Source organism: Pelodiscus sinensis, chromosome 24 (genome assembly GCF_052426305.1).
Source record: "Pelodiscus sinensis isolate ZL-2025 chromosome 24, ASM5242630v1, whole genome shotgun sequence".
Lineage (NCBI taxonomy): Eukaryota > Metazoa > Chordata > Testudines > Trionychidae > Pelodiscus > Pelodiscus sinensis.
The window spans coordinates 24,289,717-24,360,359 of record NC_143075.1 but is presented as its reverse complement, the minus strand read 5'-3'; the positions used below and the strand labels follow the sequence as shown (position 1 = coordinate 24,360,359).

General features: G+C 49.2%; 2 protein-coding genes across 2 annotated transcripts; one reads left to right on the top strand and one right to left on the bottom strand.

Annotated features, from left to right (window-relative positions):
* The first annotated feature begins 28,612 nt into the window (after positions 1–28,612).
* Positions 28,613–34,057, top strand: GUCA2A (guanylate cyclase activator 2A). Its single transcript, XM_006123636.5, has 3 exons — positions 28,613–28,769; positions 32,915–33,101; positions 33,786–34,057. Exons 1-3 carry the CDS (start codon positions 28,698–28,700, stop codon positions 33,848–33,850), a joined length of 324 nt encoding a protein of 107 aa, XP_006123698.1. The 5' UTR covers positions 28,613–28,697; the 3' UTR covers positions 33,851–34,057.
* A 10,161-nt stretch (positions 34,058–44,218) lies between these two features.
* Positions 44,219–50,660, bottom strand: LOC102460270 (guanylin-like). The gene is made up of 3 exons (XM_006123637.5): positions 50,443–50,660; positions 48,228–48,417; positions 44,219–45,983 (listed from the first exon to the last, which is right to left on the bottom strand). Exons 1-3 carry the CDS (start codon positions 50,515–50,517, stop codon positions 45,916–45,918), a joined length of 333 nt encoding a protein of 110 aa, XP_006123699.2. The 5' UTR covers positions 50,518–50,660; the 3' UTR covers positions 44,219–45,915.
* Between the last annotated feature and the right edge of the window lie 19,983 nt (positions 50,661–70,643).

The following is a 70,643-nucleotide window of genomic DNA, read 5'->3' as shown; positions in this document are numbered from 1 at the left end:
AACAGCTTGGAAAAGGAATGGCTGACGGGTGGGGGGATATGCTAGGGGTCTAGGAAAGCATGAATAGTGTGGGAAAATAGAATCAGGAAATGTTAGTTGTTCCTCCACTAACATAACACAAGCAGCTGACCCAATTAACTGTATAGAAAGCAGATTTAAAACAATCAAAAATAAATTATTTTTTCACAGTCAACTTGTGGAACTCTTTGCCAGGAAAAGGCCCAACCTATAACAGTGTTCCAATAAGAACAAAATAAGTACCAATGGCTACGAGGCAGACTGGGCCGGGGTGGTGCCCCTAGCTCCTGTTTGCCAGAAGCTGGGGATGGATTATGACAATTGCCTCTTCTGTTTATTCCATCGGACGCACCTGGCATGGGCCACTGTCAGAAGACAGGTCACTGGGCTAGAAGGACCTTTGGTCTGACCCAGTCTGGCCATTCTGATGTTCATATAGAGCTGAAGTGTATCTGCTCCCTGCTGTACCCACTAGCCCGCACTCGCCTCCCAGAGCTGAGAGCGAGCCCAGGAGTCCTGACGGGGTCTGTTTGTCTCCACAGAATTAGTACCAAAGTAAGAATGAACGTGACCTTTTTAAGGTTAACCAGTGTCCCTTAGGTGACTTGCCACACGAAGTCAGACTGTGGGGCTGCATCTAGACTGGCATGATTTTCCGCAAGTGCTTTTAACAGGGCCATTTTCTAAGTTATCTGCAGAAACACCCTTTCTGTGGGGTCCCTAAGTATCCCCTGGAATCATGGTAAAATGTTGACTTCCCCACCCCCAAATGGCACCGCTGACGAGCCACGTAACTAGGGGGCTATGGGAAGGCCGGGGGCTCTGCCGTGTGACAGTGTGAAGCCCGCCTCGAGCCACACATGGCGCACCAGGCGCCACAAGCAACAGCCGCAGCACAGAAGTAAGGGTGGCAATACACCACGTACTAGGCCACCTTTACATCTGCACTGCTGGCCGTGAGGGTGTTGTCTAGTGGAGTGCCCCAAGGTTCAGTTCTAGGACCGGTTTTGTTCAATATCTTTATTAATGACCTGGACGAGGGGATGGATTGCACCCTCAGCAAGTTTGCAGATGACACTAAGCTAGGGGGAGAGGTAGATACGCTTAAGGGCAGAGATAGGGTCCAGAGTGACTTGGACAAATTGGAGGATTGGGCCACTAGAAATCTCATGAGATTCAACAAAGACAAGTGTAGAGTCCTGCACTTGGGACGGAAGAATCCCAAGCATAGTTACAGGCTGGGGACCAACCAGTTAAGTAGTAGTTCTGCAGAAAAGGACCTGGGGGTTACAGTGGATGAGAAGCTAGATATGAGTCAACAGTGTGCCCTTGTAGCCAAGAAGGCTAATGGCATATTAGGATGCATTAAGAGGAGCATTGCCAGCAGATCCAGAGATGTCATTATTCCCCTTTATTCGGCTTTGGTGAGGCCACATCTGGAGTACTGTGTCCAGTTCTGGGCCCCCCACTACAAAAAGGATGCGGACGCATTGGAGAGGGTCCAGCGGAGGGCAACCAAAATGATTAGGGGTCTGGAGCATATGACCTACGAGGAGAGGCTGAGGGACTTGGGTCTGTTTAGTCTGCAGAAGCGAAGAGTGAGGGGGGACTTGATAGCAGCCTTCAACTTCCTGAAGGGAGGTTCCAAAGAGGATGGAGAGAGGCTGTTCTCAGTAGTGACAGATGGCAGAACAAGGAGCAATGGTCTCAAGTTGTGGTGGGAGAGGTCCAGATTGGATATTAGGAAAAACTATTTTACTAGGAGGGTAGTGAAGCATTGGAATGGGTTACCTAGGGAAGTAGTGGAGTCTCCATCCCTAGAGGTGTTTAAGTCTCGGCTTGACAAAGCCCTGGCCGGGTTGATTTAGATGGGATTGGTCCTGCCTAGAGCGGAGGGCTGGACTTGACGACCTTCTGAGGTCTCTTCCAGTTCTGATTCTATGATAAGGGGATGGTTGGATGAAATAACATGATCTTGGTAACTAATTGACCATTCATTTCCAGTTGGAAATAGGTCAATGGAGGGATGATAGGAGTTGCTATAGGGAACTTTCTGGGTGTCTGGCTGGTGAGTCTTGCCCACATGCTCAGGGTTTAGCTGATCGCCATATTTGGGGTCAGGAAGGAATTTTCCTCCAGGGTAGATTGGCAGAGGCCCTGGAGGTTTTTCGCCTTCCTCTGTAGCATTGGGCACAGATCACAGCTGAAGGACTCTCTGCATGTTGGGGCCTTCAAAGTATTGGAAGGCTTCAATATCTGAGACATAGGTGAGAGGATTATTCTAAGAGGGGTGGGCGAGATTCTGTGGCCTGCACGGTGCAGGGGGTCAGACTAGATGATCATAATGGTCCCTTCTGACCTTAAAGTCTATGAGTCTATGAGTACACAAGGCACTGGTAGACCTCATCTGGAATACTGAGTGCAGATCGGGTCTCCCTTGTTTAAGGAAGATGAATTCAAATGGGAAGAGGTGCAGAGTAGGACTTAGCAGGAAACCTACTTGGCTGAGGGGAGATGTGATTTCTCTCTAGAAATACATCAGAGAGGAGATACCAGGGAGTGAAGTCAAGAGGCCATGTGCAAACAAGAACAAATGGCTATAAACTGTCCATCAACTAATTGAACTTGAAATGAGATGAAGGGTTCTAACCAGCAGAGGAGTGAAGCTCTGAAACAGCCTCTGAGGGCAAAAAAACCCAAACTGGCTTCAAGACTGAGCTTCACACATTTATGAAGAGGATGGGAAGATGAGCTTGCCTACTATGGATTGTAGATGAGATGCAACTGCTAGTAGCAAATATCTCCAATGACCAGTGATGGGTTACCACTTGGGGAGGCCAGGGGCCATTTCAGATTTTGGTAGAGGAGAGTGACCCAAGCATGCCGTGAAGTGGAGAGAGAGCGAATGAGCGCATGGGAGACAGACTGAAGACAGCGGTGTCAGCAGTGTTACTGAGCATGCTCACCAAAAGCCAAGCACCAAGGCTATGTCTAGACTGTCGTCAGAGGGATGCAAATCAAGCACATCGAAATTGCTAATGAAGCATGGATTTAAATATCCCATGCCTTATTAGCATAAACATGGCTGCCACTTTTTTTTTAAACAGAGTTTTTCGAAAAAAACCTGGCAGTCTAGACAAGGATCGGTCAAAAATAAAGCCTTTTTCAACAGATCTTGTATTCCTCAAAAAATGAGGTTTACAGGATCTGTCAAAAAAGGCTTTATTTTCGACAGAGACGTGTCCAGTCTGCCATTTTTTTCGAAAAAACTCCGTTTCAAGAAAAAGTGGTGGCCATGTTTATGCTAATGAGGCACCGGATATTTAAATCCCTGCTTCATTAGCAATTTCGATGTGCCTAATCTACATCTCTCTGTCGACAGAGGGGTGTAGTCTAGATATACCCCAAATGAGAGGGGGAAGCAATTCCTACTGTCCCCCTTTCTCCCCCTCCCCCCTGCAGCCCTACATCATCTCTATGCCAGGACTACTAAGACACTGGAAAGCTCTGCTTTTCTTTGGCAGATAACTTAGCAATTAGCAGGAGCACTGTATCTAATTCCCATATAAAAGAAAGAAAATTAAATAAGTATTAGACTCACTCCACTGTAACACTAGTCTATTCTGACATCTTGTAACAAGTCACCTAAGGGACACTGGGTAGCCTTAAAATATGAATGTCTATTCTAACTCTATTACTATCTCCAGAGAGAGAGACCCTCCTGTCTGGACTCCTGGGCTCTCGCTTAGCTCTGGGAGGCGAGTGGGGTCTAGTGGGTACAGCAGGGAGCAGATACACTTCAGCTCTATATAAGAACATCAGAATGGCCAGACTGGGTCAGACCAAAGGTCCTTCTAGCCCAGTGACCTGTCTTCTGACAGTGGCCCATGCCAGGTGCTCCAGATGGAATAAACAGAAGTGGCATTTGTCATGATCCATCCCCTGTCGTCTGCTTTGTTTGTTTTAAATCTACTGCCTATACATGTAATTTGGCCATCTTCTTGTGTTACATTGGTGAAGGAATGAATAACATTTCCTGATTCTATTCTCCCACACTGTTCATGATTTTCTAGACCTCTAGCATATCCCCCCACCCTTCAGTCATTTCTTTTCCAAGCTGAAAAGTCCCAGTCTTGTTAATCTCTCCTCCCATGGAAGCTGTTCCTTGCCCCCTCATCATTTCTGTTGCCCTTTCTGTACCTTTTCCAGACCCAAAAGATCTTTTGTAGATGAGGGTGACCAGATCTGCACACAGTATTCAAGATGTGGGCATATTTTATAAACTTAAAAAACCAAAAACTGGTCTGGTAGCATTTTCAAGACTAACAAAACATGTAGATGGGATCATGAGCTTTTGTGGGCACAGCCCAGTGCTTCAGATGACCGGAGTTTTGAGTTTAGGATGTGCAGACCTAAAATAAATAGGGGAGAAGGAAATAGAGGCAGTTATGAAAATATCAAAGGGAAAAACAGGAAGGCAGAACAGGCCATCAGTAAGCACCTGAAGACTGGATAGTTAAAACGAAGCTGATAAGGATCAAAGTCAATAGATAGGGAGGGTACTAACACAAGAATCTACACAAAGAGCTGTTTGCACTTTCATTGAATGATAAGTTGGTGATGTCCCAGCCATCCCTCATCCTGACTGAGGCCTTTAGCATGAGAATTGAACTTGCAGATGAATTGTAATTCCAACACTTCTCTGTAGTTGACTGCTAGAGTTTGTTTGTGACAAGACAGCCACCTGGAGATCTTTTAAAGAGTGATTAGGTAGATTGAAGTGCTCTCCAACCGGTTTCTGTATGTTCCCTTTACGGATATCTGATTTGTGTCCATTGATTCTTTCTCGTAGGGACTGTCCAATTTGTCCAATATCTATAGCAGTGGGGCATTGCTGGCATTTGATGGCATAGATCAAATTACTGGATGTGCAGTTGAATGAGCTCTTGATTTGGTAGCTTATGTTGTTGGCTCCAGTGATGACTTCACTTGTATAGATATGTGGGCAGAGTTGGCACCTCAGCTGATTGCAGGACTGGGGTCCTGGACACTTATGATGTGGTTGTATGGCCTGGTTACCGGAAAGAATTCGTTTCAGGTTGGGGGGGTTGTCTGTAAGTGTGAATAGGCTTTCCCCCCAAGGCCTCTGAGAGTGAGGGGTCATTTTCCAAGATAGATTGTAGATTGTGGATAATGCGTTGGAGGGGTTTAAGTTGTGGACTGTCGGTAATAACAAGTAGAATTCTGTTATTCTCCCTTTTGGGTCTGTCTTGAAGTAGTTCACGTCTGGGTATTCTTTTGGCTCTGTCAATCTGTTGTTTCACTTCTCCAGGTGGGTATTTTAGTTTTAGGAATGCTCTGTAAAGATCCTGTAAGTGTTTGTCTCTGTCTGTGGGATTGGAGCAAATCCGGTTGTATCTTAGGGTGTGGCTGTATACTAGAGATTGAGAAATGTGTCTGGGATGGAAGCTAGAGGCATGAAGGTAAGTGGGTAGCGGTCGGTGGGTTTCCGGTATAGGGTGGTGGAGATTTGTCTATTATTTAAATGTACTATTGTGTCCAGGAAGTGGATTTCTCATGTGGACTGGTCCAGACTGAGGTTGATGGTGGGGTGGAAGTTGTTGAAATCTGTGTGAAATTCTTCAAGAGTCTCTTTTCCGTGGGTCCATATGATGAAGATGTCATTGATGTAGCGTAAGTAAAGTAGGAGTGTTAGGGAGCAAGAGCTGAGGAAACGTTGTTCAAGGTCATCCATAAAGATGTTGACAAATTGTGGTGCCATGTGGGTACCCATGGCTGTCTGTGTGTAGCGAGGCAATCTGGTATTTTGTCTTCTTATCTATTCCTTTCGTAATGATTCCCAGTATCCTGTTACCTTTTTAGTTTTTAGACTGTCATTGCACACCGAGCAGATGTTTTCAGGGAACTATCCATAAAGATTCCAAGATCTTTCTTGAGTGGTAACAGCTATTCTAGACCCCATCATCTTTGTATCTATAGTTGGGATTATATTTTCCCATGCGCATCACTTTGCACTTATCAACACTGAAATCCATCTGCTCCGTGTTGCCCAATTACCCAGTTTTGTGAGATCCCTTTGTAACTCTTTGCAGTCAGCTTTGGATTAGTTCCTGTTCACTCCGGGTACGTCTACACTTGCTCCCTATCTTGAGATAGGGATGCAAATGTAGTGTACTGAAATTGCTAATGAAGCACGGGATTTAAATATCCCGCACTTAATTAGCATAATCACATCTGGCTGCCATTTTGAAATCGCATTATTGCGAAATAAAATGCCCTGTGTAGCAGTGTTATTTCGAGAGAAAACTCCTCATACAATGAAGTTTAACAGTTATTTCGAGAGAAGGGTTTTTCTTTCAAAATAACGCTGTTACACTGGGCATTTTATTTCACAATAATGCGATTTCAAAATGGCATCCGCATGCGATTATGCTAAGTCATTAGCAATTTCGGTACACGACATCTGCATCCCTATCTCGAGATAGGGAGCAGGCGTAGACATACCCTCCTTTTTCAAGAACATTTATGAGAAGTTTAAAACAGCAGTGATCCAAATGCCGATCGCTGCAGCACAACAGTGGTTAGTATCCTTCCCCCCTACATTTTAAGTGGAGTACCCGGCAATGTTTTCCTGGTGCTCTAAGGATCCTTCAATTACCTGAATGCCCAGCCTTTTGTTCTTCTTAATCACCTTCCTCCCTCTTTTGAGAGCAAACTCCCTGCCCCAAAGCTGCAAGCCTCCCAAACTGTTGCATTTAAGAGCTGCCTCTGGAGTCTGGACATGGACTTTAAGCAGACTTGAAGCATGAAATGAAGGGTTCAAACTTGTGATGGGAGCAACCTTCCCCTACATGGGGCCCCTGGCAGAGGCTGGAGTTGCCCTACAGGTGTCTGGCTAGTGCGTCTTGCCCACATTCTTAGAGTCTAACTAATGGCCATATTTGGGGTCAGGAAGGAATTTTCCCCCAGGCCAGATTGTCAGAGACCCTGGGATATTTCACCTTCCTCTGCAGCATGGGGCATGGACTACACGCAGCTTTCAATGAGTGTAAATGGGAGCTTCTCCATAATCTGAAGACTTTAACCCTTGATGTGATGACTTTGCTAATTCTGTCACAGGTTCTTGATCAGGTGAGAGTCTAAGGCCTGCGCTGTGCAGGAGGTCAGACTAGATGATGGTGATTAGGGCCATGTCATAGGCTTTGAAATAAGCCCTTCCCTGTGAAATCTCCTTGTTCCTGGGAGTGCCCCCTGAAGGGGGCTTCCTGCTTCCAACTGGGGAGGTAAGCACAGGACCTATTCCTTCCCTGTAAACTGCTCTGACAGTGGGAGGGGGACCCAGACAGATTCTCCCTCTGGGTGCCTCCTCCTGCTGCAGGATGCTGTCTAAGGCTGGGCAGCAGCCTGAGGTTCCTGCAGCTGGAGACACTTGTGGAGTTGGATAATAGAATTATAAAATCCCAGGGCTGGAAGAGACCTCCAGAGTCATCGAGTCCAGTCCCCTTCACAAGGCAGGACCAGCCAAACTCGATCATCCCAGCCAGGGATTTGTCAAGCTGAGACATAAAACCCTCTAGGGATGGGGATTCCACCCCCTCCCTAGGGAACCCAGCCCAGCGCTTCCCCCCGGCCTAGGGAAATAGCTTTTCCTAATATCCAACCTAGAGCTCCCCCACTGCAACTTGAGCCCATTGCTCCTTGTTCTGCCACCTGTCGCCACTGAGAACAGCCTCTCTCCATCCTCTTTGGAACCTCCCTTCAGGAAGTTGAAGGCTGCTCTCAAATTCCCCCTCACTCTTCGCTTCTGCAGACTAAATAAGCCCAAATCCCTCAGGGTATGTCTACACTACCACTCTAGTTCGAACTAGGGTGGTTAATGTAGGCAACCGAAGTTGCAAATGAAGCCTGGGATTTAAATATCCTGGGCTTCATTTGCATCTTGCCAGGCGCCGCCATTTTTAAAGCCCCGGTAGTTCGGACTCCGTGCCCGTGGCTACACGTGGCATGGAGTAGGTAGTTCGGATTAGGCTCCCTAATCCGAACTACCGTTACTCCTCGTGGAATGAGGTGTACCGGGGCGTGGAACGAGGTATACTCCTCGTGGAACGAGGTGTACCAGTAGTTCGGATTAGAGAGCCTAATTCGAACTACCTACTCCGTGCCGCGTGTAGCCGTGGGCACGGAGTCCGAACTACCGGGGCTTTAAAAATGGCGGCGCCCGGCAAGATGCAAATGAAGCCCGGGATATTTAAATCCCGGGCTTCATTTGCAACTTCGGTTGCCTACATTAACCACCCTAGTTCGTACTAGGGTGCTAATGTAGACATACCCTGAGTCTCTTCTCATAGGTCATGTGATCCAGCCTCCTAATCATTTTGGTTGCCCTCTGCTGGACCCTCTCCAATATGTCCACATCCTTTCTGTAATGGGGGGCCCAGAACTGGATGCAATACTCCAGGGCTACGTCTACATTGGCAAGATTTAGTGCAAAAGCTGTTGCTTTTGTGCAAAATCTTGCTGCCTGTCTACACTGGCCTCGAGTATTTGCACAAGAACACTGACGTTCTACTGTATGAAATCAGTGCTTCTTGCACAAATACTCTGATGCGCCCGCTCAGGGATAAGTCCTCTTGCACAACTGTTCTTGCGCAAGATGCCAGTGTAGACAGGTAACATCAATTTCTTGCGCAAGAAAGCCCGATGGCTAAAATGGCCATCAGAGCTTTCTTGTGCAAGAGAGCATCTACATTGGCACGGATGCTTTTGTGCAAAAGCAAATCTTTTGCACAAAGGCACAGTCCAGTATAGACGCTCTCTTGCGCAAATACTCTAACGCAAAAACCCTTGCGTTTAGAGTATTTGCGCTAAATCTTGCTAATCTAGACATAGCCCAGATGTGCAAAATAAAGGGGAACAATCACTTCTTTGGATCTGCTGGCAATATGTCATTAGCCTTCTTGGCTACAAGGGCACACTGTTGACTCATATCCAGCTTCTCATCCACTGTCATCCCCGGGTCCTTTGCTGCAGAACTGCTACTTAGCCAGTTGGTCCCCAGAGCTTGATTCTTTATATATGCATGTCCAATGCGATAGGGCTCTGCTTCTGACTGGGGCACCTATAATGTTAATATTCAAGATGAAAGAACGTAGTTCTTGCCACTGCCACTGTCTGAATCTTCAAGAATGCTTGATGTAGATCTTGGTGTTTGTCTCTGTCTACACAAGAGAGCCACTTCCTGGACACTACAGTGCAAATAAGTGATGGTCATCTAAACACCACCCTATACGGAAAACCTATGGACCGCTATGCCTACCCACATGCCTCCAGCCTCCATCCTGGACACACCACACGGCCATCGTTTACAGCCAAGCACTAAGGTACAACCACATTTGCTCCAACCCTTCAGACAGAGACAAAAACCTACAAGATCTACACAAAGCATTCTTGAAACTACAATACCCACCTGAGGAAGTGAGGAAACAGATCAACAGAGCCAGACGTGTACCCGGAAGCCTCCTGCTACAAGACAGGCCCAACAAAGAAAATAATAGAACACCACTGGACATCACCTACAGTCCCCAGCTAAAACCTCTCCAACTCATCATCAATGATCTACAACCCATGCTGGACAATGATCCCCCACTCTCACAGACCTTGGGAGGCAGGCCAGGCCTCGCCCGCAGACAGCCTGCCAACCTGAAGCAAATTCTCACCAGCAACTACACACCGCACCACAGTAACTCCCATTCTGGAACCAATCCCTGCAATAGACCTCGGTGCCAACTCTGCCCACATATCTACACCAGCGACACCATCACAGGACCTAACCAGATCAGCCACACCATCACGGGCTCATTCGCCTGCACATCTAACAATGTAATATACGCCATCCTGTGCCAGCAATGCCCCTCTGCCATCTACATTGGCCAAACTGGACAGTCCCTACGTAAAAGAATAAATGGACACAAATCAGATATCAGGAATGGGAACAAACAAAACACTTCAATCTCCCTGGACTCACAGTAGCAGGTTTAAAAGTGGCCATCCTGCAACAAAAAAACTTCAAGAACAGTCTTCAAAGAGAAACTACAGAGCTACAGTTCATCTGCTAATTTGATACTATCATTTTAGGATTAAACAGAGACTGTGATTGGCTAGCCAACTACAAAAGCAGTTTCTCCTCTCTTGGTGTTCACACCTCCACATCAGCTGCTAGAAGTGGGCCTCATCCTCCCTGACTGAACTGACCTCGGTATCTCTAGCCTTGCTCTCATTTGGAACTCTTTTCTTATGCCTGTATATTTATACCTGCCTCTGGAATTTCCACTACATGCATCTGCATGAAGTGGGTCTTTGCCCACGAAAGCTTATGCTCCAGTAAATCTGTTAGTCTATAAGGTGTCACAGGACTTTTCGCTGTTCTTGCAGATTCAGACTAACATGGCTCCCCCTCTGATACTTGTCTGAATCTTGAAGCACCATGTTAAGTCAGTTGGGCCCAGCACTGTGCACTGTGTTAGCAGCGATGGTGATGTCCATTAGCATCACCAGAACTTTCTCTGTGCTGGATCAGGGCCTGATCTCAGCCACGGCTAGGGCAGGGCTTTAGGAAGCAGCCATGCATGTAAAGTGCTTGGAGATCACTGGGTGGGCAGTGCAAGGGGTGTGCAAAGTATTATCATCAGCACTGGAAGCGGGATGCCCGTCTGACCCAGTCAAGAGTCCTACGTGGTATGGCCAGTTGAATTCTTTGGCACCCATTCACAAACCTGGTCTATGTACAGCTAGGGCCCTACCAGAATCACAACCATGAAAAACATGTCATGGGCCATGAAATCTGGCCTTCCCTTTTGAAAACTGGCATTTTCTGTGCCTTTCCCTTATATACAGTTTTAGGGGGAAGACCAGCAATTCTCAAATTGGGAGTTCTGACCCAAAATGGAGTTGCAAGGGGCACAAGCTTATTTGGGGGGCAATCATGATATTGACACCCTTACTTCTGCACTGAATTTTGAGCTGGGCAGCTGGAGAGCAGAAGCAGTTGTCCGGGCACCCAGCTCTGAAGACAGCCCCGACAGCACAGAAGTGAAGGTAGCAATAGCGCAATGTGTCATCCTTTTGCACGGCTACCTCCAGAGCTGGGTGCCTGGACAGTGGCAGCTGCTGACTGAGGGCCCAGTGCTGCAAGCAGCAGCGCAGAAGTAAGGGTGGTAAGACTATTCCATGGCACTCTTACTTTTGTGCTGCTGCTGATGGTGGCGCTCTTCTGCAAGCGGGGCTCCCGGCCGTCAGGGGCCACTCTCCAGCTGCTCAGCTCTGAAGGCAGTGCCTCCACCAACAGCAGCAGAGAAGAGTAGCAGCACTGAAAGCCCCCAAACTCTTCAGAGCGGGAACCAGGTTAGTCTGTTCCTGGAAAAACTTAGAACACAACCAACAGTCTGGCAGCACCTTACAGACTAACAAAGCATGTCGATGGGATCGTGAGCTTTCGTGGGCACCGCCCACTTCTTCGGATGACTGGAGTATTAAAAGTCCAGTTCCAAAATAAATAGGGAATGGGGGGAGAAGGAAAAAGAAGGGAAATGGGGCTGGAGGGAGTAATTAGACTCACCCAGGACTCCTTTTTGTTCAGTTACAATTACAACACCATGACATTTCGGATTTCAATAGCTGAAACCATGAACTGTATTATTTTTTAGAATCTTATGACTATGAAATTGACCAAAATAGAATGTGAATTTGGTGGGGCCCTATGGATAACCCTGCTTCTCTTTTGCCAGGCTGTGGAAAAGTGAATATATTTTGTATTATACTGTTTTATGATCCCTATATTGTTACATCTGGCTTAGGGCAATTTAACAAAAAATACTTTTTCCCCTGCCCTTTTGTGTTCCATGCATCTGAGTATCCCACCACGGAATGCTCCGGAGAGATGCCACTGAAAAGCCGTTGTGTACTCCACTGGCTCCCTGATTCCATAGATTAGAGCCAGTTACAATCCTCTAATCATTAACTGGCAGCCACTTCCCTTCCAGGGGCAATTCTCTTCAAGGAGCAGGGAGAGACCATGAGACCACTGCTGTGAAAAGCTCAGTTCTGCCCACCCGATCCCTGTTCTCTAGCATGGCATCAGGCCACTTCCCACGGGTCATTTACTGCACAGTTGTGTGCCCACGTGCAGTAATTCAAATGCCATGCCTCTACCTTTGTCGTTTACCCTGCACATAAATGCTGAGAGATAAGGTGCTGCCAAACCCACGGGCGGCACATGTGTGCTGTGATCATTTTCCTGTAGATTTTGTAGTCTGCTCTTTTCTGTGCTGATGTGTCATGACGTTTTTTATGGCCGTTTGATTAGTGTTTGTGGGAATCCCCTCTGCACTTAACAGTGGCTCAGCCACTATCCTCCTCTCTTCCTGGGAGGGGGGAGGATGCCTGCAATACAAAGACCATAATCAGTTGAGTACCGGGACCTGCCACATAAGAACGTAAGAATGACCATAGTGGATCAAAGCAAAGGGCCAGCTAGCCCAGTACCCCAGAGGGATCCTGCCCATGTCGTCTATTCCCATCCCTTCCCACCCTGGCTAATAACCATTGAAGGACCTATCCTCCACCAATGTATCTAAATATTTTTTGAACCTTGTTAGAGTCCTGGTCTTCACAAAATCTGCTGGCAAGGAGTTCCACAGGTTGACTATGCATTGCATAAAGAAATACTTCCTTTTGTTTGTTTTAAACCTGCTACCTATTCATATCATTTGGTGACCCCTAGTCCTTATGGTACGAGAAGGAGTAAATAACTTTTCCTTATTCACTTTTTACACACCAGTCATGATTTTATAGATCTCTGTCATACCCCCTCACCACAGACATCCCCTTTCCAAGCTGTAGAGTCCCAGTCTTTTTAATCCCTCCTTATATATCAGCTGTTCCATATCCCTAATCATTTTTGTTGCCCTTTTCTGAATTTTATCCAATGCCAATAGATCTTTTTTGAGATGAGGCCACCACATCTGCATGCAGTATTCCAGATATGAGCAGATCATGGATTTATACGTTAGAACATAAGAATGACCATACTGGGTCAGCTCCAAGGTCTGGCCCAGTCTTCTGTCTTCTGAGAGTGGCCAGTGCCAGATACCCTCGGAGGAGTGAACAGAACAGGGAATCATCAAGTGATCCCTCCCTCCCCTGTTGCCCATTCCAATCCTCTGACAACAGACACCATTCCTACACATCCTGCTTAGTGAGCATTGACGGACCTATCCTCCATGAATTCATTTCATTGGGTGACCCCTAGTTCTTATGTTATGGGAACAAGTAAATAACTTTTCCTTATTCACTTTCTCCACACTAGTCATGAGGTTATAGACCTCGATCATACCCCCCTTAATCTCCTCTTTTCCAAGATGAAAATTCCCAGTTTTTTAAATCTCTTTTCAGATGGCAGCCATTCTAAACTCCTAATGATTCTTCTTGCCTTTTTCCTGAACTTTTTCCAGTGCGAATGTCACTGCCACCAAAAGAATTTGAACCTGGAACCTCAAGCTATAGAGCTCCCTTTTTCTTAGCTCTTGCTGCAAGTAGTCAAAGCACCACTGCTTGGGACAGTGAAGCCCACTAGAGGTTTTTTTCACAAAAACAGACGTTTTTCAAAAAAACCTTCACTTACATCCACACTGCAACTGCGTTTTTCGAAAGAACAGAGGGATTTTCCTGACATTGGTAAACCTCTTTCTATGAGAAAGAAGCCTTTTTCCAAAGAGCTCTTATGGAAAAAGGCATGTGTGGCCGGGGAAGAGGAGTTCTTTCGGAAGACGAGGAAAGAGGAAAAAGCACAGATGCCCTGGTGGCCCATAGCAATCGCAGCTGAAAAGCAGGAGAGCCTCCATCCAGGGTATGTCTAGACTACAGGCTTTTGTCGACAGAAGTTCTGTCAACAGATACTGTTGACAAAGCTTCTGTCAACAAAGAGCATCTAGACTACAGCCGGTTCTGTCGACAAAGCAAGACGCTTTGTCGACATGACAATGTAGACGCAAAGGATAGTGTAGATTCAATAATGCCTTCTGTCAACAGAACTCTATCGACAAAAGGCGTTATTCCTTGTAGATTGAGGTTTACAGCCGTTGACAAAGCTGCTGAGTTTTGTCGATTTATGTTGACAGAACTCAGCGGCAGTGTAGACACAGGTATAGTTTTGTCGACAAAAGTGGACTTTTGTCGACAAAACCCTGTCGGCCAGACGCACCCCCAGTGTGGACACTATCTGTCGAAAAAGCAGATGGCTGCTTCGATGCACTTTGGCAGTGTGGACGCTCTCTCCGGAAGAGACGCCTGCCGTCTAGACGCAGCCTGGGTGTGCGGGTTGCAGACTCCCCCTAGCTGAGGAAGTGTATCCCAAGCTTCAGAGACCCAATTGAGCACCAGGAGGAGCCCCCACTTGTAACAGCCACCAGGCGGATTTGAAGCCGGGACCTCAGGATAGGAGCCTCTATGGCTTGAGCTAAAGGGCTCGCACCTTGGGCTGTAGAGCACACGCCTTCTGCTTTCTGGCTGTGAGTGGTCTAAGTGCCACTCCATGGGACAGTCACCCACACCTGCGGGCTACGTCTACACGGGCATGATTTTCCAGAAATGCTTTTAATGGAAAAGTTTTCCGTTAAAAACATTTTCGGAAAAGCGCATCTAGATTGGCAGGACGCTTTTCCGGAAAAGCACTTTTTCCGGAAAAGCATCTGTGGCCAATGTAGACGCGCTTTTCCGCAAAAAGGCCCCGATCGTCATTTTCGCAATCGGGGCTTTTTTGCGGAAAAGAGTACTGTGCTGTCTACACTGGCCCTTTTCTGGAACAGTTTTCTGGAAAAAGACTTTTGCCCGAACGGGAGCAGCATAGTTTTTCTGGAAAAGCACTGATGATTTTACATTAGATCTTCAGTGCTTTTCCGGAAATTCAAGCGGCCAGTGTAGACAGCTGGCGAGTTTTTCCGAAAAAGCGGCTGATTTTCCGGAATAACTTGCCAGTGTAGACACAGCTGCTAGGTTTATAGGTTACACTAAGACAACCCTTCTGAGATGAGGTGACCACATCTGCTTGTAGTATTCAAAATGCGAGTGTCCCATGGATTTATACAGAGGCAATATGATATAGACTGTCTCCTTAAGTATCCCTTTCTTAATGATTCCTCACATTCTCTTTACGGCCGTGTCCAGACTCAGGGGTTTTTTCGGGAAAAGTAGCCTTTTCCCGAAAAAACTTCCCCTGCGTCCAGACTCAAGCCGCGTTCTTTCGAAATTATTTCGAAAGAACGCGGCTTTTCTTTCGATGGCGGTAAACCTCATTTCACGAGGAAGAACGCCTTCTTTCGAAAGCTCCTCTTTCGAAAGAAGGCGTTCTTCAATGTAAAGAGGCCGTCTTCGAAAGAGAGCATCCAGACTCGCTGGGTGCTCTTTTTCGAAAAAGCAGATTTCTCTTTCGAAAGATCCGCCTGCAGTCTAGACGCGATCTTTCAAAAGAGCCTCTTTCGAAAGAAGCCTGCAGTCTAGACATAGCCTAAGTGTTTAACTGACACAGGATCCCCCTTGTCCCCATGCTTGTGGACCCCCTCAGAAAATTCTAGTAAATTCGTGAGGCAGGATTTCCCCTTACAGAAGCCAGGCTGACTCCTCCCCAACAAATTATGTTCATGTACGTTGGGGTAGGGAATCTTTTTTTTTGGGGGGGGGGGGGGGTGGCCAGGGCCACTGACCTGCTGAAAAATCAGTTGGGGCCATACACAAAGAAAAAGAGCCCTCCCTGACATGGCCCCCAAATGCGAAGCAGGGGAAAAAAGAGAGAAACTCAGCTCACTCCTGAAACTTGGGACAGCAGGGTTCCCCTTGTGTTCCAGCCCCGCAGGGGTTTCACCCCCACCCTGGATTAAGTCTTTTGGAGGCCCAGGGTTAGATTTTGTGAGGCCCCCTAGGCTCTGGCCAAAAATGAGGGGTTCAGTATGCAGGAGGGTGCTGGCAGAAAGCGCTCTGGGACTGGGTGTGTACGGTTTGCACAGGAGGTAGGGTGCAGGAGTGGGCAGGGGTGGGGGTTCTGGGCAGAAGGGAGGTTGCGGGAGGGAGCAGGATATTGGGGAGTTGCTTGGTGCAGCTCCAGGAGAGTCACAGTTGGCTTAAAGCCACTGGCTGCATCTAGATTGGCATGATTTTCCGGAAATGCTTTTAACGGAAAAGCTTTTCCATTAAAAGCATTTGCGGAAAAGAGCATCTAGATTGGCACAGATGCTTTTGTGCAAAAAAGCCCCGATTGCCATTTTTGCTAATGGGGCTTTTTAGCGGAAAACAAATCTGAGCTGTCTACACTGGCCCTTTTGCGCAAAAGGGACTTTTGCCTGAACGGGAGCAGCATAGTATTTCCTCAAGAAGCACTGATTTGTTACAGTAGGAAGTCGGTGCTTTTGCGGAAATTCAATCGGCCAGTGTAGACAGCAGGCAAGTTTTTCCGGAAAAGCGGCGAATTTTCTGGAAAAACTGTCCAGTCTAGACACAGCTCCTGTGTTTGAAGGCACTGCCTCCTGCTGCTCCCCCGGCTGTGAGTCCCATCCGCTGGGAGCGGCAGGCTGGAAAGCATGCAGACTGCTGAGCTAACTCGCTGCACTGCTGTTCTCCCAGATGGGGCACACGCTTTCCTCTGCTGCTTCTGGGGCTCCCATATGACGTACGGTGCCTTTGCTGCCATCCAAGAGGTCTTTGGCAAGGCCTCTCCGAACTGCCAGCCTTCTACCTGCACCTTCTCTGGACTTGGGAGCTGCTTTTGGCATCAGGTATTTAGTGCTGGTAGCCAGATGCTGAACGTGTGCCTCGGTGAGGGCGCATCTACACTGCTGGGCTTCACTCGAAATAAGCTCCATCAATTGCGTCTCTTATTTCGAAATAGGGAGCATCCACACAGCACTTATTTCGAGGTAGAGCCCTCTCCACCGACTTCCCTTCCTCCTGCTACGATGGGGGTGACAGGAGTTGGAGGAAGAAGTCCTCCAGCTTGATAGGACTTTGATACTATTTCGAAAGAACTGCCGGCGGCGTAGACACGAACTAAGTTATTCTGGAACAGTGCTGGTTATTTCAAAATAATCTTGCAGTGTAGCCGTACCCTTAGGGTGCAATGTCACTGATCCAGATTATGACTAGTGCTAATAGGGAATATGTTTACCCAACTTGTAGTTCTATGCAACTACATTTGAAGGGGAGGGATAAGGGGATTACCTAACTCGTGGTCAGATCGTGATTCCAACAGAGGATACGTTTGTTTGCTAACCGGATTAGCAGGCGGGGTCACCAGTGTTGTCAGTCAGGCGGGGGCATCCTGACGGGTTCTTGGCAGGTCCTGTACTCTGCCATTGATGATAAACTTTTGGCTTTGTGCATGTGCCCCCCTGTTTACTGCATTAACCCGACAGACTCCGAGAGCCCCAAAGACCACAAATCGATCAGGATCGAAAACACCCGAGTAGATTTATTTCCAAGCGAGGTGCAATAATAGTTGTCAGTGAACAGACTCGCTCGCTGCTGCACCACTCGACATATGTCTGCCATGACAATGAACGAACATTCAACTAAACGCTCTGGACTCTAGTGTCCCCCCGGTCAGTCGATGCCCGCCCTTTGGAGTGCACTTTTATACACAGGTACAAACAAGAGACCGCTCTCTCCTGGTGTACCAGGTTGCCACCCTCTATTAGCTAGATACCACCCCTTACCTCACATTAGGAGCTTCCATTGCTATCCATCTTCCTGTCAATTTAGACCTGGTTTGGTATACATGTTATTTGTGCATTGCATGTTGGTACCAAGATGTTTCTTAATGAGGTGTCCTGTTACCACCTGTGTTCTCTCTAAGATTTCCCATCCATGAGTGGAGAGACACCGTCTCGTATAGGTGGAAGGGACCTTGAGAGGGTCCTTACGGCAGGACCAAGTACCATTCCTGACAGGTTTGCCCCAGATCCCTAAATGTCCTCCCTCAAGGACTGAGCCTACAACCCTGGGTTTAGCAGGCCAATGCTCAAGCCACTGAGCTATCCCTCCCCTCAGAAGGAGCTTTGTCTTGTGCACCAATGTTGACCCAGCAGTTACTTACTAACTAACTATATAGGCATGGGAGGCTCAGGCCAGATCTATATCTATACTGAGATAGATAGATAGATTTAGGCATGGGGGGCTCAGACCAGGGGGAGCTCAGGATAGGGGTCTGAGAAGTCAGAGAGGTGGGAGGCTAGAGCTGGGTTGCCCATTCCTCTGGGGTTCCTTGTAGGGGGTGGGCCCGGGACAGGGCCGCCAGACCCCTGGTCAACTCCCGTTCCTGGAGGCTGCCCCCTGGCCGGTACTGCAACCAAGAACCAGGGGGCTAGGCTTGGGAGCCATGTGGTGGCCCCAGCTCTGGAACTTGGGTACGACTGTGCCCCCCCCCCCCCCCACCATAAAGGGGAAGAGTCGATAGAGACAACACCAGTAACGAGCACCAGGAGGATACAGGATGGGTTGAAGAGGATTACAAGGGAAGATAGGAATGGAAAGGACTTGCAGCCAGAGGAACCAAGAGATAGACCAGAGAATCGCACTGTCACCAGGAAAAGGCAGGTCTATGTGATTGGGGACTCCTTATGGAGAAGAAGAGACAGGCCTGTAACCAGAGCTGATCCAGAGACCAGAAGGGTGTGCTGTCTGCCAGGTGCTAAGATACGGGATGTGGAACTAAGGTTGAAGAGGATCCTAAAGGGAGCGGGAAAGAATCCATTGATCATCCTTCATGTAGGAACAAATGATACGGCTAGATTCTCGCTGGAACGAATCAAGGGAGAGTATGCCAGGTTGGGGAGGACGCTTAAGGAAATCGAGGCTCAGGTGATTTTCAGTGGGATTCTGCCTGTTCCTAGAGAAGGGCAAGAAAGGTGTGATAGGATTATGATGATCAATAGGTGGCTCAGGCAGTGGTGCTATAAGGAGGGCTTTGGGATGTATGGCCACTGGGAGGCATTCACGGACAGAGGACTGTTCTCTCGGGATGGACTTCACCTAAGTAGGGAAGGAAACACACTTCTAGGATGGAGGCTGGATCAACTGATTAAGAGAGCTTTAAACTAGGAATTTGGGGGAGACAGTTGGGAGATGTCCAGGTAATCTCTACGCCGGATTTTAGCATTGAGAGGGAGGAAAACGAAGTAAGAAAGGATATAGCCGGGGGTAGGAGATTGTACATAAGGAGGGAGGGCAGAGTGGATACTAGTCTAATAGGTCATATTGGAGGTACAATGTCCGGGCCAAATGGGGTAAAGAATGTGAGTGAGGTGAAACAGCAAAAATTAAGATGTTTGTACACCAATGCGAGGAGCCTAGGTAACAAATGGAAGGACTAGAGCTATTGGTCCAGGAAGTGAAACCAGATATTATAGGAATAACAGAAACATGGTGGAATACTAGGCATGACTGGAGTACAGGTATTGAAGGGTATGTGCTGTTTAGGAAAGACAGAAATCAAGGTAAAGGTGGTGGAGTCGCATTGTATATCAATGATGACGTAGATTGCAAAGGATTAAAAAGTGAAGGGATGGAGAAGACAGAGTCTGTCTGGGCAAAAATCACATTGGGGAAGAAAGCTATTAGATCCTCCCCTGGGATAGTGCTTGGGGTGTGCTATAGACCACCAGGATCTAATTTGGATATGGATAGAGACCTCTTTAATGTTTTTAAAGAAGTAAATATTAATGGAAACTGCGTAATCATGGGAGACTTCAACTTTCCAGATATAGACTGGAGAACAAGTGCTGGTAATAATAATAGGGCTCAGATTTTCCTAGATGCGATAGCTGATGAATTCCTTTATCAAGTAGTTGCTGAACCAACAAGGGGGGAAGCCATTTTAGATTTGGTTTTGGTGAGTAGCGAGGACCTCATAGAAGAAATGGTTGTTGGGGACGACCTTGGCTCGAGCGATCATGAGCTAATTCAGTTCAAACTAAATGGAAGGATAAACAAAAATAAATCTGAGACTAGGGTTTTTTATTTCAAAAGGGCTAATTTTAATAAATTAAGGAAATTAGTTAGGGAAGTGGATTGGACTAAAGAATTTATGGATCTAAAAGTGGAGGAGGCCTGGGATTATTTTAAGTTAAAGTTGCAGAAGCTGTCAGAAGTCTGTATCCCAAGAAAGAGGAAAAAATGTATAGGTAGGTGTTTTAGACCAAGCTGGATGAGCAAGAATCTCAGGGAGGTGATTAAGAAAAAGCAGAAAGCATATAAGGAGTGGAAGATGGGAGGGATCAGCAAAGAAAGCTCCCTGACTGAGGTTCAAGCATGTAGGGACAAAGTGAGAAAGGCTAAAAGTCATGCTGAGTTGGACCTTGCAAAGGGAATTAAAACCAATAGTAAAAGGTTTTATAGCCATATAAATAGAAAGAAAACAAAAAAAGAGGAAGTGGGACCACTAATCACTGAGGATGGAGTGGAGGTTAAGGATAATCTAGGCATGGCCCAAAATCTAAACAAATACTTTGTTTCAGTATTTAATGAGGCTAATGAAGAGCTCAGGGATAATGGCAACATAACAAATGGGAATAAGGATATGGAGGTAGATATTACCAAAACTGAGGTAGAAGCCAAACTCGAACATCTTAATGGGAGTAAATCGGGGGGCTCAGATAATCTTCATCCAAGAATAGTAAAGGAACTGGCACAGGAACTTGCAAGTCCATTAGCAAAAATGTTTAATGAATCTCTAAACTCAGGGGTTGTACCATTTGACTGGAGAATTGCTAATATAGTTCCGATTTTTAAGAAAGGGAAAAAAAGCGACCTGAGTAACTACAGGCCTGTTAGTTTGACATCTATAGTATGCAAGGTCTTGGAAAAAATGTTGAAGGAGAAAGTAGTTAGGGACATTGAGGTTAATGGCAATTGGGACAAATTACAACATGGTTTTACAAAAGGTAGATCGTGCCAAACCAACCTGATCTCCTTCACTGAGAAAGTAACAGATTTTTTAGATAAAGGAAATGCAGTGGATCTAATCTACCTCGATTTCAGTGAGGCATCCGATACAGTACCACATGGGGAATTATTGGTTAAATTGAAAAAGATGGGGATCAATATGAAAATGGAGAGGTGGATAAGGAACCGGTTAAAGGGGAGACTACAGCGAGTCATGCTGAAAGGTGAACTGTCAGGCTGGAGAGAGGTTACTAGCGGAGTTCCAGGGATCAGTTCTGGGACCATTATTATTTAATCTTTTTATTACTGACCTCGGCACTAAAAGTGGGATTGTGCTAATAATGTTTTCGGATGACACGAAGTTGGGAGGTATTGCCAATTCCCCTCCCGGAGAAAACTTCTTCACCCACCCTCACAGTCTTCTCATCTTGAGCTCTGCCCCACACTGACTGCTGCTGAGCTTTGCAGCTCCTTCGGTGGCCTTCCCGGCATTATGGGCCCTTGGGGAATCCATGTGGACTATTCCTGATCACTTTCCCCTCTTCCAAGTGCCTCAAAATGGATTCCTTGAGGATCCCCTCCATGATTTTTCCGGGGTCTGAGGGTTTGTAGTTCCCTGGATCGTCCTTCTTCCGTTTTTTAAAGATGGGCACTACGTTTGCCTTTTTCCAGTCAACCGGGATCTCCCTCCATCTCTATGAGTTTTCAAAGATAATGGCCAAAGGCTCCGCAATGACATTTGCCAGCTCCCTCAGTGCCCTCGGATGCATTAAATCCGGGCCTAGGGATTTGTGTATGTTTAGCTTTTCTAAATAGTTCCTAACTTGGGGTATGTCTACACTACAGCGCTAATTCAAACTAACTTAATTCGAATTAGTTAATTTGAACTAAGCTAATCGAACTAGTGCATCTAGACCTAAAAACTAGTTTGAATTGGCATTTTGCTAATTCGAACTAGCATGTCCACATTGAGTGGACCCTGAACCGAGGTTAAGGCTGGCCGGAAGCAGTGCCGGCAGGGCATCAGGTTAGGACTTAGAGCGTGGAGCTGCTGTCTCAGGCTAGCCGAGGGCTGTGCTTAAAGGGACCCGACCCCCACCCCGGACAGACAGTTCTCAGGGTTCCCCACTTGCAAAGCAGTCCTGGCTTAGAGTGCCCTGAGTGCCCACACTAGGCACATCACAGCACTCGGCCATCAGCCCGGCTGCACTTGCTGCAGGCTGTCATCCGGGGGGGGGTCAATCGGGGGGCTGCAGGAGAGCTTCCACCCCGAGGAGCCCGCAGAGCCACCCCAGTCCTCCCCATTGGGGGCTCGTACCCCATTCCTCCCTCACATCCTTCCACTTACCCCTCCCTAGACCCCCCCCTTCCTGATAAAGGACACGTATTCAAAATAAAGAACATGTATTCAAAAATAGAAACTCTCTTTATTGAACAAAACTCGGGGAGACTAGGAAAAGGAGGTGGGAGAGGGGAAGAGAGAGGGTGGGAGAGGGGAGGGCAACTAAAATGATCAGGGGTTTGGAACAGGTCCCATATGAAGAGAGGCTAAAGAGACTGGGACTTCTCAGCTTAGAGAAGAGGAGACTGAGGGGGGATATGATAGAGGTCTCTCAAAGCACGAGTGGTGTGGAGAGGGTGCATAAAGAAAAGTTCTTCATTAGTTCCCATAATAGAAGGACTAAAGGACACCAAATGAAATGAATGGGAGCAGGCTTCAAACTAATAACAGAAAGTTCTTCTTCACAAAGCAAATAGTCAACCTGTGGAACTCCTTGCTGCAGGAGGCTGTGAAGGCTAGAACTAGAACAGAGTTTAAAGAGAAGTTAGATCAAGTCATGGAAGTTGGGTCCATGGAGTGGTATTAGCCAGGGGGTAGAAATGGAGTCCCTGGCCTCTGTTTGTGGAAGGCTGGAGAGGAATGGCACGAGACAAATGGCTTGGTCACTGTCTTCGGTCCATCCCCTCCAGGGAGGACCTCCCACTAGTTCGAATTAAGTGGCTACACAGCCCTTAATTTGAACTGCTTAATTCGAACTAGGCGTTAGTCCTCATAGAATTAGGTTTACCTAGTTCGAATTAAGCGCTCCTCTAGTTCAAATTAAGTTCGAACTAGCCATTTGCCTGTGTAGCGCCTATCAAGTTAATTAGAACTAACGTCTGTTAGTTCGAATTAACTTTGTAGTGTAGACATACCCTTGTTCTGTTCACCTTCTCCCCATATTGTGTTGTCTGGTGCAGCAGTCTGGGAGCTGACCTTGTCTGTGAATACAGAGGCAAAGAAAGCATTGAGTACTTCAGCTTTCCCCACATCATCTGTCACTAGGTTATCTCCCTTGTCCAGTAGCAGCCCCGCATCCTCCCTGAGCACTCTCTTATTGCTAACGTGGCTGTAGAAATCTTTGCTGTTACCTTTCACATCCTGTATGGGCTTGACTTCCAATGGCACTTTGGACTTTCTGAGCACACCCCTGCATGCTCACTGTATTTATCCTCCTCCCTAGTCATCTGTCCAAGTTTCCACTTTTTGTCAGCTTCCTTTTCGTTTTCGAGCTCCCCAAAGCTTTTGCAGTTAAGTGACGCTGGTCGCCTGCTGTATTTGCTTTTCTTTCTGCGCATCGGGATGGTTTGTTCCTGCACCTTCAATAAGATTTCTTTAAAATCCAACCAGCTCTCCTGGACTCCTTTCCCCCTCGTGTTAGCCTCCCGGAGGATTCGTGATTTTTTTTAGACTTCTAACATTTTCTCCCGTTCTTTAGTCATTTCTCTTCCAAGTAGAAAAGTGCCAGTCTTGTTAAATTCTCCTCCCATGGAAGCTGTTCTTTACCCCTCATCACTTCTGCTGCCCTTTCTGTACTTTTTCCAAATCCAAAACCTTTTTTAGATGGGGTGACCAGATCTGCACACAGCAGGGGTCAGCAAGATTTAACCTTCTGGGCCATACGGCTCTCCCGGAAGCGGGGGAGGGACTCTCTCCACTGCACACCCTGTGGACCATCTGGGTCAATTCAAGCCTTTCCGCGGACGGCCAGTTGCTGATGAAAACTCACTGTTAATTACATCATTCTGCCCAAGCCATTTTGCTGGTGCTGCCGCTGGGGACAACGGTTTAATTTAAATGATTAAACAGATGAAATGTTTTAACTTTACAATGGAGTTAATCAAACTTCATTTTAAATGAAGTAAAACATTTTGCCCAACACAAACGGTTCCCGTGTTTTCGGTATTTATGGCACAGGTGGGGAACCTTTTTTGGTCGGGATTTACTGACCCACAGAAAAAAAAAACCCTGTCCTCACTGATGTGGTCCCCAACTGAGACACCTCACTCCCCTGGGGCTCCAGCCCCCACAGGGTGAGGGGAAGGGAAGGGAAGGGAAGGGGGGACTGAGGTCCCAGGCTTCCCATAGGCCAGATTTACTTTCCTGGGGTTCCGGAGTTAGTGGATTTTGTGAATCCCCTTAGGCTCTGGGGTGGGAGCAAAAATGAGGGGGTGGAATGTGTGGGGCAGGGCTGCCAGTGAGTGGGACAGGGTGCAGGAGGGGGTAAGGAGGGCAGGGACTGGAAGGGAGTTTAGCAGCAGGAGGGGGTGGGGGTATGAGAGGCAGTTTGGGGATTGGAGGGGGCTGGGACAGTAACACAGAAAAGGTGAGAGGGTGAGAATGCAGCAAATAGCTAGTTGGGGAGTAAAGGCAAGTGCAGCTTCTGCAAAGTAAAATTGTAACCCCCCCCGCTTCTTCTCTCTGCTCCAACCGCGCTCCCCTCAGCCCCATGATCCTCCCCCACCTGATCCCCTGCATCCCCCATCCCCTCACTGCAACCCCTGCCCCTCCCATCCTCCCCCGCCTGATCCCCTGCATCCCCCATCCCCTCACTGCAACCTCTGCCCCTCCCGTCCTGCCCCCGCCTGATCCCCTGCATCCCCCATCCCCTCACTGCAACCCCTGCCCCTCCCATCCTGCCCCCGCCTGATCCCCTGCATCCCCCATCCCCTCACTGCAACCCCTGCCTCCCCATCCTGCCCCCGCCTGATCCCCTGCATCCCCCCATCCCCTCACTGCAACCCCTGCCCCTCCCGTCCTGCCCCCGCCTGATCCCCTGCATCCCCCCATTCCCCTCACTGCAACCTCTGCCCCTCCCGTCCTGCCCCCGCCTGATCCCCTGCATCCCCCATCCCCTCACTGCAACCCCTGCCCCCCCATCCTGCCCCCGCCTGATCCTCTGCATCCCCCCATCCCCTCACTGCAACCCCTGCCCCTCCCGTCCTGCCCCCGCCTGATCCCCTGCAGTGCCCCACCCCCTCAGTGAAACCCCTGCCCCTCCCATCCTGCCCCCGCCTGATCCCCTGCATCGCCCCATCCCATCAGTGAAACCCCTGCCCCTCCCATCCTGCCCCCGCCTGATCCCCTGCATCACCCCATCCCATCAGTGAAACCCCTGCCCCTCCCATCCTGCCCCCGCCTGATCCCCTGCATCCCCCCATCCCCTCACTGCAAATCCTGCCCCTCCCGTCCTGCCCTCGCCTGATCCCCTGCATCGCCCCATCCCGTCAGTGAAACCCCTGCCCCTCCCGTCCTGCCCCCGCCTGATCCCCTGCATTGCCCCACCCCCTCAGTGAAACCCCTGCCGCTCCCGTCCTGCCCCCGCCTGATCCCCTGCATCCCCCCATTCCCCTCACTGCAACCCCTATCCCCTCCCGTCCTGCCCCCCTCCTGATCCCCTGCATCCCCCCATACCCCTCACTGCAACCCCTATCCCCTCCCGTCCTGCCCCCGCCTGATCCCCTGCATCACCCCACCCCCTCAGTGAAACCCCTACCCCTCCCATCCTGCCCCCCGCCTGATCCCCTGCATTGCCCCATTCCCCTCACTGCAACCCCTGCCCCTCCCGTCCTGCCCCTACCTGATCCCCTGCATCGCCCCATCCCCTCAGTGAAACCCTTGCCCCTCCCATCCTGCCCCCCGCCTGATCCCCTGCAATGCCCCATTCCCCTCACTGCAACACCTGCCCCTCCCATGCTGCCCCCACACTCCTGTGCCCCCAGCACACTGCCTGGCAGGGCAGCAGCACTGGGCCGAGGGGGGGCAGAGTCTCTTCCCTGACCACACTGGCCCCTTGTCTGCAGGCTGCCGCTCTAGGGCTGGGGCAGGCAGAGCCCAGGGCTGCCTGGAGTTGGCTCCAGCCTGGCTGGGCTCAGAGGGGTGATGGGAAAGGAGCTCCCTGACCCTGCATACACCCCGTGAGGAGCAGCCTGGCGCATCACGTGTGCAGCCACCCAGCCCCAGCTCTGAAGAGCAGGCCCAGCCCCACCCCCTGTGGTGGGTGGGGGGGGGGAGTTAACCCCTGAGCTCCTGGGAGCTGCACGCCCAAATCTGCAGCTGTGCCGCTTAGGCTCCAGCCCAGCATGGGCTGCATGAGGGGGGGGAGGGAGGGACCCCGGCACACAGTATCCAAGGTGTGGGAATACGATGGCTTCATGGGGGCAATAGGGTATTTTGTCTTATTAAATATTCCTTTCCTACGGATTCCCAATATTCTGTTAGATTTTTAGTTTTTAGACTGGTAGGCTGTGTCTAGACTACATGCCTCTGTCGTCAGAGCCATGTAGATTAGACACATAGGCAAAGGCAAATGAAGCCGTGATTTAAATGATCGCGGCTTCATTTACATTTACATGGCTGCCGCGCTGAGCCGACAAACAGCTGATCAGCTGTTTATCCGCTCAGCGCGCTAGTCTGGACGCTCCCCTGCCGACATCAAAGCCCTTTGTCGGCAGCCCCGTTATTCCTCGTGGGATGAGGTTTACCGGGGCTGCTGACAAAGGGCTTTGATGTCAGCAGGGGAGCGTCCAGACTAGCGTGCTGAGCGGATAAACAGCTGATCAGCTGTTTGTCGGCTCAGCGCGGCAGCCATGTAAATTTAAATCGCGGCTTCATTTGACTTTGCCAAACAAACAAATCTACATGGCTCCGTCGACGTACCCCTACTGCACATTCAACAGATGTCTTCTGGGCACCGTCTGCAGTGAGCCCAAGATCTTTCTTGAATGGTAACAGTTAACTTAGACCCCGTCATTTTTGAATGTATAGTTGGGATTCTATTTTTCCATGTGCATCTCTCTGCATTTATATCAACACTGGATTCCATCTCCCCCTGTGCCAAACACCCAGTTTGGGGAGATCCCTTTGTAACTCTTTGCAGTCAGCTTTGGATTAGTCCCTGTTCATCCCTTTTTTAAGAACATTTAAAAGTCTGGCAGTTTCAGGGGTAGCTCTGAACAGGAAAACTTAAAAACCAGCCAATGGTCTGGTAGCACTTTATAGACTAACAAAGCATGTTGATGGTAAAAGTTTAACAGCAGTGGTGTCTATGCAAATCCCAGCTGCCCGACACTCATTCCTATTCTCTCACCTCTCCCCCGTCTTGTTAGTGGAGTACCCGGCAATGTTTTCATGATCATCTAACAATCCATCAATCACCTGAGTGCCCAGCCTTTTGTTATTTTAATCACCTGCCTCCCTCTGTTTATAACAAACTCCCTGCCCCAACAGCAAAGCTGCAAGCAGCTCAAACTCTGTTGCATTTAAGAGCTGCCTCTGGAGCCAGGGCTTAGACCTTAAGCAGACCTCAAGCATGAAATCCAAGGGCTCTGATTTCAGAAGGGGGTACTGCCCCTGTAAGCCCTGTGAATGGCACCCTTGCCAGTGTGTAAAGTTAAGGATGAGCATAAGCGCTTTGCTGTACTGGCGCATGAGTCTGCTTGTACAAGCTGCAATTATGGCTGGCTCCTATTAGGCAACAGAACAACAGACAGTTTTTGTGTATGGACACAACACATCACTGGTTTGGTTAAGTGGCAGAATTAGTTTGGGACTATTCAAAGCATAACAGAACGATCCCCACTTAGAACAAGCAAAAAAAGTGGCTCTTGGTTTCATTTAAAATTTGAGCTGCCAAACATTCGAATGGGAATGCTGGTGCCTTGATGTAGGCACCTAAATCCACATTCAGACACCCTGAATTTCAAAGGTGCCAAGCACTTGCCTTTCCCACTGCTTTCAACATGCTCTCCCAGGAGTCTGCATTTCCTTAACACAGACTTCTCCCTTCCAATCACCCCATTCTCTCAGCAGCTCAGTGACCCTGGTGCCTGGATATCATCTCTTAGGGAAACTCACTGCAATTTGTTTCATATTCTGGGTGACAGAGGGCCCAAGGAAATGTCCCGTAGACCCTGTAGGGCTAAGTGGAGCTCAGAGATGCCTCGGTCGCGTGCTGGCTCTTTGCAAGGGGGTGACGTGCATCCTCGGCACTTCTGGGCCCTGGCTATTCCAGTCCGCTGAAGGCACTAGTAGCTAGAGCATTTGGCAGCTCCCAGGAAGCACAGAGCAGCTGGCAGTTCTGGGCCCCGTCACAGCGCTTGTCAGTGGTGACTTAAAACATGAATGCAAAGCAACAGATGTAAAACTTCAACCAGGTTGATTACGGCATATTGCATGTTATCTTTTATTTGGTCTTGTTTCCACCCGGGCACTTCAGCTGGCTCTTTGCCAAGGAGATTATAATTGACCCTAGCCAGTGACAGTGGTGTCTTTGTTACACAGTAACTGCGGGGAACTCTTTAAAAGTCTAGGCAAGCAGAGAGCTGAGAGGCACTTCCCAAGACTTCTGGTCACCATGAAGACTCTTCTGACTGCAGCTCTGTGTCTATGCACGCTGGCTGCCTTCTCGGACTGTGTCACGGTCCAGGTAAGAGTTTTTTCATTCTTCCTGCAGCGTCACTGGCATCACATAGAGCTAAGCAGGAGTAGCCTGCGTGTCACCCAAGGATCAGAGTCCCCTGGGCATGGAGGCCAAGTGAACAAATCTGGGAGCTGAGGCCCAGGAAAATTAAGACCCAGACTTTCAAACGTGAACAACTAAATTTAGTTCCTAACTCCATTGGTGGGCGTTCCAAAGTGGCCTGATGCCCATAGGAGTGGAGCACCCAGAGCTGCCACTGACTGGAGTGGGAATTACCCCCTACTTACTACAAAGCTGAGCAGGGCACATTCCTAACTAAAAGGTCCGCCCAACTTCAGCTAGCTTGGGAATAAACCAGCTTGTCCTCAGGGGCCAGGGAAGGCTGAGATTGTTAAAACAAGTCCAAGTAACTCTGGACCATGTGTACTCTGCTGGGAATTTGGGGTGCCTCGAAACAGCCCCATACTACATCAACAAACTAAACTAACAAATAAAAAACCCTCATAGATCTAAGGTGACATTTGCAAACTGCCACCTAGTGCACTTTCCCTGCATTTATATCCCTTCCCCACTCCCTACGCCTCCTTCCTGTGTTCAGCACCGAGTACAATGGAGCGTTGATCAGGATGGACCTTCTTGGTGCTACAATCAAGAATACAAATAATACTTATAAAATAATCATAAGTCTCATCCTCTGCCAGGTGGTGTCCCCATCAGTTCCATACAACGGTGCCCCTGGTATTGCAGTACATACATTAAAACTGCCAGGCTGCGTGGAAAAACTTGCCAGCTGTCTACACTTGCTTGAATTTCCGCAAGAACACTGACGACTTCATGTAAGATTGTCACTGTTCTTGCAGAAATGCTATGCTGCTCCCATTCAGGCAAAAGCCCTCTTGTGCCAAAGCATTTGTGCAAGAGGGCCAGTGTAGACAACGTGGTTTTGTTTTGCGCAAAAAAGCCCCAATGGCGAAAATGGCGATAGGGGCTTTCTTGCGCAAAACCACGTCTAGATTGGCACAGATGCTTTTCCGCAAAAGCACTTTTTTGCGGAAAAGCGTCCATGCCAATCTAGACGCTCTTTTCCGCAAATGCTTTTAAAAGAAAAACTTTTCTGTTAAAAGCATTTGCGGAAAATCCTGCCAGTCTAGACGTAGCCCCACTGTGTTTAATTTTAAACCAGTGCTTGGGTTTTTGGGAAATAACTGAGAACTCGGAAAGGTGCAGAGTGAGAACAAACGCAGCAGCAGCCTGTGTCTCTAACAAGGGGCACAGCTATTTAGGAAAGAGGTGGGAAGGGTAAAGAATTGGAGATTAGGAAAGACCCATATACAACACACTAGTGTAATGACCCATGTCATAAAGCCCAGTCAGAAAATGTCGAATGACACATTAGATTATTTCCTTTCTACATTTGTCCAGCTAGCTTCAGCTTCCACCTGGTGGATTTCTCTGCTAGATGGAAGAAACCTTATTAAGTATTTGTTCCCCATGTGAGAGCAAATCCCGGGGCTGGAATGATTTAGTTGAGGTTGCTTTGAGCAGGGTTGGAGTAGATGACCTCCTGAGGTCTCTTCCAAACCTTATCTTCTATGCTTCCATGTAGGTACTAATAGCCTTTATCAAATGGGTCCTTAACTTCTTCTCTATGTTAAAACTATTGAGCTCCTTGAGTCTATTACAAAAGGCGTATTTTCCATCTCTTTAATAATTCTCATGGCCCCGCTCTGAACCCTTTTATAGAGCTCCATAATGAGGGAGGGACATAATATAAACATAAAAATGGAGAGATGGACAGATTAGATAGCTTTGATATACCACTGTCAAGGTTGAAATCTAGGCGCTCTTATCCCATTGCAAAGTGCTTCGAAATGCTTCCCACTGAGAGATACTAGAGCCTCGTGGAAGTCAGTGGTGTTATCTTCAGAAAAAGTAAAAGTAAAATGCCAGAAAGATCAATCAGTAGAGCAGTGACAACAATAAGTGTCAGAACTGCATCATTTTTAATGCTTTGCAAACAGCAGCCGAAAGGTGAATGGAAACTATTGTAAATACATTGCAGCAGATGGAAGACCTGAGCCTGGTTTCTCCTAACACAGGGGTCATAACCATAATTAGTCTTTAAGGTGCTGCTAGACTTTGTTTTCTAAGTGTAACCTGCAAAGTCCAGGCTCCCATGCTATTTCAGAGGAGAGCACGGATTGAAGAAAGGGGGGCTGAGGGCCAGAAGCTGCTAATGCCAGCTCACTCTAGGAAGGAGGGCAGTCACTGGACCTCTTTGTGCGTCAGCCAGCTGAGCTGAAAGAGCTGAAGGAAGAGCTTCTGAGCAAATAGCAAGCCCTGGAGATGTGGGTGAGGCGGGAGGGGATGCTGGGACAGGGGCCCAGGCAAGTGGAGAATGCTGGGAATGTGAGTGCAGCCTTTGAGGGACTCTGGAAAGGTGACTCGTGCACTCAGTGGGAGAATAGCACCCCCTTTTCTGTCCCATCTCACCCTGCGTTACTAATGGATCCCTTCACCTTTGGTGCCCATGGGGAGGGGATTTCCATAACCAGACAACTCTCCAGCTACTCTAGTAGCCTGAACTGAGCAGAGCCCAATGCCAGATGGTTCAAAGACAGCTGTAAGGTTCAGCTCTCCCATTTGCACCAGTGTTTATCCAACTGTCCACGAACTATCGAGGCTGTCCATAAGAACATAAGAACGGCCGTACTGGGTCAGACCAAAGGTCCATCTAGCCCAGTAGCCTGTCTGCCAACAGTGGCCAGCACCAGGTGCTCCAGAGAGGGTGGTCCAAAGACAATGATCAAGCGATTTGTCTCCTGCCATCCCTCTCCTGCTTCTGACAAACAGAGGCCAGGACACCATTTCTATCCCCTGGCTAATAGCCTTTTAACCTAACCTCCATGAAATTATCTAGCTTCTCTTTAAACTCTGTTAGGGTATGTCTACACTACCCCCCTAGTTCGAACTAGGGGTGTAATGTATGCATACCGAACTTGCTAATGAAGCCCGGGATTTGAATTTCCCGGGCTTCATTAGCATAAAGCCAGCGCCGCCATTTTTAAAAGCGAGCTAGTGCGAACCCCGTGCCGCGCGGCTACACGCGGCACGGGCTAGATAGTTCGAACTAGCTAGCCATTCCGAACTATCTGTACGCTGCGTGGAACGAGGTGTACAGATAGTTCGGAATGGCTAGCTAGTTCGAACTATCTAGCCTGTGCCGCGTGTAGCCGCGCGGCACGGGGTTCGCACTAGCCGGCTTTTAAAAATGGCGGTGCCGGCTTTATGCTAATGAAGCCCGGGAAATTCAAATCCCGGGCTTCATTAGCAAGTTCGGTATGCATACATTACCCCCCCTAGTTCGAACTAGCGGGGTAGTGTAGACATACCCTTATAGTCCTAGCCTTCACAGCCTCCTCTGGCAAGGAGTTCCACAGGTTGACTACACGCTGTGTGAAGAAGAACTTTCTTTTGTTAGTTTTAAACCTGCTACGCATTAACTTCATTTTGTGTCCTCTAGTTCTTCTACTATGGGAACTAATAAATAACTTTTCTTTATTCACCCTCTCCACACCACTCATGATTTTATATACCTCTATCATATCCCCCCTCAGTCTCCTCTTTTCTAAACTGAAAAGTCCCAGCAGTTTTAACCTCTCTTCTTATGGGACCCGTTCCAAACCCCTAATCATTTTAGTTGCCCTTTTCTGAACCCTTTCCAAGGCCAAAATATCTTTTTTGAGGTGAGGAGACCACATCTGTACATAGTATTCAAGATGTGGGCGTAGCATCGTTTTATACAGGGACAGTAAGGGGTGTAAAGCCCAGGGAAAGGACCAAGTCATGAAGTTACTTGTGATTTACATGTGTGATTTAAGCTGTCCCTATGTTTCAATGGGCTGGCGTCGGGAATTAGATTCTGCCGTCATTGCTCCTGCTGAATAGTATGCCCCTGGAAATGGTGCATTTCTTGCTCAGTGGAGGCACAGGGGGCTGTATGGAGATGGATGCTGGGATCTGGACTAATCCATGATCTAACAAGGTAGCTCTTGGAATAAAGACCGTTCACACTGACGGCTTGAGGGCACTCAAACTGCTGTAGGCTAAGGATGGACAGACTGTTTCAATGTGTGTCTCTACAATGGCAGGTGGGGAAGTTCTCGTTCCCCCTGGAATCCGTGAAGAAGCTGAAAGGCCTCCTGGACAGTCCTGTGGCCAAGAACCCTCAGCTGCGCAGTGCCAGCTTCACCCCTCCGTGTGACAACCCGGACCTGCCCACGGAGTTCCAGAGCCTGTGTGCGGCTCCTAACGCAGACATGATCTTCCAGGATCTAAGTAGGTGTTTCCTGCTGGTGCTCCAGAAATCAGCCTTGGTCAGTAGGGAAATACTGCCCTGAGCATCCCACAGCTCTGCCTTTCAAGGGCGGAATTTTGGGAGCCTGGGAGGTGGGGGCAGCTCAGCAGCTGTGTGCTCCAGGACACCGCTGGCTTTTCATCCCGTTCCCTGGACCCTAAGGGATGAGAGGAAGTGCCTGCATTGTGCACATGCCTCTCACGCCTGGCTGGTGAGCTCCCTTCATGCATGGAGTGCAAGCACTTTCCCCTCCATCCCCTAGCATCCGGGGAACGGGAAGAAAAGCCCCCCAAAATGGCACCTTTGGTCAGCCCACTCCACTCTCCCCATGCCCCAAAGCCCTAGTACCTTGTAAGTTTCAGGATGCTTTGGGGTTTGATTTCTCCTCTCTCCCTCCTGTGGGAGCTTTTCTCCTGGGAGAAGTTCAGTGTGGTCCGAGAGCGTGCAGCTCTTGTACATCCTTCCCCACGTGGCTCCTGTCCATCCCCTCAGAGGCAGCCCGCGTGCCAGCCCTCAGAGCACAGGGATCTCCATGCTCGGCTCTGCCGGAAGGTGTGCACGGCCCAGACACTCAGCTGGGACGGGTCTGGGTGCAGGCGGACGGCTCTGGCATTAGAGGAAAAGGAGAAGCTGGTCCTAACCGTATCTGTTGTCTTTGATTTTAGAACCCATTGCTAGGTCTCCTGAGCTCTGTGAGATTTGTGCTTTTGCTGCCTGTGCTGGCTGCTAGAGTCTTCCTCAGCCTCCAGCCCCAGGAAGCGTTACAGCAGCATGCTCCAGCGCTCCCCACAGCCCTTTCACCTCTCCTTTCACTGGCCTGGGAAGACAAGACAGCAACACTGACTCCTGCACCTCTCAGCACTGTTCCCTCCTGCCAGCACTGAACACCAGCAGCCAAACCACCCATTCCGCATACAAATAAAATGAATAAATTGGCTTTTGTATTTGTCTTCTGGTTTCTGAGCCTCCAGGGAACACTTAGGCTGTGTCTACACTGGGCCACTTATTCCGGAAAAGCAGCTGCTTTTCCAGAATAAGCTGCGAGCTGTCTACACTGGCCCCTTGAATTTCCGGAAAAGCACTGACGATTTACTGTAAGAAATCAGCTGCTTTTCTGGAAAAACTATGCTGCTCCCACTCGGGCAAAAGTCCTTTTTCCGGAAAACTGTTCCGGAAAAGGGCCAGTGTAGACAGCACAGTAGTCTTTTCCGGAAAAAAGCCCCGATTGCGAAAATGACAATTGGGGCTTTTTTCCGGAAAAGCACGTCTACATTGGCCACAGACGCTTTTCCGGGAAAAGGGCTTTTCCGGAAAAGCAGCCTGCCAATGTAGACGCTCTTTTTCCAGAAATACTTATAACAGAAAACTGTTCCGTTTTAAGCATTTCCAGAAATTCATGCCAGTGTAGACGTAGCCTTAGGGTGTGTTTCAGAGATTTTCTCCATTACTCTGAGGAACAAAAACTTAGATGTTTTAAAGGAAAGATAATCACATCATCACTTGACTCCAGGAGCTGGAGCTTTAAAAAACACCAAATGTCACAAAATGCACAATGAATTCACAAGAGATGGCAACACTGGCAAACACTCAAGATGCAGCACCAGGCCTGCTCGCCTCTCTCAAACCAGCATTTATCGATTAAAGACAGAAATTGCTATTTTTCCTGAAACGTACACTTCAAACCATCTATTTTGTGATTTTTTTTAGCTTGAAATTAAACCTTCATTGGGCATTCCAAACACTTTAGATGGGGATTTTTTCATTCCAATTTTACGCCATGACCAAGAAGAGAACCATGAGGGCCAAAATTAACTATTGCATAAAAGCTGTTCTCATGATCACTCCAGTTGAGAAATCTCATAAGAGATTTTCAGGGCCCAGGCCTGGGCCTGGGCCTGTTCCTGCAGGATATCTCCTTATACTTGAGCACAATTATCTACTGCGTACAGGTGAACAAATCGCTACATTTTTGGTTCAGAGGTTGACAAATTGGAGACAGTCCAGTGGAGGGTAACAAAAATGATTAAGGGTCTAGGCCTCTAGGGCATGTGTCTTATGAGGAGAGGCTGAGGGATTTGGGCTTCTTTAGCCAACACAAGCGAAGAGTGAGGGGGATGTGAGAGCAGCCTGCAACTCCCTGAATGAGGGGTCTGAAGAGGATGGAGCCAGGCTATTTTCACTGGTGACTCAGGGGTCAGCTCACCGCCACGGCGCCACCAGCCAGCTGTCCTGGGAATGAGCTCCTCTTGCCTCACTGGGTGCCTTTCTGCAGGTGGTGTCGCCCCATGTTTCTCCTTGGGGCAGGGCGTCCTCTTCCAGACGCTGCTCCCCAGCAGTGCCCGCACCTGTGTCCCAGCCCCCTGCCGGGGGAGGTTGTTCCCTCTGCTCACATCCCAAGTGCCTCTCTTTCACAGAGAACCCTGATCTCTTCCTTAGGCGCTGGAGCCTGGGAGCCTGTCTGGCCAGAGCTCCCCTCCCCTCGCCTCCCCTCGCCTCGCCCTGCCCTAGCTCCAGGGAGCCTCCTGCTTCCCCAGCAGCCAGGCCCTCCCTGCTGTCCCCTAGAACCGCTGGCAGTTCCCCTTTATAGCTCCTAGCTGGGCCCTTCTCAGCCAGAGCTGCCTCAGCTGGGGCTTTGCTCCTAGCCCCGGCTCCCGGCTGGGGTCGCGCTCTTAAAGGGCCAGTGCGGGGCAAGCACCCTGTCACAGGGACACACGGCTGATCAAAGAGAAATGGTCTCAGGTTGCAGCGTGGGTGATCTAGGTTGAATATTAGTAAAGACTCTTTCACTGAGAGGCAGTGTCCCTCCAAGATTTCTCATCCGTGAGCAGAGTGAGTTTTGTTTTGTGCACCGCCGTTGACGCCGTGTGTTCCTGCACCACTGTGGAACCCGGCAGTTACTTACTAACTAACTAGCTAACTTAGTTAATTAGTTAGTCATGTGGGGCTCAGACCATGGGGCGCAGGATTCAGGGGGAGCTCGGAATAGGGGTCGGAGAGGGGGCAGCTCCTTGCTGAGGGGAGGCTGGAGCTGGGCTGCCCATTCCTCTGGGGTTCCTTGCAGGGGGTGGGCCCAGGACTGGGCTGCCTGGCTCCCCAGAAAGCTGCTCGTGGATGTGGGAGAGCCGAGCCGGGCTGCCAGACCCCTGGTCAGCTGGCAGCTCTTTATGGGAGGAGGGGCTGGGATGTGCTTCCCAGCTCCCTCAACTAGGGGACGAGCAGCTCCTGGGGTAAGAGGCCCGCCTGGCCGGTAGTGCAGCCGAGAGCCAGGGGGAGGTTTGGGAGCCATGTGGCAGCTCCACCCCCCTGGGGCCACCTGAGCAGCCACCACCACCATCCATTATGTGGCAGCTCCAGCTCCATCCCCAGCCGTGGCAGCCTGAGCAGCCCCCACCTCCCCTCTCCTCCTCTCCCCCAGCGGCCCTGCCAGTGGGCCATGGTGCCGTGCCCGCTGAAGCTGGAATCCAGCAGGGACAGCCTCACTTCACCCTGGCTCCAGCCAGACCAACCGGGGCAGGGCAGACGCCTGCCACCTCCACTCACCTTCCAGGCAGCAGGAAGGCGAGTGCTGCTGCACGGCTCTGCAGGTGAGGTGGGCGAGCCTCACAGCTTTTGTGCGCAGGCACCCAGCGCAGAGAGAACCCTGCTAGGAGGGGGAAGCGCTGGGCTGGTTCCCTGGGGAGAGGGTGGAACCTCCATCCCTAGGGGTGTTTATGTCTCGGCTTGACCAAGCCCTGGCTGGGATGGTTGAGTTGGGGTTGAGAGGGGGCTGGACTTGATGACTCCTGAGGTCTCTGCCAGCCCTGGGATTCCAGGGTTTTATTAACATTGTATGAGAAAATATGGACACTCAATGACCAAACACAAGAAGAAACAGGGTTTCTCCCAGGCAGAAAGGAAGGCAGCTCAAACGAAAGTACGCAAGGTAGGCACAGTATTTCCTCCAATTTTTATGTCCATGTGCAGAAAATGTCATGTCACTGCTCCCCTCCCCCCCCCCCCGCTTTACAGAAATTGGCTTATGAATATGAGAATGCATGATCTGAAGATGCTGTATGCAAAACAGATCATGTGACATGCCGTTTGAAAGGTCGTAACCCACTGAATCCATATCTCCTATTTGTGTGGATGTATCTTTCTTGCATGTGAAGTTAGAAATATGAAGTGTGAATCTGCTTATGATTCTAAATGTGCTAACGAGCACCATTAGGGATACTTTGGGATCTTAATGACTCAGTTCTCATACTCATGACCTGTGAATAGCCTGGTTTGTCCTGCAAGCCCAAACTACTGTTGGTCTCAGAAAGACCAGTGGCCAGGCCACCTGATGCAGAAACTCGTTGTGGGTCCTGTACTTTTCCACTGAAGGTGAGAAAAGTTGGAACTGAGCACAAACAGCTTCCATGGGGGGGTAGGAACCAAACATAGGGGCAGTTGCCACACACCAGGAGAGACCCCCTCACACACACATGCACACTTGCCACCTAAGATGCCTGTTGGAAACACTGCACGCTTGTTTTGGAATAAACTGTTCTGGAAGAGTTACTCTAAAATAGCTTATTTCGAAATAGCACGTCTACACTGCAGGGAGGCCTCAAACTGAGTCCGAGACAGGCCTCCATAATAGACGTGCAGCCTTGATTGAGAGCCCTGGGGAGGACTAACTTACAATGGCCCTGGGGAGGGGCTATTTCGAAATAGCAGCAGTGGAGCGTCCACAGGTCTTGTTCCAAAATAGCTATTTCAGAAGAAGTGTTTTTCCTCGTGGAATGAAGTTTACAGAAATCGGAATAAGCCGCCCGTTATTTTGATATTATTTTGAAATAACGGGATTGCTGTGTAGAGCCTCGCATTGTAATTTCGGAATAACGCTAGTTATTCTGAAATAACAGTGCTGTGTTGACACACCCTAAGACTGAACAGGGGGATCAGTCCCAAGCTAGGAGGTTGCTTAGCTTGTGAAAGATGTTTAGAACCACTGCTTACGGTAGGAATTTTCACGTAACAAGTTTCTTAGTGGATTAGGATGAGCTGGTGTTTTTTGTCTATTTTAATGTAGTAATTTACTTTGATCTAACTGTTTTCATTTGGACGCTCTTAAATCCTATTTTTTATACTTATTATGATCAAGTCCAGACAGGTGCAGGCTACTCTGGGGAGGGTATGTCTAGACTACATGCCTCTGCTGACAGAGGCATGTACAATAGGCTACCCGACAGTCAATAAAGTGGGGATTTAAATATCCCTAGCTTCATTAGAATAAAAATGGCCGCCACGCTGTGCCAGCTCAGCTGATCATCCACACAGTGCGTGAGTCAAGACGTGGAGCAGTCAACAGGGGAAGCCTTTGTCAACTGCTCCCTTATGCCTCGTGGAACAATCTAATTGCTTTGCATTCACCAGGCTTTCACCTTTTTTTCATAGAACCCTAGAATCCCAGGGCTGGAAGAGACCTCAGGAGTCATCGAGTCCAGCCTCCTGCCCAAGGCAGGGCCAATCCAACTCAATCATCCCAGCCAGGGCTCTGTCAAGCCAGGACATAAACACCCCTAGGGATGGAGATTCCACTATTTCCCTAGGGAACCCATCCCAGCGCTTCTCCACCCGCCTAGGGAAATAGTTTTTCCTAATATCCAACTTAGGCCTCCCCCACTGTAACCTGAGCCCATTGCTCCTTGTTCTTTCATCCGTCACTACTGAGAACAGCCTCTCTCCATCCTCTCTGGAACCCCCTTCAGGGAGTTGCAGGCTGCTCTCAAATCCCCCCTCACTCTTCTCTTCTGCAAACTAAACAAACCCAAATCTCTCAGCCTCTCCTCATAGGTCATGTGCTCCAGCCCCCGAATCATTTTGGTTGTCCTCTGCTGGACCCTCTCCAAAGCGTCCACATCCTTTCTGTAATGGGGCCCCAAAATTGGATGCATCACTCCAGATGTGGCTTCACTAGTGCTGACTAAAGGGGAATAATCACTTCTCTAGATCTGCTGGCAATGCTCCTCCTAATGCACCCTAATATTCCTAATATGCCACTTCTGCACTTCAAAGGGGCAGCTCTGCATGGAGCCTGGGGTCAGCTGGGGACTCCAGCTAATCCTGTGCTCCATGGGGTGCTGCCCCATTGAAACATCGCTGCGGCATTTCGAAGGGGAGTTGCATGCGATTAATTAAGTGATTAATCATGATTAAATTTTTAATTGCTTGACAGCCCTATTTTGCATTTATTCAGGAAGCCAGAGGTTTATTCACATCTGGCACTAACACAGGTGCCTTGCTGGCTACTCCACCCACACTCATCACAGTCTAGTTCCTGTTCCCTGCCAGCTCTTATAGCTGCAGACACAGAGGCCAGAGCTTGTGGCAGGAAGCCGGCCCAGGGAGCTTCCAGACACCACACGGCTGCCAGTGACTGACATGTGGTCACCATATCCCATCCACAAGCCCCCCAAGAGCCCACTGCCCATCCCAGGGGCATTCAGAGGGCTCCCAGGAGCCTGCCAGCGTGCGCCATCCTGGTCTGGGGTGAGGGAGCACGGCAAGCCCTGCACCGCACCTGGGGAGTGGCACAGCCCTTTCCCCACCTGGTGCTGGGCTCGGGGCTGGACACACCCATCATCACCTGGCTGGGGGCCCAGCCTGGTAGCATGAGGAGGAGCAGGAGGAAACGGCCAGCACCGTGACCACACTCACATGGGAGCCAGTACCCCAGGGCTCCAGGCATCCTCCGAGGCTGGGGGCGGGGGCGGAATCATCAGGTGAGTGCTCTTGGTTTCTCACATGCACAGGGTGGGGCTGGCGGGAGCTGAGGGGCTCTGGTGCGATCATCGCTCGGCCGTCTCGGCCTGGCCCTTGCTCTGCAGCATGTACATGTGGATGCATGAGCAGCAGCAATCCGCAGCACACAGACCCAGGAAACAGCCCTGGGGCACCCCTGGCTCCTGCTCACAGAATCTGGGGAGGCCACCCACACCCTCCCACCATGAGCCACTGCTGGAAGGAGGCTGGGGACAAGGCCACACACATCCGCACAGCACACGGACACGCCTGCCCACTCATGGCACCACCTGCTTCTGCGGACAGCACTGCTAGGTGCCGGTGTGCGCGCGGCCCCCATGGAAGCCCAGGTAGCTCGAGGCCCCCTCCCCGCCATTGGAGCCCAGTGTGGCCAGACACTTCCCTTGCCTGCTTGTCCGTGGGATGTGGGGAGAGGGAAGCATGGTCCCCTGGGGACCTCTGGGCCTCTCTGAGGCAGGACCTGCTCTCCAGGCCACACATGACCTTGCTTCCGGGACATCACCATCCTGCACCCTGAGCACTGTTGCTCTCAGCTCACTGATGAGGGCAAGGCCTCAGGGACAGTGTCTCCAGGGATGACTGAGCACCTCTCTTTATTCTCCCCAGCCAGACCAGCCTTGACTGTGGGGCGATCACCAGCAGCTGAGCCAGCCGCCTGGCCCCGGGAAAGCCACAGGCACCAGAGGTTCCAGGAAGACCTAATGAGGGAGCACGTGTCCGTCCTGCGGGACATGCTGCAGACACTGGCCCAGAAGGCCTGGGATGACGCACAATGGGGACTGAGCTACTGCAGCGGGGCTGCAACATGAGTGCGACCGTCCGGGAGACGATGACCTTCTCGGCACCAGTCCCAGTCCCTGCTCGTACCCGCTCCCCCTCCCATGCTAGCCCCTGCCGCCCCTTCCATGACTGACCCTGATCGAGCCCCCCTCCTGCATATCCCCCATCCGCCCAGGACCCAAACCCAAAGTCGCCGAGGTCCCTGGACACGAGGTGGAAGAAGCAGCTGAGCCACACACCAGTCTCAGCCCCAGCTCTAAGCCTCTCCTCCCACCTCCAGGTTTCTCAGCCCCCCTCCCCACTTACTTTTATCCCAAATAAAAAATCACAACGTTCTTTTTTCAAAACCAAACATGTTTTTTTATTGTGTGTGCAGGGAAGAGGGGTTGTAGGGGGAAGGGAGGGGTTGTTGGAGCAAAGGCAGAGAGGGGCAAAGCCCAGGTCCCTAGTGGGGAGGTCCTGGGGAGAGTTGCTGGAGACTTTCAGAGAAACCCTCTCTCAGGGCCTCCCGGCTGCGCACCCCGACCTGATGGGCCTGGCGGATGGCAGCTGCTCGAAGGCCCATCTCTCCTGGCCAGCGTCTGCCACCCCATCCTGGAAAGAAGGCCTCCCCCTTCATCTTCACATTGTTGTGGAGCACACAGCACGCGGAGATCCCCCGGGGGGTGTTGTGCTCCCCCACATCGAGGTGGGTCAGGAGGCACCTGAACCACAAGCACCTGAAGGTGCATTCGGCCTGCATGTGAGCCCTTCCCAGGCAGCCATTGAACCAGTCCTTGCTAGGGGCCAGGTGGCTGGCGTAGGGCTTCATCAGCCACGGCATGAGGGAGTAGGCTGCATCCCCCACCATGCACAGTGGCATGTCCACATCCTCACCCTTGATACTGCATTCGGGGAAGAAAATGCCGTCCTCCAGCTTGTGGTAGAGGCTGGAGTTGTGGAAGACACGGACGTTGTCTGTGAACTGGTCGACCAGTGTCTGAAGGTCCATCAAAAAGTATCTCTTCCGATTTGTACACTGTGCTGCCTGGCAGTCAGGGACAAGGATGGGAATGTGAGTTCTATCTATAGCCTCCACCCCCCCCAATTGTGGGGCTATAGATAGGGCAGCAAATCCAGCCACGATGGGGTCCACGTCACCCGGGCAGCTGACCCAGCGCAGCAGGGTGGTGTTTCTGGCCCTTGCCACCTGAAGAAGGAGACAAACAAAGAAACAAAACAGAGAATCAAAGGGGGTCCTTTGTAGGTCCCTGAGCCCTCCCCCCCCCACAAACACCACAAGAGCCACTCCCTATGAAGCTGTCTCCCTTCCCCCCCAGGGCTGTGTGAGGACAGGACTGCAGAACCTCTCGGAGATGGGGCTTCCCCACCACTACTCCCAGCCCACCCCCACTCCTCCAAACCCCCCTTTCCCTAAGGTCCCCCTTTCCAATACTCCCCCCTGTCCAGGAACTGCAGCCCAGGAGCACCATACCTGCACGAGGAGGACCCTAACGGTCGACTTTCTCATGCCAAACTGGTTGCCCATGGACTGATAACTGTCAGGTGTGCTAACAACTTCTCCAGAGGGATGGCGGGTCACATTCGGGTATCACATCATTGGAGGGCAGGGAAGAGCCAGGCACACAACTCCGAGAACGTCTCCTTCCTCATGGAAGTTTTGGAGCCACTGCTGGTCGTCCCACTGCTCCGTCACCAGCTGGTCCCACCAGTCAGAACTGGTGTCCAGCCTCCAGAACCGTCTCTCCAGTGTGGGGTGCGCTCGTAAGGGCCTTGCTCCCACGCACAGACAGAAGGTCTCAAAGATGAGCTGGGAGTCGAGCTTGTGAACGGCCATGAAGGCAGCCTGTAGAACCTGCTGCAGAAACTGCAGTATGGCCGTGTGGGGCCATTGCATGCCCAGAGGAAGCTCTGGCTGCATGGCAAGGAGTGTGCTGTGGTGTCCAAAGACAGGGCAACCAGAGCACACAAAGGAGATGCTTTGCTGTCCCTCGCAGAGGTAGGCAAGCAGGCAGCAGTAGCAGAGAAATGGCTGTCCAGGGGGGTCCCTTTAACCACGTGTCTCATCTAGCCTTAGGCAGCAGCACCGGAAGCAACTGCTGACCCAATGCCCTGCCTGAACTGGTTCCGAGAGGCCTTAAAGCAAGAGAGCATCTAGTCGGTGTAGACGCTCTCATTCGAAATAGCAAATCACTATTCTGTTGCACTGTTTATGTGCGGATGCTCTATTTCAAAATAATTACAGACAGTCCCCGGCTTACGATTTGGTCATAAGTCGGAAATACCCTTAAATGTGCTGCCCGCACTGTTCGAAAAACTTGACGTACATGGTTCTCAACTCAAAAATATTATAATGGGGTTAATGGGAGGTTGGTCGTAAATATGGATGGTCGTAAGTCAGTGTGTTCTTAAGTCAGGGAGTGGCTGTATTCCAAAAGAAGCTTGCAGTGTAGATGTACCCTTAGACTTGCCACAAAATGCCATCAGTTAACTTTAATGTTAGTGTTAGGCCCTAGAGAATTGGGCCTAGTGAAGTTATGCTAAGACAGATCAAGGAAAGAGGTTAACAAAGGTTTCTGGGTAGTCCCTGAGCAGAACTAGAGACATGGTTCAAGCAAGGGGCGCTCCCTACATACTTGCTTGAGTTGCAGAAGTAAAATAAGTGAAAGGCTGCATTCCTATACCGGTTGTGATGGGAACAGCTAGTTTGAGAACTGATAAGGTAACTCCCGGTTTCTGTTCTCACCCTGATCTTAACAAACTGTCTCTGCCCTCTGTTTGTTTTAACTCCCTGTCTCCTTGTTGTTTGGTACTTGCCTTCTGGGCTGATAAGAAAGCTGTTGACGCATTATGAATTGCTTAAAGCCATGGGCTACGTCTACATTGGCCCCTTTTCCGGAAGGGGCATGGTAATTTTTGAAACTTTAAAGTAGGAATAAGATCCTCCGGAAAAGGGCGCTTTTTCCGGAGGATTGGGGCCAGTGTGGACGCTCTTTTCCGGCTTTTCTAAAAGCCGGAAAAAAGCGGCGGACATTTTTATTTAAATGCCGCGGGGGATATTTAAATCCCCCGCGCATTTCCCTATTGCGATTTCAAAAATTACCATGCCCCTTCCGGAAAAGGGGCCAATGTAGACGTAGCCATGAAGTATACGCATTAACACTAGAAGCTTCTAACTAATTAAGGGGGGCTGAGATGCTTGGGCAAATGTTTTATGATGCAACGGAACTGTCTATATAAACTTACTTGTTACTGAAATTGTGGCTGGTTCACTTGGGAGATGGGCCGCTCTCTATTGTAGTGCGCACTATCCAATAAAAAGCTTGTGATTGAACCTTGCTGGTGTTGCCTGTCTCTTCGCGGTCAGACAACGAACGGAGGCTGTCCGGGTTCGAGTCCCCAACATTAGTTACTTTTGTAACAGTACAGTTACTATGCGCATGAAACAGCGTCAATTTTCTAGAATTCGTAACCAAAATACCACTTAAAGACAAAGAATATTCACTGACAAATAAGAATGTGCAGACTATTGTGTCTTTCAGCATTTTTATTTATTTCCGTACTATACCGCTCAACTATAATGTTTCTTTGCATCTTTTTCTGTAAGTGGGAAGTAACACGCATTAAACTGAACAGAAAACAACTATTAGTTTTACAATTACAACTGCAAATGCATATACTGAAGAACAATCACAGGAAGCTGGGAGGGGTTGCAACTGCTTTGGAGGATAGAGGCATAATTCAGAATGATCTGGACAAACTGGAGAAATGGTCTGAGGTAAACAGGATGAAGTTTAATAAGGCCAAATGCAAAGTGCTCCACTTAGGAAGGAACAATCAGTTTCACACACACAGAATGGGAAACGACGGTCTGGGAAGGAGAACGGCAGAAAGGGATCATAGCAGACCACAATCTAAGTTTGAGTCAACAGTGTGACGCTGTTGCAAAAAAAGCAAACATGATTCTGGGCTGCAATAACAGGGCTGTGTCTACACTGGCATGAATTTCCGGAATTGCTTAAAACGGAATACTATTCTGTTTTCAGTTTTTCCGGAAAAGGAGTGTCTACATTGGCAGGCTGCTTTTCTGGAAAAGCCCTTTTTCCGGAAAAGTGTCTGTGGCCAATGCAGACGCACTTTTCCGGAAAAGAGCCCCGATCGCCATTTTCGCGATGGGGCTTTTTTCCGGAAAAGACTACTGGGCTGTCTACACTGGCCCTTTTCCAGAACAGTGTTCCGGAATAAGGACTTATGCCCGAGCGGGAGCAGAATAGTTTTTCCGGAATAGCGGCTGATTTTGTACAGTAGAGCATCGTTGCTTTTCCGGAAATTCAAGGGCCAGTGTAGACAGCTCACAGCTTATTCCGGAAAAGCGGCTGATTTTCCAGAATAAGTGGCCCAGTGTAGACACAGCCCAGGAGTGTTGTGAACAAGACACAAGAAGTCATTCTTCTACTCTACTCTGCATTGATTAGCCCTCAACTGGAGCATTGTGTCCAGTTCTGGGCACCGCATTTCAGGAAAGATGTGGAGAAATTGGAGAAGGTCCAGAGAAGAGCAACAAGATGATGAAAGGTCTAGAGAACGTGAGCTATGAAGGAAGACTGAAAGAACTGGGCTTGTTTAGTCTGGAAAGGAGAAGGCCGGGAGGGGACACGAGAGCGGTTTTCAGGTGTCTAAAAAGGTGTCACAAGGAGGAGGGAACCAAATTGCTCTCCTTGGCCTCTGAGGACAGGCCAAGAAGCACGGGGCTCCACAATGCTCCATTAAAGGCCCGGGCTCCAGCCACGGCCACTCCCACAGTAGCGGTGGCCAGGAGCTCCAGGCACCTTTGTATCATCGGGCCCCAGAACAACAGCCCCCTTTCTCTCCCCTCACCCCATCCATGGGCCAGGTTGGGAGGAAACGTTGTTCAGGAGTCTCAGGGTGACTCTCCCCTGGAGAGCTTCGGGGGAAGAGCTCTCCTGTCAGCATAAGAAAGCTGCCTGAGTGCCAGGCAGGAGCTGTGCTGGCATGCAAAGCTCTCCCACTGACAGTGCTGCCCACCAGCACTTGCGTCCCCCAGGAGCATGGCTCAGTCATTCCCCTGAGCCACATAAGTTAGAAACAAAGCAGGTGGATGGGAAGCCTAAAAGAGCAAACGACAGTGCTGGTGCAAACGATGCTGCAGGATACATGCCGGGATTGCAGGGGTTGGCTGGCCTCACATTCTTGGTTTCATCCTTCCTAGAGACAACCAGCGCAGGCTGCATTGGCGCAGATCTCACAAACGTCTATGTCCTGGACAGCCAAGTCTGCTCAGGAAGAAAAGAGAGTAGGTCAGTGACCCTGGCAGGGTGTTTCCATAGGGCCTCCTTCTCACTGTGCATTGGAAGCTGTACTGGTCACCCCACAACACACCCTGGAAGGTTGCACCTTGGAAAGTCTTAACAGAAGAGCCACCTTTTCCTCCAGAGCGGGGGAAAGTCGTGCAGAGGAGCTTGGTGTTCAGTGACTGACCGGGTGCACTTGGCAGCACAGAGCTGGGTTGTACAGAACCCAGCTTTATTGATTCCCAAAGTTTAAAGCCAGAAAGGACCACAAGTAACTTAACTTCCTGGATACCGGAGGCCGTTCAGTTCCACCCGGTTCTGTCTGTACTGAGCTTCCTCATTTGTGTTTCACTAAAACGTCTTCCAAAAAAGAGCCAAGAGGTGAGAGAGAATCCTCCCTGACTTTGGGAGGTTTGTTCCCAGGGTTAATTACAGTTGGACTCTGTTTCTAATTTGAATGAACTCAGTTCTTGCTCTGCTTTTCTCCAGCAAAATGAAAGAGCCTTATAGGGCCTGGCTCTTGAGCAAGCAGCTGCAGTGCTCTGGCAGGCCAGGCTAGTTCTGGTGCAGGGTACACGTCTTTCCCTTGGACTGAGGGGCTGTGTCTACATTGGCACCCCTTTCCAGAAAAGGGATGCTAATGAGACACTTCGGAATTGCAAATGCCACGGGGGATTTAAATATCCCTCGCGGCATTTGCATGAACATGGCTGCCGCTTTTTTCTGGCTCGGGGTTTTGCCGGAGAAAAGTGCCAGTCTAGACGGGATCTTGCGGAAAATAAACCCTTTTCCAGAAGATCCCTTATTCCTACTTTCAAGGGTTAATTATAAGTAGGAATAAGGGATCTTCCGGAAAAGGGCTTATTTTCCGCAAGATCCCATCTAGACTGGTGCTTTTCTCCGGCAAAACCCCGAGCTGGAAAAAAGCCGCAGCCATGTTCATGCAAATGCCGTGGAGGATATTTAAATCCCCCACGGAATTTGCAATTCCAACCGGTATCATTAGCATCCCTTTTCTGGAAAGGGGTGCCAATGTAGACACAGCCAGGGTGTTTAGTCTGGACGATGCTTGTCTTGACCTAGGGTGTGTCTAGACTACAGGTTATTTTTCTGAAAAAGTAGACTTTTTTAAAAAAATGTCACCTGCGTCTGGGACTGCAGCCATGTTCTTTTGAAAGTAAATCGAAAGAACGCGACAGCTTTTTCTATCTCAGTAAACCTCAATTTACGAAGAATAATGCCTTTTTTCGAATGTACTCTTTTGAAAAAAGGCACTATTGAATGCAAACTGTGCTTTTTCAAAAGAGAGCATCTAGACTCTCTCTTTTGAAAAAGCAGCTCGCTTTTTTGAAAAATCTGTTTGTAGTCTGGACGCTCTCTTTCAAAAGAAGCTTGTAGTCTAGACGTAGCCCTAGTGAATTGTGGTGTTTGAATCCGCCGCCCCGCCCAGCTCAGAGAACAAATAAACAAAATAAAATATCAGACATTACAGAGGTTCATGAAGGAATCACTGTGAATTTTCCGCCCTGACCTATGCAGGTCAGACTAGATTGGAAAGCCCAGTCTAGGGCCCATGGGCATTGTGTAAGGCCAGCCACCTGTATCAGTACAATACACTAAAGGCCAACTCATCAGTGTTTTGTCATTGTGTTTACATCATTGTCATTTACCCACGTGTGTAAACACACAATACTGGACATAGGTTGTGTCTATCTCAAACATGCAACACAAGTCAAACATAAAATACCTGTCAATATAGGTGCCTTTACATCTGCTTTTAATCTACAGACTCTGTTTGGCCAACACAAGCGTGTGCTTAGGTTCACGTGGCCCTCCCATGGGCACCATGGGACCAGATCAACACAAAAGTCCCTTTGGGCTTTAAACCCAGCTAAGTAGTAGAATGGACAGAAAGCGGTCCCATAGCCCCTTCAGCTTGGTCCCAGCCATTCCTGCATGGCCAGGTGTCAGTATAGGCATGGCTGTGCAAGCTATCATCAACCTCCACACTGCCATTGCTACAGGGCCCCTGCCAGCTGCAGCAAGCGCATGGGAACACTGGCTTATCTGCGGTTACTGGAAGGGGCGAGGGGCTAGGCACACTTAGCTGCTCTCAGGACAGGCTGAGAGCCTCCAGGGACCCGTGCAGGAGCTCTGTGGCTGCCTCTCTCTAACATTCACAGCCACGCAGGCAAAGTGGGAAGGTTGAGAGTTTACGCTACGTACTCAGCCTGTGAAAAATGAGGGACACATCTTCCCTCTTACAGACATCCTGAAATTCCTTGGGCAGCTCGGGCCTTGAACACACAGGAATGAAACTTGTCCTAGCCATCATATGGGGCTTGGATCTGGCATCCATATCCAAGAGTTCCTTCAGCTTCTTCACAGCCTCTAGCGGGAACGAGAATTCCCCCTCCTGCGTAGAGAAAGCAAGGCAATACGGCAGGAAAAGTCATTACGCAGATCCCTCTTGCTTCACCAGAAGCTGCACACTGTTCCATTTCAGCCAACCAACCAGACAGAGGCTTCCCTAGATAACACTCTGGACAGTAACCGCAGCGCGCATTGCACACACACCGCCCTCCCCAGCCCTTCAGCTAAAAATCTCATTGGCATTGTCGGCTCCTGGAGAATCAAGAATGGAACTGTGCCACAGGGCCCTCCCCTCTGTGTGCGCCACAAAGCGTTCTGTATATTGACGTCAAAGCTGGTGGTAACTACTGTTTCTATGGGGCTTGGTGCCACCATCAGGGCAACACTGTCATATTGGCAGTCCAGCGGGAGAGGGATGGGTGCATAGAAAGGAATCGATCAGGTGGAGCAGGCAGAGCCCACTCCCTTTCCCACCAGAGAACATGGCTGTTCCTGAGCTGTAGAGCTGCCAGATTTTATAACGGAAGCTGAAACATTTCTTTGCCAATGATTTCTCTGTTTACACTCTGGAGATGCTACATGCCCCACAAAGCATCCTTCGTGCATCTCTGCAATGTGCCACCCAGCTCAGTGCCATATGGAAGGTATTGTGTTTACTATACACAGCCCCTGAAAACACATTGCAAAGACACATGGCTGTCTGTCACCCTCTTGGCGAAGACACTCTGCTGCTCGTCTTGCTGTAGGCCGCGTGGAACGAGAGCAGAGGGATTTCACAGGCCGACAGGCTCGGTGGGGTTTTAAAGCTGGGGATCCTGAACTAGCCCACGTGAAAGGGTTAGAATACTGCTCACAAGTGATTCGTGCGAGCTCTGGGTGAGCTGCAATGAATGAATGTCAACACAGGGCTCACAAATGCAAAGATACTTCCCATTCCGCGCAGCCACTGGGACTAGCTCTTCCCCAAGAAGTTGGGCTCAAAGTGCAAGTAGCTGGAACCTTCACCCCTGCCTGTGTGCCGTTGTGCACATGCACAAAATGCATTTGCTTTGTTACTAGCAGTAGAGTAAGCAAAGAGAACCAGGGGCCAACAGCACATTAAAGACATTAGAAAGGCAAAACCAATTTTCCAATGAGCTGTGGCTTTGTTTTGAATAGAAGAAGCTACTGCTGCAGCCGCAAGGCAGATGGGAAGAGCTGGAGATTTTTTTTTCCTTTCATAGAAACCATCTGTTCTCACCCCTACTCACTGGGCCCAGGGACAGCTTAGGGAAAAAGGAAGAGGAGACTCCTAAACAGCAACGCTCTGCCTGAAAACGGGAAGGAGAAAGTAGAGCAAAGCTGAGATTGTGTATAACAGTCCCTGGGAAACCTGCCCTCCACACAGAGATTTGATGAGCAGCTGACATTCCCATGAAGCTTGGGCAATTGCAATGAAATTGAATGATCACAGGCTCCTAATGAGGTCTAAGCACAGACAGAATTCACCCTCTCTGCCTCTGTCTGTCTGTCTCTCACACACTCACCCCTTGGCCCGCATTTGCAAATACCACAGCACCCCAATGTTCCCAAAGGGCCAGTAGGGGGTGATGATAATCTGGCCTTATTTACCATCCCCCTTTTGGGACTATTTTTTACTTCCTACGTGATATTTGTTCAGGCTCCGTCACAAAAAATAGAGGATTATTTTCAGGGAAATAGTGACTTCCTTCAGCCCAAAGGCTGGTTAGCCAGGTGGGCCACAATTCACGCACCCCTTCTTTGAAAGAGAAGCTCTCACTAGTGGCGGAGTCTGGAGGTGCCTGGCTGCAGGCTTCCTCAGGCATACGCTCGGCATGTAGCATCAGAGCATCTCGCACTGAAGGACTCCAAATCATGGTGCAAATGATCAAGCCTCACAAGCCCCATTGTGCTGACCCATCAATGGGGGAATGGGGAAATGAAGTCACCCCACGCCAGTGCCAAGGTAAGGCTTAGAACCCAGGAGACCATGGCATGACCCCTCCCTTTGCACCAAGCTACCCCTTGTAATAAGAAGAGAACGAGGTCTGAGAGCCCAAGATCTCACCTTGACATAGACAGGCTGGGAGCTGTGTGCCAGCATCAGAAGCATAATAGCTACTGGGAAAATGACGCCTTTCATGGCACCTTCCCTGCCTGGCTGCACGCTGTCTTGATCTGTGTTTGCCTTGCCCTGGGCCTCTCTGGCTCCTCTTCTCTCTCCTCTCGGCTCCCTCGTGCTCTGAGTGCTCAGTCCCTCCAGCAGCCAGGCCTGTTTCTGCCCGAGGTGAAGGGGGCTTTATAATGCCTTCATACAGAGCTCACTTGGTAACTCATTAATCCAACCTTTTAGAGAGCAAATTTATGGCAGTTAATAAAGGCTGCAGGGACTAATGGTTAACCACTGGCCAACAGAGCATATCAGCCCCACCCTATGCAGGTCCCAGACTTTATGAGTCTCTTCAGTCCTGGGAAAGTAGCTATAATCCAAGGGACCATAAAATCGCAGCCCTTGCATACCTAAGTCAAACACACTGGGCCCAGGTCCCCCAGGCCGTGGGTCCTTCTTCATTTCCAAGCCAGCTCATGGGTTTGCAAGGTTCTAAGACAAAAGGAGGCTAGGAATGCGATGAGAAGTGTTTGGCCATTTGAAGTAGCTGCTGGTCACTCTACTCCCTCCAGGAACTCCAGCGAGTAAGGAATGCAGCAATGGAGCAGGGGGAGGAGAAGAGTTGAATCTACTCAGGACACCTGGTGCCTGCTGTGGGAGGATCTTGCTGCTGCTCTTTGAAGCATCTTGCTAGATTGTTCTCATGCATGGCACTTCTTGTTCCCAGATCAGGCCCTTCATCCAGAGAGACAGTGTGATAGCCAGAGCCATGAATGGCGCACACGACGGGCACGAAGATGCACTCATTGTACTCTCGTTTCCTTTTTATTCCTCTGCTGGGGATAGAGCCTTATAAGAGCACGTCTACACTGCAACGCTATTTTGGAATATCTAGCGCTATTCCAGAATAACGTAGACTGTGTCTACACAGCAGGCAGTTATTTCAAAATGGTGTAAAAATACTGTCAAGCTAGAGGACTTCTGACTTCCACTCCTGTAACCCTCGTAGGAGGAGCAGGGAAAGTCAGAGGAAGAGGGCTTTACCTCGAAATAAGAGCTGTGTAGATGCTCCCTATTTCAAAATTGACGTAGCTCAATTTGCGTAGCTGATTTTGAGTTAAGCCCTTCTGTGTAAATTCACCCTAAGTCCCAGTGGCTTAATCATCATGAAATACAATCACCCAATCAATCACACAATCATAATCACAATCAGCGAACAGAGCAGCAGCCAACAGGGAAGCTGGCCTGGGAGTTCACACTGGGAGGAGTCTCATAGTGTTTCATGTGTTTTTTTCTCTCCAGCCTTTCAAGGAGGCATTTCATAATAGCTGAGGAATCTCTCCGAAGGAAGGCAGGGATGGATGGTGATAGGTCTGCTGTTGTTACCTGCACAGCGTGTGCCATGTTTGTCTTCCTCCCGAAAGAAAGAACGGATTTCATCTGCACCAAGTGCAAGCTGGTCACCATTTTGAAAGAAAAAATTGCAGGACTTGAGGCCCAAGAACCAACCCTACGTTCCATCAGAGAGGATGAAGACTTCCTCGATAGAAGGCAGCGTTTAATCCTGCAGGCACAACAGGCTGAAGAGCAAGTGAGAACAAGGAAGAGAACTGGCAGCATGTAACCTCTAGAAGAAGAAGGCCAACACAGGTATCCCCTATTCCTGTAGAGGTAAGTAACCGCTTTCAGGTTCTCTGTACAGGCAGTATGATGGAGAATGCTTTGGCAGGGACCTCTCAGGGAAGAAATCAGAGGGAGACCCCGTCTACTGGAAGGCATGAGATGCGTAGCCCTAGGGATGGGAGTTCCATGACCTCCACCCCCAAAAGAAGAAGACGGGACAGAGGTCCCTAAGAGGGACAGAGTCATCCATCTACCGTCCAGTATTGCAATCTCAAGAAGTGTGCTGCTTACCAGGAGCTAGCATTCAGGATATGACAGAGAGTTTCCAAAACTGATTAAATCTTTGGATCGCTACCACTTCCTGCTTCTCCATATGGGAACTAATAATATGGAGAAGAATGACCTCGAACAGGTCACTGCAGATTATGTAGTGCTGGGAAGAAGGATCAAGGAATTTGAAGTATAAGGGAACATCTACACTACATGGCTCTGTCGACGGAGCCATGTAGATGAGCTTTGTAGACATAGCAAAATGAAGCGGCGACTTAAATAATCGCCGCTTCATTTACATCAAAATGGCTGCCGAGCTTTGCTGATCAGCTGTTTGTCGGCTCAGCGCGGTAGTCTGGACGCTCGGTGGTCGACATCAAAAGTCTTTGTCGGCCGCCCCAGTAAACCTCATCTCATGAGGCATAACGGAGCGGTCAACAAAGGCTTTTCATGTCGACCGCTGAGCGTCCAGACTACCGCACTGACCACCAAACAGCCAAACAAAAGCTCAGCATGCAGCAAAAAAACCCCAAACACAAGCACAAACATACACTACATACAGCCACTTCCCTCAACGGTCCTGTATTAGCTTCCTTCTTTATCTGGAGAACTCCCTCTCCAAACTCCCTGTTAACAGGCCCTGTTAAAGAAGCTTTATTGAAGGCACAGGAAGAAACCATCCCAATGTGCAGCAAGAAAAGCAAATATGGTAGGCGACCAGATTGGCTTACCAGTGACATCCTTAGTGAGCTTAAACACAAAAAGGAAGTTTACAAGAAGTGGAAACTTGGACAGATGACTAGGGAGGAGTATAAATATATTGGTCAAGAATACAGGGGAGTTACCAGGAAGGAGAAAGCGCAATTGGAATTTCAGCTAGAAAGGAATGTGAAGGGGAACAAGAAAGGTTTCTACAGGCATGTTAGCAATAAGAGGGTGATCACAGAGGGTGTGGGGCCCTTACTGAATGAGGGAGGTAACCTAGTGACAGATGTGGTGGGAAAAGAACCGATCCTTGGGGCACTCCACTTGAGTGGGAAAAGCTGAAGTACTCAATGCTTTCTTTGCCTCCGTCTTCACAGACAAGGTCAGCTGCCAGAAAAATGCACTAGACAACATGGGAAGGAGGTGGACAGCCCTTGGAGAGGAAAGAACAGGTGAGGAACTATTTAGAAAAGCTAAACATACACAAATCCTTGGGCCTGGATTTAATGCATCCGAGTGTACTGAGGGAGGTAGCAAATATCATTGCGGGGCCTTTGGCCATTATCTTTGAAAAGTCGTGGGAATCGGGAGAGATCCCAAATGACTGGAAAAAGGCAAATGTAGTGCTCATCTTTAAAAAAGGGAAGAAAGACGATCCAGGGAGCTACAGACCAGTCAGCGTTACCTCACTCCCCGGAAAAATCATGGGAGGATCCTCAAGGAATCCATTTTCAAGAGCTTGGAAGAGGGCAAAGTGATCAGGAACAGTCAACATGGATTCCCGAAGGGCAAGTCATGCCTGACCAATCTGATTAGCTTGTACAATGAGGTAACTGGCTCTGTGGACATGGGAAAGTCAGTGGATGTGATATACCTTGACATTAGCAACGCTTTTGATACGGTCTCCCACAACATTCTTGCCAGCAAGTTAGGGAAGTATGGATTGGATAAATGGACTGTAAGGTGGATAGAAAACTGGCTAGATTTTCGGGCCCAGCAGGTAGTGATCAAAGGCTCGATGTCAGGTTGGCAGTCAGTTTCAAGTGGAATGCCCCAAGGATCGGTTCTAGAGCCAGTTTTGTTCAACATCTTTATTAACGACCTGGCTGAGGGGATGGATTGCACCTTCAGAAAGTTTGCAGATGACACTAAGCTAGGAAGAGAGGTTGATATGTTGGAGGGCAGGGATAGGGTCCCAAGTGACCTAGACAGATTAGAGGATTGGGCCAAAAGAAATCTGATGAGGTTCAACAAGGGCAAGTGCAGAGTCCTGCACTTGGGACGGAAGCATCCCAAACATTGTTACAGGCTGGGGACCGACTGGCTAAGTAGCAGTTCTGCAAAAAATAGTGGGGGTTACAGTCGATGAGAAGCTGGAGAGGAGCCAACAGTGTGCCCTTGTAGCCAAGAAGGCTAATGGCATATTAGGTGCATTAGGAGGAGCATTGCCAGCAGATCCAGAGAAGTGATTATTCCCCTTTATTCAATACTGGTGAGGCCACATCTAGAGTATTGTGTCCTGTTCTGGGCCCCCCACTACAAAAAGGATGTGGACACATTGGAGAAGGTCCAGTGGAGGGCGACCAAAATGATTAGGGGGCTGGAGCACATGACCTGCCAGGAGAGGCTGAGGGATTTGGGTCTGTTTAGTCTATTGATGAGAAGAGTGAGGGGGGATTTGAGAGCAGCCTTCAACTTCCTGAAGGGGGGTTCCAAAGAGGCTGGAGAGAGGCTGTTCACAGTGGTGACTGGTGGCAGAACAAGGAGCAATGGCTTCAAGTTACAGTAGGGGAGGTCTAGGTTGGTGTGACGGGACACCGTGGCCCCACTCTGACAGCTGCGCACAACTCTCTGGGGAGCCTGCCGGCCGTCACGCCAGCTCTGCTGCGCATGCTCAGAGGCAACTAGAGAGAACCCGAGGGTAGCTAGGGCCCTGCGGGAAAGCCAAGTCTGGAGGGAAAGCACACCGGAGGCTTGGAACGGGGGCAGGCTGGGGGAGGGAAGCCCGGACCAAAAGGGAGGGTGTGTGACAGGGCACACGCCCTGCACTGGCCCTTTAAGGGAAAACCTAGGCTCCGAGCAAGGGCTGAAAGCAAAGACCCAGCTGAGGCCACTAGGGCTAATGAGGGCCCAGCTGGGGGCTATATAAAGAAGAACAGTTTGCTGCTGTGTGGGGAGAGCAGTAAGGAGCTGGCAGCTGAGGAAGTGGGAGGCTCCCAGGAGCTAGAGCAGTACTGGGGCAGCAAAGCAGAGCTAGGGGAGCTCTGGCCAAGTTTGTTCCCAGGCTGTAGAGCCTGGGGCTTGGAGGGTGGTAGTGAGGCGTCCCTGGCAAGCGGGGTAGCAGATCCATACCTTGTGCCGGTGATGAGCGGCCCATACAGACTGAAGTTTGCCCTGAGATGGGCTAGATGAAGACTGGCAGTGGGTCAAGGTGGTGAGTATGCACCCCCACACTTGGATATTAGGAAAAATGATTTCCTAGGAGGTGGTGAAGCACTGGGCTGGGTTCCCTAGGGAGAGGGTGGAATCTCCATCCCTAGAGAGATTTCAGAGTGAGAAAGCCCTGGCTGGGATGATTGAGTTGGGATTGGTCCTGCTTTGGGCAGGGACTGAACTTGATAACCTCCTGAGGGCTCTGCCAGCCCTGGGATTCTAGGATTCTATGACCCATGTAAGTCTGAGACTCTCACTTTTTTGGACTCTCAGGGTATGTCTACACTACCCTCCTATTTCGAAATAGGAGGGTAATGTAGGCATACCGCACTTGCAAATGAAGCCTGGGATTTGAATTTCCTGGGCTTCATTTGCATAAGCTGGGTGCTGCCATTTTTAAATCCTGGCTGGTTCGAACCCTGTGCTGTGTGGCTACACGTGGCACGAACTAGGTAGTTCGAACTAGGCTTCCTAGTTTGAACTACCGTTACTCCTCGTGGAATGAGGTTCGAACCACGGGGTTTTAAAAATGGTGGCTCCCTGCTTATGCAAATGAAGCCTGGGAAATTCAAATCCCGGGCTTCATTTGCAAGTGCGGTATGCCTACGTTACCCTCCTAGTTCGAAATAGGAGGGTAGTGTAGACAGACCCTCAGGCACCAGAGATCCAAAGAAACGGAAGAATTTCAAGATGAATGACTTGGTTTGGGGAACAATCTGTGTGATTTGTAGCCACACTCATTGGTGCCCCTTTGGTCTGGAACTGGGCCAGATGACATGGTACATGGTAGATGAGACCAGACCTTCTGAAGAGATCTCCAGCATGCCTGGACTTTGGCTCAGCCCGAGGTAGAGCACTTGTCCTGCAATACTGTTATGCCAGTGGAAACTAGGGGGCCAGAAATCAGATGTTAATTGGCTGAATGTATCTCAGGCGTTCTTTGTGCTGGTCAAAAGCATGAACTAGTTCTTTTCTCCCAGTTCATCACTAGTCCATTACAATTAAAACTGTAACACAGTCTTGGGAAGACTCTAGATATTAAAAGAGCCCAACAGGTCCTAGACAGTGGGAATGATACAGGATGTAAAGACTTCAAAGGGCTTTGTGCAGGAATTTCTCATGGTCCCTATCAAGGACGAGATCATGGCAAGCCTCCTTCCACCGCTGTGACCATCCAGCAGGACTGCTGCTGCCGACAGTCAACCCCCCACAATCCCTACAAGGTGAGCATTCCCATCAGGGTCCTGCCAGTTCCTGTGGGGATAGGAGGGGCCCATGGTGATCTCTGAAATGAAAGGCAAAGTCTCCTGAATGGCTACCTCAAGACTGACAACTCACATCAACACATGTTATGGCTGGGGCCTCCAGGAGCCCTCAGTGCTGTGCATACCCTGGGAACTGACTCTCTGACCAGAAGACAAGAAACAACAGAGGGACAAAGCTGGAAGGCTGGGGGAGGGCAAGCAAAGTCCCCATGGACCCAGCACACTGGAAGCCGAGCCCCTCTGGGCTTCTGTGGGCTTCAGGGCACAGGGGCATTTTGTGAACGGCTCTGAAGGAAGCCAAGGAGCTTGTGCAGGTATTTGTGGGGAGCACCCCCCCCCATATGAGGGGTGACTAGGAAGAAGGCACAAAGAGGGTTGTTTGAAGCTGTAACAAGTGGGAAATGGAGGTTGGTATCGGTTGTCTCTGGGAACCAGCCTTATAACCCTAAATGATTTGCTCCCTACCCCACCCCCCAGCCTCAGCCCTTCCCAAATCTTATCAAACCCCTGTCTCAGCCCCAGGCACCACCCAGAACACTGTTCAGAGATGGGCAACTAAAATGATTAGGAGTTTGGAACGGGGCCCATCTGAGGAGAGGCTAAAGAGACTGGGACTTTTCAGCTTGGAAAAGAGGAGACTGAGGGGGGACATGATAGAGGTCTATAAAATCGTGAGTGGTGTGGAGCAGCATTTCCCAAACTATGGGCTGTGGCCTGGTACCAGTCAGCTGGAAAAAAGTACCAGGTCTCAGCATGGCTGCCGGGGTGTTCGGGGCTCCCGGCAGAGGCGTAGGGAGGGGGGAGCAGAGGAAGGGATGGGCTCCGGTGGGGAAGGGGGGGGGGTGCAGGGCACTGGGCTCACCTGGGATGCAGGAGGAAGGTGCCAGGAACCCAGCACTGGACTCAAGGGAAGGGCAGGGAATCAGCACTGGGCTTAGCATGGGAAAAACAACTGAAGAGAGTTGGCAGTTTTTGAAAAGGACATTATTAAGGGCCCGAAAGCAAGCTATTCCATTCCATAGGAAAGATAGAAAGTACGGCAAAAGACCACCTTGGCTTAACCAGGAGATCTTGCGTGATCTAAAAACAAAAAAGGAGTCATATAAAAAGTGGAAACTGGGACAAATTACAAAGGATGAATATAAGCAAACAATACAGGTATGCAGGGGCAAGATTAGAAAGGCAAAGGCACAGAATGAGCTCAGACTAGCTAGAGATATAAAAGGGTTATGCGAAGACATTCTATAAATATATTAGAAGCAAGAGGAAGCCCAAGCACAGGGTTAGTCCATTCCTCAGTGAGCAGGGAGAAACAGTAACTGGAAACTTGAAAATGGAAGAGGTGCTTAATGACTTCTTCATTTTGGTCTTCACCAAGAAGTGTGATGATGAAGGAATGCCCAACGTAGTGAATGCTAGTGGGGGGGGAAAAGGTAGGTTTGAAAGATAAAATAAAAAAGAACAAGTTAAAAATCACTTACAGACATCTAACTTTTCTAAGTCACCAAGACCTGATGAAATGTATCCTAGAATACTCAAGGAGCTGGTAACAGAGGTATCTGAGCCTTTAGCTATCATCTTTGAAAAATCATGGAAGACAGGAGAGATGCCAGAAGACTGGAAAAGGGAAAATCTAGTGCCCATCTATAAAAAGGTAAATGAAAACAATCCAGGAAACTACAGACTAGTCAGTTTAACTTCTGTGCCAGGAAAGATAATGGAATAAGTAATTAAGGAATTAATCTGCACACACCTGGAAGATAATAAGGTGGTAGATAACACCCAGCATGGATTTGTAAAGAACAAATCATGTCAAACCAATCTGATAGCTTTCTTTGATAGGATAATGAGTCTTGTGGATGAGGGAGAAGTGGTGGATGTGGTATACCTAGACTTTAGTAAGGCATTTGATATGGTCTTGCATGATCTTCTTATCAATAAACTAGGCAAATACAACTTAGATAGGGCTACTGTAAGGTGGGTGCATAACTGTCTGGATAACCATACTCAGAGTAGTTATTAACAGTTCACAATCATGCTGGAAAGGCATAACAAGTGGGGTTCCACAGGAGTCTGATTTTGGACTGGTTCTGTTCAATATCTTCATCAACGATTTAGATATTGGCATAGAGAGTATGATTATTAAGTTTGCAGATGTTATGAAGCTGGGAGGGGATGCAACTGCAAATGATCTGGGCAACCTGGAGAAATGGTCTGAGGTAAATAGGATGAAGTTTAAAAAGGACAAATGCAAAGTGCTCCACTTAGGAAGGAACAATCAGTTTCTCACACACAGAATGGGAAGCGACTGTCTAGGAAGGAGTACAGCAGAAAGGGATCTAGGGGTCATAGTGGATGACAAGCTAAATATGAGTCAACAATGTGATGCTGTTGCAAAAAAAGCAAACATAATTTGTGGATGCATTAACAGGGGTTTTGTGAGCAAGACACGAGAAGTCATTCTTCCATTCTACTCTGCGCTGTTTAGGCCTCAATTGAAGTACAGCTGGTCCCTGAGTTGTGAATGGTCGACTTACGACCATTCACATTTATGACCAAAGCTCCCAGGGAGCGGTCATAAAAGTGGTCCCCAAGTTACAAATGCGACCCGTGCTTACAAACAGCGTGGCCACTATGTAACTCAATGGGGTCCGAGTTATGAAAAGATCGAGTTATGGCCAAGTGTTTGGTCCATAACTCATTCGTAACTCAGAGAGAGGCTGTATTGTCTCCAGTTCTGGGCACCACATTTCAAGAAAGATGTGGAGAAATTGGAGGAGGTCCAGAAAAGAGTAACAAGAATGATGAACGGTCTAAAGAACATGGCCTATGACGGAAAACTGGAACATGAGCTATGAAGAATTGGGCTTGTTTAGTTTGGAAAGGAGAAGACTGAGAGGAGACATGATTTTCAGGTATCTAAAATGGTGTCATAAGGAGGAGGGAGAAAAATTGTTCTCCTTGGGCTCTGAGGATAGGACAAAAAGCAAAGGGACCTAGTAGCAGCTGTTGCTGCTGGTCCCGCTTCTTTTGATCAGCACAAAATTTCTCTCCCCCCGCCCCCCGTCCTCTGCTGCCGCTCTGTATTTACAAAGGGACCAGCTGCTGCTGCTGCTGCTGCTGCTGCTGCTGCTACTAGGTTCCTTTGTAAATGCAGAGCGGCAGCAGGGGATGAGAAATCTTGTGCTGATCAATAGAAGCGGGACCAGCAGCTGTTGCTGCTGCTAGGTCCCTTTGTAAAGGCAGAGTGTGTGGGGGGGAGGGTGCTATCAGTCCGTGGTGTGATCACATGCCATGGTGTATAACACCGGAAATCCCCATACTCACTGTGAGGATGCTTGGCTCATGTGTGTGACTTTAAGAATACAAGTTAATATCAAAATTCCCCATGGATCATTGGTTAAAAGAAACAAAATACAGGACTATGTAGCACTTTAAAGACTAACAAGATGGTTTATTAGATGATGAGCTTTCGTGGGCCAGACGCTTTAAAGTGCTACATAGTCCTGTATTTTGTTTCAGCTACTCCAGACTAACATGGCTACATTTCTATCACCATTCTGGTTAAAAGAAGGAACTTTACAGAAAAAAAGTGATTACTTCAAACTCCCATATTTTTACTGAAACCAGAAAGGAAAATACTGAGGCAGTTCAAGTTAATTATGAAAAATAACAACTAGCTAATAAGAAACACAAGTATTCTGAGGACTATTTGTCATTTGGATTCACAAGCAATGGAAATGAAAATGCTCCAGGTGCCCAGTGTGTACCACGCAACAAAATATTATCTAATCATTGTTTAGTACCTGATAAATTGCGAAGACATTTTGAAACAAATCATTCAGAATACAGAGATCAAAACATTAGTTTTTTTTAAGCAGAAGCTTGAATTGCTTGAAAAAAGTAAACTCTTCATGTCAAATATTGCCAAATCTGATAATGAAAATGCAACAGAGGTATCTTACAAAGTTAGCTATCATATATCGCTTGCCAGAGAAGCACACACTATTGGGGAATCACTCATAAAACCATGTGCAAAAGATATTGTAATGTGTATGTTGGATCAGGAGTCTTGTCAAAAAGTTGAGGCTGTGCCACTATCAAACAATATTGTCAAATGTCGTATTCACGATCTTGCTGCTGACATCGAAGGAGCTTACTTTTCAGCTGCATTTATGTGATGCATATGCATTACAATTAGACGAGTTCCCTGACGTTGCAGGTCTTGCAGTTTTCCTTGTGTTTGTCCATTATGATTTTAATAGTTCTATTGAAGAAGACTTACTTTTATGTGAATTTTTGCAAACCAATGCGACTGGTGAGAATATATTCAATTGTATCGACATCTTTGTGAAAACACATGAAATAAGCTGAAAGAAATGTGATGTGTGCAGTGATGGCACCAAATCAATGGTAAGAACAGTGGCTGGCTCTGTAACACGAATAAAAAATGTAGCACCAAAGTGTACCAGCAGTCACTGCATTCTCCACAGACACGCTCTGGAAGTTAAGAATATTTCTCCTGGTCTTAAAACTGTTGGCCGAGGCAGTACAGATTATTAATTATATAAAAACTCGACCATTACAATCAAAACTGTTGGAAGATATGGGGAGTCAGCGCACATCCCTGCTTCTACATACAGAAGTCAGGTATCTATCGCGAGGCCAAGTGCTGGTTAGATTATTTGAGGTGTGTCATGAGCTCTCTGCATATTTGATTCCAACTGTCTGATCATTTAACAAACTTTTTGTGGTTATCAAGAGTTGCGTATCTTGCAGACATCTTTACAAAAGGAAATGAAGTAAATCTGTCGCTGCAAGGAAAGAATGTAAATATTTGTAATGAGAAAGATAAAATTTTGTCTTGGTAACGGAAGCTATAGTTTTGGATCTCGTCTGTAGGACAAAATAATTTGGATTGTTTACCAATCCTGAATGATTTCCTTGAAGAAAATGATGCAAACTTGATGAAGATATTCGCAGCGACATTGCAGATCATCTCTGTGATTTATACACAAACATCATTAAGTATTTTCCAACCATAAATGACAACAATAACTGGATTCAAAATCCATTAAGTTTAACAGAAAAGCCAGTCAGTTTTTCTACACAAGATTATGAAAACCTAATCGAAATCACTTCAGACGGACAATTAATAGAAATATTTAAAGAAGTTTCTCTGATTACATTTTGGGGCGACTTATGTCAAAATCAAGGTCACCCTCTGGTCCATGTGTATGGGTGGGTTTTTTGTTCAACAAACTTTTCCCCTGGCGGCAGGGGTCCTTGAAATTCTTCCAAGTTTAAAAGGGTTCCGTGGTGAAATAAAATTGGGAAACAGTGCTTTAGACAGTGCTGGGTCCTGCCGTGAGGGCAGGGCACTGGTCGTGATGACTTCTCAAGGTCACTTCCAGTTCTAATGTTTTATCCTTCTATGGAAAAGAGTTAGAGAATAAAACAGGGTATGTCTATACTGCAAAGTTAATTCGAAATAACAGCCGTTATGTGGAATTAACTTTAATAGTGTCTATACATGCAAATCGCTATTTCGAAATTAATTCAAAATAGCAGAGCGCTTAATTCGTATTTTGTAAACCTCATTCTATGAGGAGTAACGCCAAATTCAAAATAGCTATTTCGAATTAAGTGCAGGGTAGACACTTAATTCAAAATAGGGGGCCTCCAGCCCTTCCCAGGGAGCCCTGGTGGCCACTCTGGGCACAACCAGGAAAACTCATCTGCTCCCCCCTAGCCCTGGAGCCCTTAAAGGGGAAGACTCTAGCCACAGTGCCTGTGCCAGTTGCAAGCCTGCCAGCACACAGCCAGCAGACTGTGCACCTGGCACGGCATGAGCCAGCCACCCACTGCCACCCAGCCCTCCACTGCTCCCCAGGACCAGGCTGGCACCTCCCAGGAGCCTGCCAGGGGCTGCAAAAGGTGGGGAGGACTAGCCGATGGGGAGAACTGGGCTGGCTCTGTGGGCTTCTGGGGGTGGAAGCTCTCCTGCAACCCCCCAATTGCCCTCTCTCCCCAGATGGCAGCCTGCGGCAAGTGCAGCCGGGCTGATGGCCGAGTGCTGTGATGTGCCGAGTGTGGGCACTCAGGGCACTCCAAGCCAGGACTGCTTTGCAAGCGGAGAACCCCTGAGAACTGTCTGTCCGGGGTGGGGGTCGGGTCCCTTTAAGCACAGCCCTCGGCTAGCCTGAGGCAGCAGCTCCACGCTCTAAGTCCTCATCTGATGCCCTGCCGGCACTGCTTCCGGCCATCCTTAACCTCAGTTCAAGGTCCACTCAGTGTGGACATGCTAGTTCGAATTAGCAAAATGCTAATTCAAATTAGTTTTTATGTCTAGATGCACTAGTTCGAATTAGCTTAGTTCGAATTAACTAATTCGAATTAAGTTAGTTCGAATTAGTGCTGTAGTGTAGACATACCCTCTGGCTGTGTCTACATTGGCACCCTTTTCCGAAAAAGGGATGCTAATGAGACAAGTCAGAATTGCAAATGCCGCGGGGGATTTAAATATCCCCCGCGGCATTTGCATGAACATGGCTGCCGCTTTTTTCCAGCTCGGGGCTTTGCCGGAGAAAATCGCCATTCTAGACGGGATCTTTCGGAAAATAAAGCCTTTTCCGGAAGATCCCTTATTCCTGATTTTAAGAGGAATAAGGGATCTTCCGGAAAAGGTTTTATTTTCCGAAAGATCCCGTCTAGACTGGTACTTTTCTCCGGCAAAGCCCCGAGCTGGAAAGAAGCGGCAGCCATGTTCATGCATAGAAACTGGGTTTATTGAACAAAACTGGGGGGGAAGGGATGAATCTCTAGGGAGACTGGGAAAAGGAGGTGGGAGGGGGTGGGGGAAACCTGGGAGAAGGGAGCTGGAAGGGGGAAGAAGGGGAAGAAGCTTCCCCTCGGAAGCTCAGGGCTCATGGTTGGGGGTCTCGCCGGACCAAATTGACTTTCATGCTAACCAGGGCCAGATTAAGGGGGGGGGGCTAGCCGGGCAGCTGCCTGGGGCATCAACCTATGGGAGGTGCCTGACTGAAGTGATAAGGGGTGCCGCGCTCCTGGGGCCGGGGCCGTGCATGCGCCCGCTGCCCAGGGCGCTACAATGGCTCAGTCCAGCACTGGTGCTAACTTGCTCCTGGGTTCGCATGTGGCATTTGGTGGCCAGGCTGGCAGCTCTCCTGCCCTACCCCGCTGCATTCCCCCTATTTCGAATTGAGTGTCTACACAGCACTTCATTCGAAATAGCTATTTCGAATTTGGCGTTACTCCTAGTAGAATGAGGTTTACCAAATTCGAATGAAGCGCTCCGCTATTTCGAATTAAATTCAAAATAGCGATTTGCATGTATAGACACTATTAAAGTTAATTCGAAATAACAGCCGTAATTTCGAATTAACTTTGCAGAGTAGACATTCCCTCACAGAACATGTAGATGGTATCATGGGCTTTCGTGGGCACCGCCCACCTGGGTCATCAGAAGAAGTGGGCGGTGCCCACGAAAGCTCCTGACACCATCTACATGTTTTGTTAGTCTATAAAGTGCTAGCAGACTAGTTGTTGGTTTTTAAGTTTATCCTGTACAGACTAACTCGGCCACCCCTCTGAAGCTTTGGTTTTTGATGTCATTAGGGCGTGGAATGTAGCGGGCCATTCACACATGATCTTTGTTTAGACCTCTGGTGCAGGTAGCAAACTTGTAAATGAAATAAAGTTCTGCAACTTCCCTTTCAAGCTGTTTTTTTAAATTGGCCTGCAATAATACAGAATTCGTGCTCTCAACCAGGCAGCATTAAGCTTGCCTGTGCCACCTTTCCAGGGCTGGCATCTGCAATCTAAAAATGACATTCCAAAGGGTTTTGTACGTAACTTCAGCGCGACTTGCAGGGGACTATGCAAGGTATAAGAAAGATAAAAAGAAGTTAAGCACTACTAGCACTAAGCTTAACCAGTCTTCAGTTAAAGCACCGACTTTTGGTTCTAGTATAGTGGCTAAAACCCAACAAGAGCACAAAGTTCAAGCTGTCATCACCAGCAGAGTGGCTTCAGCACTTCATGCTAAAGGCACGTCACAGTGGCTCTGTGCAAGGCCTGCTAACAGGCCCTTTTGCATGCAGACTGCACTTCCCTCTTGCGTACGTAGAAGCTCTTCTAAACACAGTATTTTCCTGTTACTTCTGTGCGTTTCCAAAGAGGAAGAGCAATTCTCAAGCCAATCTAAGTTATAAGGTGGACGTTACAGCATTTTGTAAATTTGTGTGTTAAATAAAGTTTTCTGCTCAGCCTTAAGGTTGGTGTCACCGCACCTGTGCATGCAAGAATCTTCAGTGATTTTTGGAAAGAGAAGAACTGAAGCATTTGGGCTTTTCTTTGACACGGGGCATAAAAAAAGAACTCAATTCAAACTGGTTCTGCTGAGCGGGTGCGCTGCCTGATGAGCCATGACACGCAAGGCCGTGTCCTCAGTGTCAAAGTTGGGCTGGAGTCAGTGAGGGCAGCAACAGGCTTTTCTTGAAGGCAAAAGCAAATGCTCACGGATCTGGCTGCTTCTAACCAACCAAACCGACTTTCTGCCTCCCCCAAATAACCAAAAAGCTCATTAGCAAAGAGGGCAAAAGGGGGTGAGAAATTACCCACCCTTCTCTTGAGTCTCCCTATAGGGCTCTGGGGGCAGGGCAGGCATGTGCAGTAGCTTTTATCCAACATCCCCTCCCTGGCTCAGCCCAGGGACATCTAGGCTGCCTTATTTGCTGCCTTTCCCTTGGCAGCAGCAAATAAGGAACATGTCTCACTGCCCAGGTGCCCCGGGCTATGCTAAAGGTTCCTCCAGGGTTTTCCTCTTTCCCTTCCTGGGAATCAAGGTCACATCTTTACTGAGAACCAAAGAAACTGGGACTGCATCTACACTGGCCGTGAGGATTTGCGTGAGAGCGCTGACTTTGTACTGTACAAAATCAGTGGTTCTCCCGCTCAGGGATAAGCCCCCTTGCACAAGTATTCTTGCACAAGAGGGCCAGTGTAGACAGACAGGTTAATTTCTTGCACAACTGGGCACGGACGCTTTTGCGCAAAGGCACATGCCAGTAGAGACGCTCTCTTGCGCAAATACTTTTAATGGAGAAACTTTTCCATTCAAAGTATTTGCGCAAAATCATGCCTGTGTAGACACAGCCTGGATGTCTCCCGCCCCCCAGCAGGTGCTGATGTCACGATTTCCCACTTTCTTCTGAGAAGAATCAAGTATCTCCTTTATCCCTGTTGTGCGGAGTCCAGTCAGATCACAGCCTGGGAGCAGCACGGTCTCCACTGATCACATGCCTTGCATTAGGGCTCCCTCGTGTGGCCTTCTCCCTTCCCTCACGGAGCTTTCACAGAAACCGTTTCCTAGCCCCATGACTGGTCTCCCATCCGCACTCGGGCACTGAAACTCTCCCTTTACATAAGAACATAAGAACGGCCGTACTGGGTCAGACCAAAGGCCCATCTAGCCCAGTATCTGCCGACAGTGGCCAATGCTAGATGCCCCAGAGAGGATGGACCAAAGACAATGATCAAGCGATTTGTCTCCTGCCATCCCTCTCCAGCCTCTGACAAACAGAGGCCAGGGACACCATTTTATCCCCTGGCTAATAGCCTTTTATGGACCTAACCTCCATGAACTTATCCAGCTTCTCTTTAAACTCTGTTATAGTCCTAGCCTTCACCGCCTCCTCTGGCAAGGAGTTCCACAGGTTGACTACACGCTGTGTGAAGAAGAACTTTCTTTTATTAGTTTTAAACCTGCTCCTCATTAATTTCATTTGGTGTCCTCTAGTTCTTCTATTTAGGGAACTAATAAATAACTTTTCTTTATGCACCCTCTCCACACCACTCATGATTTTATAGACCTCTATCATATCCCCCCTCAGTCTCCTCTTTTCTAAACTGAAAAGTCCCAGTCGCTTTAACCTCTCCTCATATGGGACCCGTTCCAAACCTCTAATCATTTTAGTTGCCCTTTTCTTAACCCTTTCCAAGGCCAAAATATCTTTTTTGAGGTGAGGAGCCACATCTGTACACAGTATTCAAGATGTGGGCGTACCATAGTTTTATACAGGGGCAGTAAGATATTCTGGGTCTTATTTTCTATCCCTTTCCTAATAATTCCTAGGAAATGACAGATAGAAAGAAGTGGCCCGCCTGCCTTCCAGCCTGTCAGCCACTCCCCGCTTCCTTAATGTGGCTGCTGTTACTTCAGGGTGCCTGGAAGGGATCCAAAGGCTGAGTTGTGTCTAGTCTGAGGAAAGAAAAGAGCCACCGACCTCCTGAAAATCCCCGTCCCCAGGGGCAAGCCGGGCCTGCTGCTGGACTGCCTGATGGGCTGGAGATCTGAGCGGCCAAGGGACATGAACAACAGTCGAGTAATGGCACTGCCAGCCAGTGCCAGGCCTGGCCCTAGGGCGAGGTGAGCGAGGCAAATGCCTCGGGCCCCACGCTTACGGGGCCCTGCGCTGCTGAGTATTCACCACCCACTGGCCGGGCCCGGGGCCCCGCTCCCAGCGTCCTGCCCTGCAGAACACACGGCCCAGCCCTGGACAGTCGTGAGCGTGCTGAGGGCAGGGCCGAACGCGCGAGTGGGAACAATAATCCCAGGAAATGACGGGGGGTCCTGACGGGTTTGGCCGGAAGCTCTCAAGCGCTGGCACTTCAGTTGCCCCTCCCCCCACTGCCCTGCTGCTCCTGCCCTCTGCCTTGGAGATGCCCCTCGGAAGCCTCCTGCTTGCGGTGCAGAGTGTGGGAGGGAGAGGGGGGGCTGATGTCAGGGTGTCCCTCCCCCCACACTTCTGTACCCTGTCTCCACACAGAGAGAAGGGGCTGGAGGGAGCTTGGCCAGGAACATCTCTATCATACACGGGGGCTACGTCTACACTGGCACCCTTTTCCGGAATTGCTTAAAACGGAACAGTTTTCCGTTATAAGTATTTCCGGAAAAAGAGCGTCTACATTGGCAGGATGCTTTTCCGGAAAAAATCCCCAATCGCCATTTTTGCAATCAGGGCTTTTTTTTGCGGAAAAGACTACTGGGCTGTCTACACTGGCCCTTTTCCGGAACAGTTTTCTGGAAAAAGGACTTTTGCCCGAGCGGGAGCAGCATAGTTTTTCCGGAAAAACAGCTGATTTCTTACAGCAGATCGTCAGTGCTTTTCCGGAAATTCAAGGGGCCAGTGTAGACAGCTCGCAGCTTATTCTGGAAAAGCGGCTGATTTTCTGGAATAAGTGGCCCAGTGTAGACACAGCCGCTGTGTGTGCCTCTACCATTCTCACAAACACACACTCGCCTTCCCGCTCCTCTCCTGACCCAATGCGTACATGGGGGTTGTTTCCACTTTCACTGCTTGCAAAGTGGATTCTTTTTGGTTTTTACTGGACTGTGCATTTCATAACTTTCATTTCTCTCTTATGCTTAAATTTAATTCTTTGAGTTCTAAAATGCCTAACCTGTCGGCAACGTCTAGACTGGCATGATTTTCCGCAAATGCTTTTAACGGAAAAGTTTTTCCGTTAAAAGCATTTGCGGAAAAAAGCGTCTAGATTGGTACAGATGCTTTTCTGCAAAAGCACTTTTTGAGGAAAAGTGTCCGTGCCAATCTAGATGCGGTTTTGCGCAAGAAAGCCCCAATCGCCATTTTCGCCATTGGGGCTTTTTTGCACAAAACAGTTTTCAGCTGTCTACGCTGGCCCTTTTGCGCAAAAGCATTTCCGGAAAAGGGCTTTTGCCCGAACGGGAACGTCAAAGCATTTGTGCAAGAAGCACTGATTTCGGACAGTAAAACGGCAGTGCTTTTGCGTAAAATCAAGCGGCCAGTGTAGACAGCTGATAAGTTTTTCCGCAAAAGCAACTGCTTTTGCGGAAAAACTTGCCAGTCTAGATGCAGCCGTCATGTCTGGAGTAATTATCCCTGTGGTTAGTTGTGTTCCTAGAGGGGGCTGGCATATCCCTGCAGCCCCTGAGAAAGTCAGAGCAGGGGTTCTCCACATGGTGTCCTTGCCTGCAAACACCACTCCGGCAGCTCCCATTGATCAATACTGGAGAAGTGTAGCCAGTGGAGGCTATGGGGATGCACATGGAGCTGTTGTTGTACATGCCAGCTGCTTGTGGGGGATAGAGCAGGGGCAGGAGTGGGGCTGCCTTGGCTCTGCTGCTCCATCCCTGGGGCAACTGTCCAGCTGCTCTCAGGGTGGGCAGGGCTTGAACCCACCACTCTATGCTCCTCAGGCAACTGCCCTATTCCATAGTCCACTCCAGAGCCCACCCTTCCTTCTTTCCTTCAAAGGGTCCCTTATCCTGTGTCTGGTCGCTCCCAGGGTGGGTGGAGGGCATGGGCTTGATGCTAGGGAGTTGGAGTGGGATCTCCAGTGAACTTGGGGATGGGCATCAGCCTCTGGAGCACAGGGTGGTGGGCTCAATCTCATCCCCCTCCAACCACTCAGGCAATGGCTGAGCTGCCAACACCAGCTAGCTACCCTTGGGGTGGACCTGGTGCCTGTATTGGGAAGGCAAGATAAGGGACCTGCTGAAGGTAAGGGAGAGGGGAAGGGTGCACCCGGGAATGGTTTAGGGGATTTGCCTGGAGAACACAGGGTGGTGGGTTCAAGTCCCATCCACCCCAAGCTCCCCCACCCACAACTAGACACAGGACAAGGGACCATCTGAAGGTAAAGAGGTGGGATGGGTTCTTCAGCAGAGAGCAGGGTTGTGGGTTGGAGTCTCCATTCCCCACACCTGTGGCCCTGCCCACCCTGGGAGTGACCAGACAGCCAATACAGGACCCACCAAAGGGAGGGAGGTCAGGTGGGCTCTGGAGTGGCCAAGGGCATTCACCTGGAAAGCACAGGATGGTGAGTTCAAGTCCTGGTAGCAGCTGGACAGCCACCACAGGCTGCCCTAGGGATGGACCTAGGGATGGACCAGGCTCCTGCAGCAGGAAGGCAGGGGAAGGGACCCTGGAGTGACTAAGTGGATGGGGTGGGGTGTTTGCCATACACCCAAGACTAGAGCCTGTCCCCCTACACCAGCCTGGTGAAAAGTGAATGAGATTCAGGGAGGAAGGGCCCCAGAGCAGCAGGGAAGGAAGCCAGGCAGGGTACTTGGGTTGGAGGTAAATCTTACATTGCACTTCAATTGAAAAGTAACCTTGTGATTAAAAAGGTGGAGACCCCTGGTCTAGACCCTGCTAGACGTTTATCTAACCTGTGAAGAATCTCTGCAAACCGAGCAGCCCTGCGTGGTCAGCTGTCACCCCCAACAGGCTTGCCATCCACAAATGAAGCAATACATGATTGCAATGAAGAATTTGCATAAACTGATAAACCCTGAATGATCACCAGGACTCATGTCTTGTTTGCCATGAACCATCTGTGCCGAACTGATAAGCCCTGAATGAGCAAAGGCCATTCCTAATTTGTTTGCACCAAGGTGCTTGCACAAGCTGGCCAGCCCTGAAAGGTCAGCAGTAAGGCCTGACTTTGCAGAGAAGAAAAGCCGCAGAGGGGGAGCCGAGTTAGTCTGTAACTGGAAAACCTTAAAAAACAACAAATAGTCTAGCACTGTGGTCACCAACAGGTGGGGGAGGGGAGGAGTCAGGCCCAGAGGAGGCATGTGCCGGCTTCCATCTTGGGGGGGGGGGAATCCTGGAGGCAGATGCAGAGGACTCTCTGCCTCCACTGGTCCCCTGGCCCCTAGCCCCACTCCCCAGCCCTCTGTTCCCACTCCCCACTCCCCAGTTCCCTCTCCCGAGCCACAGAACTCTGTCCCCACTACCCTGCCCCCAGCCGCAGAACTCTGTCCCCACTGTCACTCTGTCCCCACTTCCCTGT

Excerpts from the sequence above, each read along its gene's own strand:
- GUCA2A (XM_006123636.5), top strand. The coding sequence starts at position 28,698 with ATGAAGACTCTTCTGACTGCAGCTCTGTGTCTATGCACGCTGGCTGCC. Across the intron at positions 28,770-32,914 it reads CGGACTGTGTCACGGTCCAG|GTGGGGAAGTTCTCGTTCCC; the intron begins GTAAGAGTTTTT and ends CTACAATGGCAG. Across the intron at positions 33,102-33,785 it reads CATGATCTTCCAGGATCTAA|AACCCATTGCTAGGTCTCCT; the intron begins GTAGGTGTTTCC and ends CTTTGATTTTAG.
- LOC102460270 (XM_006123637.5), bottom strand. The coding sequence starts at position 50,517 with ATGAAAGGCGTCATTTTCCCAGTAGCTATTATGCTTCTGATGCTGGCA. Across the intron at positions 48,418-50,442 it reads CCCAGCCTGTCTATGTCAAG|GAGGGGGAATTCTCGTTCCC; the intron begins GTGAGATCTTGG and ends TTCTCTACGCAG. Across the intron at positions 45,984-48,227 it reads CCTCATTTTTCACAGGCTGA|ACTTGGCTGTCCAGGACATA; the intron begins GTACGTAGCGTA and ends CTTCCTGAGCAG.